The sequence below is a fragment of the Manacus vitellinus genome, unplaced genomic scaffold (genome assembly GCF_001715985.3).
Source record: "Manacus vitellinus isolate BGI_N305 unplaced genomic scaffold, ASM171598v3 scaffold_104_pilon, whole genome shotgun sequence".
NCBI lineage: Eukaryota > Metazoa > Chordata > Aves > Passeriformes > Pipridae > Manacus > Manacus vitellinus.
Genome location: NW_021938821.1, coordinates 116,838 through 185,830, shown reverse-complemented (window position 1 = coordinate 185,830; position 68,993 = coordinate 116,838). Strand labels below are relative to the sequence as shown.

At 43.3% G+C, this 68,993-nt stretch overlaps 3 protein-coding genes across 6 annotated transcripts; 1 reads left to right on the top strand and 2 right to left on the bottom strand.

Annotated features, from left to right (window-relative positions):
• Positions 1 to 29,214: 29,214 nt before the first annotated feature.
• On the bottom strand, positions 29,215 to 36,048 carry RIBC2 (RIB43A domain with coiled-coils 2). The gene is given in 8 exon segments (XM_018088556.2): positions 29,215 to 29,382; positions 30,295 to 30,461; positions 31,249 to 31,473; positions 31,913 to 32,031; positions 32,656 to 32,997; positions 34,315 to 34,396; positions 35,930 to 35,947; positions 35,950 to 36,048. Coding segments are annotated over 8 exon segments (1,134 nt in total). The 3' UTR covers positions 29,215 to 29,300.
• A 340-nt stretch (positions 36,049 to 36,388) lies between these two features.
• SMC1B (structural maintenance of chromosomes 1B) lies at positions 36,389 to 59,723 on the top strand. The gene is made up of 25 exons (XM_018088546.2): positions 36,389 to 36,631; positions 38,380 to 38,568; positions 39,111 to 39,223; positions 39,885 to 40,088; positions 40,483 to 40,721; positions 41,219 to 41,477; positions 41,782 to 41,922; positions 42,751 to 42,833; positions 43,338 to 43,545; positions 44,493 to 44,678; positions 45,079 to 45,258; positions 46,269 to 46,415; positions 47,015 to 47,152; positions 47,634 to 47,750; positions 49,019 to 49,125; positions 49,888 to 50,029; positions 50,783 to 50,928; positions 51,926 to 52,079; positions 53,455 to 53,553; positions 54,410 to 54,566; positions 55,294 to 55,448; positions 56,811 to 56,962; positions 57,362 to 57,431; positions 58,315 to 58,425; positions 58,650 to 59,723. The coding sequence occupies exons 1-25, from the start codon at positions 36,523 to 36,525 to the stop codon at positions 58,758 to 58,760; spliced, it is 3,717 nt and encodes a 1,238-aa protein (XP_017944035.1). The 5' UTR covers positions 36,389 to 36,522; the 3' UTR covers positions 58,761 to 59,723.
• Positions 59,632 to 68,467, bottom strand: FAM118A (family with sequence similarity 118 member A). 4 transcript variants are annotated; one of them, XM_018088544.2, is made up of 8 exons: positions 68,410 to 68,467; positions 67,276 to 67,331; positions 66,115 to 66,367; positions 64,954 to 65,175; positions 64,227 to 64,355; positions 63,165 to 63,450; positions 61,892 to 61,924; positions 59,632 to 60,844 (listed from the first exon to the last, which is right to left on the bottom strand). In XM_018088544.2, exons 2-8 carry the CDS (start codon positions 67,320 to 67,322, stop codon positions 60,747 to 60,749), a joined length of 1,068 nt encoding a protein of 355 aa, XP_017944033.1. In that variant the 5' UTR covers positions 67,323 to 67,331; positions 68,410 to 68,467; the 3' UTR covers positions 59,632 to 60,746. The 4 variants fall into 4 exon arrangements, with proteins under 4 accessions (XP_017944033.1, XP_017944034.1, XP_017944032.1 ...); XM_018088545.2 differs by lacking the exon at positions 68,410 to 68,467 and adding an exon at positions 68,281 to 68,292; XM_018088543.2 differs by lacking the exon at positions 68,410 to 68,467 and adding an exon at positions 67,438 to 67,641.
• Between the last annotated feature and the right edge of the window lie 526 nt (positions 68,468 to 68,993).

The window sequence follows — 68,993 nt, the reverse complement described above, 5'->3', positions numbered from 1 at the left end:
AAGTAACTTGATAAGCTGGTTTATGGGGGTTTCTCTTGGATTTCACTAGCGTGTCTGCTTTCAATTACACAGATGAAAAATAAGAGCTTAACATCTTGCTCTTCCCTGTTTGCAATAAAATGTCATGTCTGAAAATGGACCATTAAAACAAAACCCAACTAAAAACTAACTTAGAGGTAGCACTCGTATTTTACAACTGGTAGTATGTGATTTTTGGGGGAGGTTTTATCTATGACAGAAGGTAAGAAAGCACAGATTTAGCCTTTTATGTGTCCTACCTCCGCCCATATACTTCTACAAATTTACTGTTACAAAAGCACATGTAAAAATCATAATCTTAAAATAAAACTCATTCCACAAAGTCAGTGGAACATTTTTTTTTATTACAACTATAAGCTCTCCCTGAATAGACATGTTTCCAGATGTTTAGTGAGTTAAAACTGTCTGTGCCTGTAGTACCAAGACATGCCAAAGACAGAGTTAGAGGATGAACTATTAATACACTGACTGGCCATGATGATGTAACTCATCTTCTTCAGTACTACTATCCAAGTACTGTACTGGTGAGTTCTAAGGATATAGAAGTTCTCAGTGGAATTAGAATATTTGGGAATAAAAACCTGACATACCTTTTACTACCAAATTTGGCTACACTTTGTGTTAAAATAAATTTTGAAAACCTAAACTTATTTATTTAATTACTTCTCAGTTTTCTAAGAAGCTGTCCAGTAAGTAAGGTTAAATGTACAGAGATTATAAAGTAAAATTATTCGGTGTTTTACAATAATGTTGAATGCTAAAAATTACTGTGTCTGCACACTGGGACACAGCAAAGCCACAGTTTTGCTGAGGTACTCTGTTGTCTGAGGGAAAGTAGGAGCTATTTGGGGATTCTGGAGGTAAATGCGGCTCTTCTAACCATCTTTAGACTGTCCCTCCCTCTTTAAAAGGAGTGGCTACCATCTCTTCATGAAATACAAGGGTAACTGTGACAAGTGCTCTGCTATCCGAAAATCTACGACTGAAAACACTGCAATAGTAACAAATAATTTACTTCCCTGGCTTTTGTCTGCCATTGTAAGGCCCAGGCCGGAGACCACGTGTTTCTAAGCATTTGCCTGGAGTGTAATCAAACCTCGACACTGAATGGACCCCTCGGGGTTACTCGAATGGAAAAGCCACTTACCTGTTGGCTGTGACAAATTCATTATCACCACAGGAGAAGTACTTTCTTTGTCATGTCCTACAAATTAAGATTTGCGTGGGATTGCTACACTGAACTAAATCAGGTTCATATCCTCTTTAGAGGCAGCACTAAGCGATCAGGAGCAAAGCGCGCAGTGCGGGAGGGGAGTCACGGCCGGCATCCAGAGCCCCGCTTTCGAGAGCAACCACACCACTCATAACGTCCCACACTTGCTCTCCGAAAAGCCCGCATCCTTCGCTCCGCTGTTCCCCCCGTTCACCGCCGGGGCCGTGTCCCGTGTCCCGTGTCCCGTGTCCCGTGTCCCGTGTCCCGTGTCCCGTGCCTCTTTGGGTCTGCAGCCGCTGGCCTCGGAGCAGAGTGCAGGGATGACACCTCCGTGGCCCGCCGCGATGTCGCGCACCCAATTCCAGCCTTATGAGAGACATCAGCTCAAACCGGCTTGCCACCAAGGATCCGGCCTAGATCTCCGCGGTGTTCTAGCGCCCGCCCCGTGCCCGCGGCCACTGCCCGGCCCCGGCACACTGCCGTGCCCGGCGAGCCGTCCGCGGTGGAGCCTCGATCCCGGCACAGCCCGACCCGGCACAGCCCCGTCCCGGCACTGCCCGTCCCGTCACAGGCCCGACCGGCGGAAGCCCCGGCCCGAGCCCCCGCCCGGGATTCGGCACGGCTGGGGCACCGGCCTCGCCAACGCCTTTCTGCTCGCTTGGACGTTTGCCAGCGTAATCAACACCCAATTATGCAGAGCAGTTTTGGGAAGCTGTTCGCGGTAACCTGTGCAGTGAAAGAGTTCAGTAAAGACCTACTTTTGATTTACTTGTTTACACGCCGCTTTAAAGCCCGACCGGGGACCCTCCGGGGCACGGGGCTTGGGGGACAGCGCGGGCAGCCCGCCGCCCCATTTTTCCCCGCGCCCCAAACCCCGCCGCCCCATCCCCGGATCCGCAGCCGGGAGCGGGTCCCGCCGGCCGCGGCCAAGCCCGGGCACGGCCGGGCTCGGCCTCCCGCTCACCTCGTGCCGGAGCGGCGCAGCATAGCCGGCAGCAGCAGCAGCAAGCCGCAGCAGCGCAGCCGCAGCAGCGGACGGCCCCGCAACAGCTCGCCCATCGCCGCCCGCAGCTCCCCGCACTCGCTCCGAGCGGGGGCTTGGCTCTCCCCCGCGTCCAGCCGGCTCCCTTCTCGCTCGCCGCCGCCGCCGAGGTTAATCCCAGCCGCCCGAGACCGGCTGGAGAAGAGCTGCAAGAACCCCCGCTCGGTGGGCTTGACAAAGCTTTAATTCAGCGCCCGCCCGGTTAATTACGAGCGCTCGGCGGGACGGAGCGGCCACCGCGGCGCGGACCCTGCTGCTGCCCGTGCCCCGCCGCCCCCACACGCTCGGAGAGCGGCTCCCTGGAGCTCGGAAAACTTTACAGATCCTCAGCGGGAACCTCGGGCCGGCGTGACTGATTCTGTGGAGGAGAAGTGCAGCGACTTCTCTCGGTGCCAAGTAGGAGAGAGCCACAAACAAAGGCAAAGCAAAGCAAAACAAAACAAAAGAAACCACCTAGCAGAGGTTTAACCTCCGCAGGGGAGATTTTCGACCCCCCTTCTTGGTCTTTCCGTGGATTTTACTCCTACACAGCTTTTGTCAATAAAACAGGATTTTAAAAAGGAGAGAGATTCTAGAATCTTTCAATGAAATTCAGTGGGGAAACCAAAAATCCCTTCTTCCCTCCCCCTCCTCTTAAGAAGTCGGGATGAGAATTTCAACCCAAATGAGGCAGTCAGCTCTGCTCTATCACTCCCCTCCCTTCTTTTTTCTTCTTTTTTTTAACCTCTTTATCTTATTTAAACAGGAACACAAACACTGATAGTGGTTGAAGTACCCAGCTGGCAATGCTGTTGCTGAGATCTTTAAGATAATGGGGGGGGGGGAGATAATATTTGCAGGCATATATGCAGATGGAACCAAACAGAGAGTTCATCACCCCTCTATACTTTGCCCTCGGTTTTACTCAGACAAAGGGCTGGAAGTCAGAGTGTGTTTACTTGGAGGTTGTGCCACATGGGCTCTGATTGGGCTGTTCCTCAATAATGCAACTTTTGAGGATTATCTCTCCTCAAAATATCCACATGGGAAAAGTATTTAAGGCAGAAGTTGAATGTGTGTGTTTGGTTCTATACTGGGTTATTTATGCTTTTCTAACAAAAGAACGCAGATACAGCCAAGGGTCCAACTATCCCAATGTCCTGGCTTCAGCCACCATCCCAAGTGGTCACCAAAGGAAGAGCACAAACAAGGAAAACACATGATGATTTTCCCAACTACTCTCCCAGTCACTTTGAGTTTGGAGCATTTCCTCAGTGAAATGTGCTTTCTGTGCACTTGTGGCCCTCAGCAGATTTCTGCTCCAGGTATTTATCCTGTCTCCCCATGAGCTCTTGTAAAACTTTATCATCCACAATATCCTTTGCCAGCAGGTTTCATGGATCTACCATGCCCTAACTCAGTTTACAAGGATCTTACATCACTTACAGTGGGACCTTGCCAGTGTTTCATCCCGACTCCAAGCTCCTGGGTTTTTTTTCCACATCAGGCTGCTGCAAGAGGCACCCAACAAAGATTACACCTTGCCTAAAATTTGTACCAGCCTAACTGAGCTGGAGGAGTCCCCTCTATAGAAACTCTGGGTTCCGTTCAACATTGCCCTATTTCACTTTACTTTAAAACCTCTCCTAATTGACTAAAGGTGGGTGGAAAGAAGTTCACCAGTGTGCCTAAAACAGTGTAAAGTCACACATAACAGCCTGTCCACACACGGAGTTCCCCTGATTAACACCATGTGTGGGCATTCTTACTCCAGAGTCAGAATTCCTTGTTCCTGTTTAGTTTGCCACCACAAGCTGTTTACCAGAAATGAGGCAAATTCAAGTAACTGTTTAAGAAGTGTTTGTAGAAGCCATCATGCCTGTGGTCGTCTTCAGATGTGACAGCAGGTTTTTCCTCGGTTCGAGGTGGGTTTTTTGCGTAATATTAATACACATTTCCAGTATAAATTGGCACTCTCACCTACAGTCAGATGGAGAGGCCTCGAGTCCATGTGATTCCAATTACTGACCCCAGGCTTTGTAGTGAGCTGAGCCATGCACTTCAGGCTCAGCCCAGAGGTCCTGGGAGTCAATGGAAAGCAAGGGCTTACGGGAGGGAACATTTTGCATAACCACATTTTTTCTTACATCTATTTGCAAGGGCCCTGTAATCCTTTTGTGTAGCTTTTAAAACAAACAAATTCTTTAATGAGGATTTTATTTCTACTTCAGAAGAATAAAAATCATTTGCAGAAGCTCAGATTAATGAGCAATGACAGCGTAACAAATCATTGTGCAAGTCATTTCCAAGGGGCTTGTTGAGAGTAGATACACACAAGTAGACTGACAAGGAATTTAGGATTACTCTATCAAACCCAGCCATCTATGGCAGCAGGTTCACAGCTCTCATTTGGCTACTTAGGAATTCTTGAGATGGGCTGATTTAGCCTATATAAGGACATGAACCTCTGTCTAAGGAACAAAGCTGCCCTGTAGTCCCAGCTGTTGTGCCTCCCAGCTCCTCTGCTTCAGTGCAGCTCCCAAATCCTGACTTTTTTTTCCTCCACCCATCTGTCCTACAAGTTGAGCAAAAGAGAGGGAAATGAAATTGCTCTGGCTTCCCTGTTTTCAGGAAGAATGTTGCAAGGAGGAAAATGGATTCCCCTAGAAATGAAATCCAACTGTAGTTCCCAAAGGGAAACTCCTTGGGCCCTATGGCAAAAAATGAAGCCACATATTGGCCCCTGTAATGGAAATGTGCTGCACTAAAGATACATAAAAAGACCTCTTTGCATCTTAGCAGGAAGAATACATCACTGATGGCTACAGATACATAAGGATTAAGAAGATCCATGTGGATCCCACTGTAAATACAGGACCCCCAACCTTACAGTAGGGAAATCCACAGCTGCTGGAGTACAAATGAGCACTCAGCTCAGCTCCAAACTCCAGGACGTGCATGGGACCACTGACATTCGGCTTCCTTCCTGGAGAAAACACTACCTGAATCTTCTCTGAACTAGAATAAAACCCCTGGCCAAAAGACATGTGGCAACAACTTTACATATTGAAAGTTTTGGAAATCTTTCAGGTTTCAGCATCTTAATATTGGAAATGGATTTTTAAGGATCCTGACTATCTTGCCTGCCCTTCTGAACAGTTTCAGCAGGTTTTCTGATTAAACTAGGACACATCTCTTACAAAAAAAAAGAACTTACCAGAATTTTCAGAGATGGATTCACAGCAATCTTTGGTTACTTTTGAAACTGGATGCCAATAGTCCAAACCATTTATGCCAGATGGGAAGCAATACAGAGGCTTGTATCCAAACCAGGGAATCTACCTGAGCTCTGTGTCTCAGATGCCTAAAGACTGCCAGAAGAGGCTTGGCTTATTTTATAGAGCATTCCTTGCACTGCCAGATTAATTTCTGAACATTTTTTCCCCTTTGCATAGATCAGTTAAATATTCCAGACAGGGACTCATAACCCTGAGTCCTTTTCAACAACGTTGCTTCTAAGCATGTTGAGTTTTTGCCCCTTTTGAAGTTTGTATCCATTTTTAAATGTTGCCTACATTTTCTTTTCTTTCCTTTCCTTTCCTGCCTGATTAAGGAAAATATATATAGCTATCTTGGACACTCAGAACACACACTGGTTTCCTATTAATATGGATAGGGTCTGCTTCTAAGTCAAGGAGGAGTTTATTGGGGCATAAAGGAATGCTTTGATGATCCATGTCATTTCCCTTGTGGCATTACTTGTAGGATTCAGGAATAACTCAATCTGACATTCATGGGGCATTTCCTGCCTCCCCTTCTGGAGATGCATCCTCCCAGTCTCTCAGATCTCCCCCTCCCCATAAATTTCCTTTCCCCTTCTGGACTTCCTCACGTCCCTGCAGGGCAGAGCTCCTCTGAAGTGTGGACAGGCAAGGAGCTGAGCCCTAGGAAGGCTGGGATCCTTGGGATAAGCTGGAGAGCAGTGTGAGTTGTGCACACATGGGTTGGAGGGGACAGTGGCATCTGCCTTAGGCTCTGCCTGGGGCCTCCACAGAGCCCACAGCAGCAGGGATCAGTGGGTATTTTGGCTGCAGTCTCTCAAAGGGGGGCTCCCAAGTTTGGCAGTCAGCATCTGCACCAAGGGTTATTTTCAACGTTCAAACAAAAATCAAATCTCATTATAAAGGAAAAGCCATCAATAAAGCAACCGGCTATTGTGCTAAAAGGCCACTTCCCCTCCTCACAGCCCTGGTAAACCTGAGCTCCATCCCCATCAAGCAAAAATAATATCCAAGTATGTGACCCAATGATTAGTGGGCGCTGGAAAACATACAAGTGAATATGAGACAGTTGTACCTGCCAGCTTAAAATCAGTTTTCTGTGCTTCCTCCTGAGCACCCAAGGTCTGCTTCCTTCAGTGCTGTTTCTGTCCTGTTTTATGAACTTGCTGTAATATTTTACCTATCTTTTTCTGCAGTTCTAATAAAGCAAGAAGCCATCCCACCCATCTGCAGACAGCCCCAGCCTGCCAGAAAACTTTTATCTTACCAGTAGAAACTGTGATTGTAACGCAGGATAACGTAAGCAGACAGTGCAGAGAGTATGAACACTGATAAAGCCCTGGGACAAATTCATGTGCACTGGGTTTGCTCCTTCTCCCCCAGCTCCACAGACAGCCCTCTGTTTCTTTTCCTCAATCTCAGTTTCTTTAACAGAGGTTCCCAGACTTTATTTACTCATGTACCACATCTTTTAGACTTTACTGCCTTGGGCTGTAATATCTCTGTCCCAGGGACCCAGGATCATCCTTGGTGGCCTGATTCTACAAACAGATGTTAATAATACCATTTACAGGGAGTGGGGCTTGCATTTACACAATGCTGACACAATTCTGAGCACTGGCTATGAGAGGGTACCTTAATAATTCGTTTAGAAGTTATTGCAGTGTAGCAAACTGTTCAAAAGAAAAATATTTTCTGGCACAATTACACAGAAACTGGTTGATATCTGGCATATGAGAAGTTGATGGACACTGGCTCTTAACTGGATCAGAATATCTTTGGAGAGCTGCAAAAGGGAAAGTAAATAGATTAGCCCTATTAAATGAAGGCAGTGGGTTAAGCTGTTCCATGCTCCATGTGTCCTGTGGTTTCCAGGTCTCAGGGCAGCCAGGTTCATTTGTATATATTCCATCATTAGCCACAGCCTGTGGGGATGGGGAGGCTGGCTCAGAGTCTTTGGAGAAGAGCTGTAACATACTCCAAATTTTGGATAAAATTGAGTTTTCTGTCTGTCAGGGACTACTCTGGCACTCCTTTCTTTGCTCCTGGCTGAGCTCTCGAAGCAAAGGAAGCAACAGAGTTTAGGTTCCAGCTAAAAGAACTCAAACTAACCCACCCTGTACTCCCCTGATTTGTAAAATGCTTTGAGCTCCATGAAATTCAACAAGGTACATAAGAGTGAGCTGTTAGAGATTAGCAACCCAGAGCCATTACCTTCCCATGAATGTGGTATGAAGTCATTTAGGCCAGTTTTAGCTTAACTTCTATTTCCCCTGTCCCAAAGCAGCATCCTATACAGTCTGTATCACAATAACATTAGTGTTCAGAATAGCTCCCACATTTCCTCCAAACTCAGAAATGTACAGGCAGGCACCTTTCCAGCTGAATAGCAGATAGAGACATTTGCTTTGGTAGTTACTCCATAATTTTTACTCTACTTCTGAAATGTTCCACAAACACACAGGCCAGTCATTATGAAGATCTAACTTGTGCATGTCAGTAATAGCTGCACTGCAAGGCAGAAAACAGGATCCTTTCAAGTAGGTGTATTTTGGAGTAACAGAAACTGCGTCTTGACTCTCCTCCAGCAGATAGCTCATATGAAAAGCATTTGCAGAATCACTACCATGAATCCAGAAAAAGAAGTGTCTTTCTTTGTAGCTTTCACTTTTTCCCTCGGTTTATGCAATATTCTGTATTTAATAACTCTGCTGAAGACGAGTGAAGCCCTGGCTCTACAGAAATCACTGGCAAGAGTCCCACTGACTTCAGTGGGGCCAACACTGCTGTTAACTCTTCCCTCTGAGGGAAATCCAGAGGGCCTGAGGAACGGGCCTGCCTCTGCTGAGACCTCAGCCCAGGCTGCTCACCACTTGAACTGACCCCGTGCAATCACTGAGGCTGTTATTCTTGAGAATTCGCCAAATCCTTAAGACAAAACCAGCATCATAAATTATCCCCAAGCTTTTGCCCTGGAGTGAAAAAAACCTTCTTGTTTTATAAATGAAGGCACCTATGCAGACTCCCATCTTTCAGTGGTTTCACTGATAGCTCTGCTTTCACACAAGTTAAAAAAATCATTATCAGTTTCAGAAAGAAACTCATGTTTCTTAAATGAACACCGATGAAATGTTTTGCCTCCAGGTTCGATATTTCACTATAAATACACTAAAACATACAACATTTGGTGAAATATTGGTTGCTAAGTCTTTGTAGCTGCTTTTCTTTGGAACTCTGGAAAGTTTCACAGTAGATGTTCAAGTCCTGTTGTTCTGAACCTAAGTGGCAGAAATTGGACTGTTTGCTCTGAAGCAACAAAGCTAAGAACAGCTTTAACTTTGCAAGGAGCTGCCACTGAAGAAACTGGTAATATTTCTGTTGGAGTGCTGTAGGACTTGTTCCCATGGGATGCTGCGTAGCCTGATTTCAATATAGCCAAACACTTCATCAGTTTTTAAAAGTCTTATTAACTTCACTGGGATTACTCACACACCTTAATTTATATGTGCCCTTAAATTCTTTACTGGGCTGGGTTATATAAAGCATCCTAAACAGAAAAGCTCACTCGTGCTTTTCATTTTCCAAAATATATGTTGGGAACTGTAGTCTTTCACTATGATTTCTCAAGCCAGCATTTGCCAGGTTCCATCATGGCTCAAAAGAATCTTTTTCACACACATGCTGCTCATGCCTCCTCCTGTATTTTCTGACAGCTCCCAGAATTCCAAGTCCCTTTCACTCCACTGCCAGTCACAGTGAGCTGTTTCCTTTTTCAGAAGAGCCAGCCTTACTAGAAATGTCCCTAAATTCTCTTCTGGTTTGCTGTTCTGTTCCTAGAACCAAAATTCATGCTGGAGCTCCTGAAGTTTTCACCGCCAGATTTCTCTCCAACTCAGTACTGGGAAGGAGGACCTGAATAGTAATGTCAGCATGGCTTTCATAGGTCTAAACCCTAGATTTTCCAAAGAAAAAAGAAATTTTGCCCTGAATATTCTGAGTTTATTTCTCCTGTGAAGCAGGCATTGACTGTTGTTCTTGAAGAGCTGTCACGGCATTGAATTTTTCTTCAGAACTCACAGAGAACAGACCCAAGAGTGTGTTTGTATCTCAGGAAAGCTGATCCCACATTCATTTTCTTCATGGGTGAAGCCCCAGGAGCAGGGACTTCCAGCAGACTCCAGGCAAACACAGTGCCACACCACCAGGACTGCTCCTGGCTTTCAGCTGCATGTCTGCTCCAGCCATGGCTCCGTGTGCTGGGATCACTCCTGTCTCTGGTTCCAGGGACATCACCTGTTCTCTCCTGGAGGACCTGGCACTGTGGAGTGCCAGCTGGAAAACCAGACCCCCCGAGATGGCCTCCATGTAAACAGCAACTAATAATTGTGGTAATGGTCTACAGAACAGCCTGCAGAACTCCTTTCATCTGTTCTCCTCACGCTCCCTGGCCCCTTCTTGAACAACATACTTAATATTTGCCTTAGACAGCAGTTAAAACACTCGAGTTTTCAGCTGTCAAAGTTGCCAACAGCTTCCCACCAGACTGAGGGCTTTTGAGATGGAAGATTAACTAGGGATCTTTTTTGCTATTAAGGGCAAGTTCGCTCTTTAGAGCACAGCCAGGAGAGAAATGAGACTTAATTGTGTGTGTGATTTTATAAGGTCCTCACTGTTAACCCAGCAGGATGGCAAGGTCAAAAAAGCACTTCTCAGGAGGCTCTTGTCAGCCTTTCTACTGCTTTAAGCATGGGCTTTTCCCAGCTTATTGGGAATGTTCACAGCATTTCCTGAGGTTTTGCCTCACTGTTATGTCCTACATGGCCCTTCCATCCACACACAGGATGACGGGGGAATGTCAAACTGCCTCACCCTAAAATCCTTTTTTTTTTTAGGTAGAAGCTAGAGAAAACTGTCCTCTCTATGAAGTTTCCATTTAAGAGACAGCCAAAGAAAAACAAGCTATTTGTACTTCTCCTCCACCTCAGACTGTTGCTTTATTTATTTCATACTTGCTGTTCTTTGGGGGGTTTGCCCCTTTTTTCTCCTTTACAGTCATTTTGGTGATTGCTTCTGCTGTCACGGACCCACTGTACTCCAGGGCTGCTCTCTGCTTCTGTGGCACACTGACTAACAGAGTCACTTTAAGGTCGCTTTGTTCTGTTTAAAGTTTCGTTTACGATCTCTTTCTTATTAACAGACAACATTTACATCAGCCTGCAGCAATTTCAAGCTCTGCATTACGAGCACTGGAGAACCAGAACGCACACACAATGATTTCTGTCTCTGTCTGCCCCAGGGGACGCTCCTCAGAATTTATATATTTTTTTTTTAATTTGTTTAGAATACGAGAAAATGCTCGGGCAATGTGAGTTTGTCTGGCTCTCTTTTTACTGAGTTTGTACTAATTTTGGCTTTGGCATTCCCCTGTGCCACCCAGGTTGTGTTTTATTTGGAGGCATTTTCACGGGGCTCCTCTCTACTTCAGAGGACTCAAACAAAAGTCAAAGGCAGAGATGTTTTTTCCCCCATTTCCTTTGCAATGTGGGACTGGAGCTGTCACTAGAGCATGTATACTTATATTCAGACATTGAATTGTTTAGGCACTCCTATTTATCCCAAGAACAGGGTATGTATTTTCTGGGACAAACACAACCACCTTCTCTTTTGCCCCTAATACATATGAAAAGCACCCATAATTACTTGTGAAACACCACAAAAATGCCAAGTTTGAGCATGTGCTTCCTTGCTTGTTTGTGTATTTATGTATATATGCATACATTTTTATGCTGGCCTGGTTCTTGGATCAACAAATCCCCAGTTCCAGCTGAAATGCATGGCAGGTTAAGGTTCAGTGTCTCTCAAAACGAAGAATTCTTGTTTAAAAGACCATTTGTACACTTCAGCATGTGAGATGGTTTTGCCTCTACACTCCTGCACTCCAACCATAATTTCAGGGAAAGACTGAACAGATACAGAGTCTAAAAAGTCATCCATGACATGAAGAAAAACAGAAGTGATATCATAACCAGAAAGCCAAAGGAAACATAAATATCTATATGTCAAGATTCTCAACTGTGTAAATCCTCATGGCTCCACTCCTTTAATCAAAACTGTACCAATTTACAACAGAAGGGGTTTGCCAACTCTTGGAAAAGAGGGAGGTGCAGTATCCCACACATTTCTACATGTAGGATAGGAAGTTTATTTAAGTGTCTTCAAAGATATTCTAGTTCAGCTCGTTATCAAAAAAAGAGAAAAATAAAAAATCTTTTAAAGTGTTGAAACTTGGAGAAATACCAATCCCTGTAAAGTCAGACCTTTAACACATCATGGTATAAAGCACTACACTGAGCTGTAATACTTAAAAGTATTTGACACTGCTTGTAAAATCATATATAGGACTTGGATTTAAAGTTCTTTCTGTTATTACATTTCCCGTCTCCTTTTTTTATGCCTTTTTTTTTTTCTTCTTCCAGAGTAAAAACTTCTCAAAGCCTCTGCTTCAAATAAAAGAAAATCTGGTCCCAGATGTCACTAATTGGGAACAGGTTGGCAGAGGGATTTCCACAGAGATGCCTGAAGTTACGATTCAGCCTGTGGGATCTGACAACAGCCTGTTTCACGGGGCTTTTTCATTTCAGTTGTATGATAATAAGCTTTAACTGGCACCCAGCAAAGCACAGAGGATACATTTAAGCAGGAAAATTCCATCAATACAGGTCTTTCTAAATGCTCTCAATGTACCAAGTAAATATCTCCTTTCTGGCCAGGGATTTGACAGAGGCACAGATCGAAAAAGGAACACATTAATCTTTTGTTTCTTAACATCTGACGTATAAAAACGAAATTTAAATTGAGAGAGTTGAATGTCTTTCAGCAGATCATTAGTTACAGAACATTTTAACATTATTTTTCTGTAAGAAATACGGAATTTGGAGAGGGAGGGAGGAGTAAAGGGAGTTGTGGTTAGTTATGATGTAGATTTGGGGTTGCTGCTGGGATCAGCAGGAATTTTGCCACGGATTTCAAGGGTCGAAGGATCGAGCTAAGGACATTACAGCTGCACTGAAGGAACCAACAGCAACACTTCCTGCCCACGGGGCTAAAACAGGCCAGACCTGACTGGAAATCTAGTCTTCAAAAAAAGAAAAACCCCATCAAATTACAAAGAATCAAGGCAGTTCTGCACATTTACACACAAGCTCAGTCCAGAGACCACTGAGGGCAACCAACAGTTCCTGCCCCATTCCAGCTGGTTGGAATTGCCTGATAGGGCTCATTGTCTGCTCATTATTTCACTGAGCAAGAGATTCCCACTAGTGCTCCATTAGAAATGGTTACTTCCTATTTACAAGGCTTTTCCCTCCACTCCAATGTACCAGTGTAACTGCACATGTAAATTCTGGCATGACAGGGGTCTGTGAGCTCTCTTATCCATGGCCCTGTGTTCCATTAGTCGTTAACACTGGTGCTAATTGTGAGGAAGACACAAAAACACTGGGGGTTCTCCTCCATTGGCTTTGCATTGTGACTATGTCAGAACTGGGTCCATTGAAGTCCATGGCAAAATTCTCCTTATTTCATGGGGAAAAGGATCCAATCCCAGTTATGTGAAACATTTTTTGTAGTGGAGATGACTTTAGACACACTTTGTCCTTCAAATAAAAGGAAAACTGGCAGGCAGTTGATATGTACACACGTATAACCCTAATACACATCCTGTATAATTAGTACTTCAGGATGGCTTTTATTAATGGTTTAGTTCTTTTCACTCTTAATTTCATGGTATTGTGAATATTAAGATCCACATTTGAATTGTGCAGTTGGGATACACTGGTTCTGAAAATACAAGTTTTAGATAATGAGATCCCATTTTCTCTTTCAGGATCCCTTTTTGTCACTGGTTCCACAGCTCATTGTAATTATTCTGATGTGTGCCACTGGAGACTGACCCCCTTTCCTGCTAGTCTTCAACGTGCTAGGATGTATTGTGGGAGCCAGGCAACACCTGGGCACTGAGGAAGGTGTATCCCTTTGGAAGCCTCTCAAAGGAAGGGGAGATGGAACTTAAAATCTAATTTCAACAAAAATTGAGTTCTTCACTTAAAAGAAAAATCAATGTAAATTTTGCACTGGCAGCTGCACCTGAATTATAACATGGAGTCATCTTGGTGTTGTTTTAAAACAATCTGTAATTCTTCTCTTCATTTAATCCCTGGTTTCTGTACTGGGTCCATATAAAGTGTCCAAACAGAGGAGCTCAGGAGGCTTAACAATGCCTGGGAAATGGGGAAAAGCAAACTGCCATCTTCTCCTGGCAGTTGGGCAGAACAGGCAGGTGAGGACACCAAGTTTTCACCAGTCTCTTACAGGATATTTCCAGATCTCAGAGGAAGTGTCCAAAGCACCCTTTCAAGCTCAGAATTATTCAATATTTAGTGAGGAATGCTGGGTCTGGCTTTGTGGCATCCCCTGTGCTCCAAGCATTACTGTAGTTACTGTTAGTTACAAGCCATACATTAAATTCATTAGGGAAATTAAATGCAAACACTGAGATTACTGTGAGGGTGAAAATCAATGTTGTAGCACTTTTACTATTCTCTCAATCTTCCAGAAGCACAAAGCGAAGAAGAAAGAGACCTTAACATCTCAAAACTGTAAACACCTTAAAAGCAAACGTTTTTGTTTGTACCTGCTGTGCCTCCTGTCGAACAGCCAGTCTGGCTTCCCAGAGGGGATCAGGGCAGAGGAATCTGCTGTGCTGAGCAGATGCAGCTCTCAGGCTGCATTCAGGCCACACTCCAAGGTACCCACACAGGCACAGGTCTCCAACCTGCCCCCTGGGGCTGCAGAAAACAAGGCAATGCAACTTCTCCTCCAAAGCTGTCATTGCTCCTAAACCAGCCATTTGTAACTACTTGAGAAGCTAAATTTCAAACAGATTTGCCCAGATGTACTAAGGGCAATTTTTAAACAATACTAGAAAGATAACATAGTGGAGCTCTTCTGGCAATTTGCCTGAATCCCAACACGTGGCAGGACAGCAATGGTTTGCTTGTGTCAAGAGTGGCATCTGTTACTTCAGGAAACAAAGCTGGAATTTAAAGCCAAGTGTAACTCTGAGGTACCTGAGCAGTGCTCTGACTGGAACAGGGGCACAGCAATGAACGGAGGCCCCACACACAGGAACTGAGGCACTGCCTGAGGACTCAACTCATGTGCTAAAACAACAAATTCTAAATGCCATCCAGCACAGTGGCTCCCAGCATTATTTATTCGAGCTAGGGGAGGGGGAAAATTGAAATAACAAAATTAGGATCTACACTGCTTGTCTTTTTAGAACTGAGTCTTGGATGCACTGACGTTGGGAGCAAAATTCTCAGGGAGCTTCCCCTTCTTCACTCCAAACTTCAAAAATACCCTTATTCCAACTCAAAATTCTGAATTTTTCACCTTATTATTTACTAGGTGGGCAGACCAAGAACTAGGCTGTTGTCTACTACCTGATACTGTTTCATTGCAAATTAATCTGACAGTAAAGAATAAAGGGATTTGGTAACTTTACAGAAGATTATTATTATTGGGGGGGGTCAATGTATACTGCAAGCAACAAATAATATAAGCAAAAGCCTTAATGTAGGAAGAAAATTCCTCATTTTATCAGAAATCTTGAACTGGATTCCTAGATATAATATATATATATATATATATATATATAAACTTTATAATCAGTCAGCAGGAGTCTTCAGGTGAATTCAGAGTCCTGGTGTGCTTAACTCACTTAACTGTGAGCTGAGCAGACATGTAAATGATGGACATCTGGATAGACAGGGAAGAGTGATTTCACTATTTATCCCTTCATTAGTAGTTTCATGCCAATAAAACAATATTATTTTCAAAATCCTAAACTTGCATAAATCTCATGAAGTTGAACAAAAAAGAGGATTAGTTGCTGTTAATAGCACTAAGCTGCAGTTAATAATGTAAAATATACTTTTCTTAAATCCCTGGAATCCCTTAAAGAAAACGTTGTGCATTGTGGCTGTGGTGGACTGGCAGTTAATTTAATGCACATGCTTCGGGAATGTCCATTCATCCATCAACTCTCAGATGAAATATTTGAAAGCACTAATACAATCTTGGACAGCAATATTCTTCCAGATCTTGAACTGGGTAGTTTGGGGTTTTAAGAGATATATGCCTTAAGGAACCACCTCATTTTTTGCTGAGTCTTAGCTGAAAAAAAACCCAAACCCCAGTTTATTCTTCAGAAAAAACCATTCTAAAAGCTTTCCCATTCTGGAGTGTTACAGGAGCCTTTGTGACTCAGCAAATGCAGAGAGCACTGTTCTGCTTGAATGAACAACAGAATGCAGTCATGGAACAGTCCTGTTTCCTGGAAGATCATGATTTACAGCAGCTTGGTTTTGAACTCTGGTTTTTCCTCATGTTAGGCTTTTAAAACAGAACCATGAGTTTCTACTCATCCTGTACTGAAAGTACGTGTGGCAGCTTAATAACCTTAAAGAATAAGGGAAGAGATAACTCCCTAATTAAGGTGCAAAAGTCAGCACAACTTTTACTGGGATCATTACTAGCTGATATTGTCTGTATGGTTTTTTATGTCCCAGTTTTCAAGGACAACAAATACAACGAAATGTTTAAACCAGACTGCAATTCAGTCACATTTGGAAGCCAGGGTCTCTTAAAGTTTTATGAAAATATCAGCTCTGAGTACTTACTTGGATATTTAAACAGCCTCATATCACAGAGCACCACATGCCCAGCAGCCTCTGGCCGGGTGACTTCAGTCTTCATTGTTTTTAAAAAAGAAGCACTTTCTTTGCACTTCTTAGGAAGAGGGACTCAAACCTGAGGGCCATTTAGCCTGGTATTTTTTCTTAACAGTTCCATCAGTGGATGCTCAGCAAAGAGCAAGGGAGAAAAACCAGACTTTTCCTCCAGAAGTCCCTCAGCCTCCAGTCATATTCAGGTCATGCAGTTTCCTGAGCTTAATGGAGCTTTTCTGCTTAGTAATCTTGAGTGGATTTCTTTTCCAAGTGCTTGTCCACGTTCCCCTAAAATGCCCATAAAATATGAGTGTCTGCAGAGCCTCTTGGTGAGCAGTTCTACTGCTCTGCATGAAGAACCACCACTCTGCCTTTGATCTGGAGGCAGCTCAGCCAGCCCTGTCTGATGGCCCTGGCTTTTTGTGTGAGAACAGACACTGAACAGCTGATGTGCATCAGCTGTCCCCATGAAAGCCAGGATTCTGTGGATCTGTCATCAGCCCTCTAAATCACCCCTTTCTGAGTTAAAAATGTCTAGCCTCGTAATCCACCCCTTCTATAGAAACTCCACACCTTTGTTGCCTTCTCTGAGTATTTTCAAGTTTTAATACACTCCTTCTTGAGACCAAGGGATCAGAACTTGCATTCAAACACAGGGTTGAGCTATAAATGTACACAGTGCCATAGTGGTGTTCTCTGTTTTGTTTTCAATCCTGAAAGTGCCTAAGAGTTGATTTGGTTTTATGACTGTCATTGAGCAATGAATCAATGTTTTATGAAACTAAAGATCATAACCTCAGAATCCTGCTCTTGAGTGGGAACAGCTGGTTCAGTTTTATGTGACTCCAGAGTTGTTCTCACCATGTGGATGACTTCACATCTATTTACTCTGAATTTCAGCTGCCATTTTATTGCCTGGTCACTCAGGTCTACAAGCTCTTCTTCATCGTCTTCTCTTCTCCTTTCTACCCTCAGTAACTTACTATCTTCCACAAACTTTTAATCTGAATGTTCACCTCTGCTTCCAGGTTATTTATGAGTTGCAGAGAGTGGATCCCAGCACAGAGCACTGCTGAACTTTGCAAATGACTTCTCCTGCTCAGTCCCCAGCTTAGTCAGCTGTTTAGCTGTGCAAGGACCTTCCCTTTTGTTCTGTGGTGATTAACTTCCTTAGGAGCTCTCAGTGACAGACCTCATTAAATGGATTGCATGTCTGCACAGAGCATTCCCTGGAACAACATGGTCCAGCTGTGCTGAGCCTCTGAGAGACTACCCAGAGGTCTCTAAGGCAGAACTTTCCTTTATAGAAGCCATAGTGAGTCTCTTATGTAGATCACAGTGAGCTGGGTTTCCACTCCTTTTAATCTTTACTATGACTTTATAACTGAATTCTGCATGGAACACTAACTGTGAATATTTTCCTTCCCTACGATGGACTTTGATTTAAAAATAATTGCATTAACTACAGATCCTTTTTTAAGGTGATACCCACAGCCAGTGTCCCACAGCCAGCTGCACCACCCTGTATCCTCTCCATGCCACACTGGCTCACAATCACAAGAAAGCTCGAGATAAACTGATAAATATTCTTTTTCCACTGTCTGGAGGACAACTGGTGTCCTAGGCCAATCTGTGAAAGCTCCCTCAAAATCAAAGATGAGTAAAAAAATATTTTCTCCATCATTATATTTGATACATTTCTAATTAGTATTTATATTAAGACTGGCTATATTTGTAAAGGTATTTAATTCTTTCTGGATTCAACATGAATTAGCACCTAAATATATTTAAAACTCCACCATGTAGGACACAATGGGGAACAGAATTCCTTTTAGAGGCCAAAAGCACACACGGGCCAAAATATTCCCGATTAAACTTGAGGGCAGAGAGGTGAACACACAGATGGAGGACAGGCTGGCAGAAAGAGGGCAGTGTTCACAGAAATAGGTTGTCTTGTCTGTAACAGCAGCTGAGCTGCTTTCCCCCCTCTCAGTGAGTATTTTCAGGCTTTCTTCTTTGATCAATAATAAGCCATTCATCACAGGAGCTGCAGAGCAAATTCCAGGGGCACGCAAGGGCAAACAGTGCTGGCAGAGCAGGCAGAGATCAGTGTCCCAGGTGTGGGCAGCAGCTTGGCGTGGACAGGACACTGTATTCCCATTTCTGCTCTTTCAATGAGGAGTGTGGTGCAGATTTTTTGCCAAAGGGAACCGATGTGAGACACCGGGAGCGAGGAACGTGAGTTTCTGGAGATGTGCTGTTCGTGTCTGCTGGTAACAGCCAGGGCTTGGCCAGCACTGAAGTTGCAAACCATATGGTAAACGTCACAAACACTTGGAAAATACTGCTGGGAAAAGTCCTGGAGACAGCAAGGAGCATGTTCCAATTGCAGCATCCATAGGACGCAAGGCAGCTCCAGCAATGCCGTGAAAATCAGAATATTTTAGGGGCCATTGTTGGGGCTTTGGCAATGAGAGCCGTGCACGAGTGAAGGACTTCTTGGCCTTTAGTGGTTACAATAATAATAGCTATAATTGAACACTGTTGCAGAGAGGGGAAAGTGTGGGTTTATTTCTTGTTTGTTTGTTTGCTTTTTAACTGTAATCATTTGAGACTGCATTGAGCTGCAGTATTGATTTGTTTGCGGGGCATCTCAAACAAAAACCCACCCTTAGCACAAATACAGCTTTTGCCTAAGCTATTAGCAACACCCAACACCTACTCAACTTCTTTCAAATAATTCAAATAGCAAGAGTCTGTTCCCCACCCAGTTTACTGTACAGCAAGCAGATATTCAGTGCCCCATAGCATTTCATACCCAGATGTACCAGAGTGGTGGAAAAGCAGTCCTTGGCTTCTACCACCCCTGTGTTAGAGCACAAAGCCCAAGCTCCAGTGCTGCACTGATGGTTAGGCTGCCACTAAGCTGCTGTGTTAGGAAGCCTGGGTGTCTCTGCTAAGGGAGGCTTAGCTCCAGTGTGTGTCTGAAATTCCATCTCCCTGCCTCTGCAGAGCACCACACAGCTGGCATGAGAGAACTTCCCAGAAGGGAAGAATCTTCTTCAGAAGAAACTCCTCTAAGAGAAGAATCCCATCAGAAATCCCTCCTTTCTCTACCCAAACACTGGGAGTACAAACACTGCACCTCAGCATCAGACAAGGACTGTTGTGAGCACCACAGAAAACCCGACCCACCCGACCAAGGGATGGCAAATGCTTCCCACTGGGATGCTCTTAGGTCATATTCCACCCTAGGGAGCCACTGTCAGGGAACAATATATCAAATTTGCAAAGCAGTTTTTACCTTCATAATGAATCCACCCATATAACGTATGAAGGGTAGGTTTTCCAAAGAAATTCTGGGAAATTACACACTCTGAAGGTAGAACGATTAATTCTCTCCAGAAAAACACTACGGAGTAAATTTTGAAAACACTGCTAAGTTTTGGAACCCTACACTCTTCCCAGAAGGGATTAAAACTTCATGGTTTTGCATAGAAGAAATTTTAGTCCATCAGAGTTTTTTGTTCTCAGTGGACAGCATTACTTTTGTTACAGTATTCATTTAACATTCTTTCCCCTTTGCTTTTTTTCTTTAATTTTCTTTCGTTTTTTTCCTTCTCCTTTTTGTTATTTTATGTTTTTCCTTTCTCTTTTCTCTGTCCAAGACCTTTTGAGACTAATTTAATAACAAGGAAGAACAAATGAAAGCAACGAGAAACCAACCTATGGAAACTAACAATCTATTTTGCTCGTACATTATTTCAGAAATGGCTTAGAATGCCTCACTTGCCCTGCTAATTACACAGTTATCCAAATAGCCCAGATGAATTTTGAATTGCCTCCAAGAATTGAGACTCAGCTGCTCTGGGCAACCTGTTCCAGTGCTCTGTCATCCTCATGGGAATGACTTCCATCCCAAGTCCCAAAGGGCAGCCCCATCCAAAAATGGCCCCATACACTGTTCTATAATGAAATATAAATGTTTAGGTGAAACCAGAAAAGCTGAACCTGAAAATTCATGTTGGCAGTCAAGCAAATCATCACAAGAATGAACTGCTCATTCTACTTCATATCTACTTGTATATTCTTATCTGCTGTTAGGGAGATGATTCTCAGCTGGAGGTTTCAGACTGTTTATTTTCTGTAGCATGAATATGAGGATAACTCTGTATATTCACACTCAATACCATCACGGCCTTTGATAAAATTATAAGCACTGATAAGAGAGCAGAGAACACCAAAAGCACCAAGATCCCACTATTGATTTTAGTGCTTCTGGATGGGGACATGAACCACTTTGAACCAAAACCCACAACGTCTCTTCCATGTACATCTCCTTCAAGGTTCCATAAAAAAAGAAAAACCTTTGTCAGTTTAATCAGACCAGTGAAGTTGTGTATTGATGCAGCGTGGTGGCTATTGCATGTATTATACTAATAATTTCTCTAGACATCCAAAAAATACAGCTAATACTGAGAAACCATGGAAAGGAAGAATAAAAAAGACTTGTATGGTATCTAACTTGTGCTCAGTTTGCTCAGGGCCTGAGGCTTCAGCATCCAAATCTCCTCTCTCCCCTGCACACAGTCCCAGTTGGGATCACAGGATGACAGGACTGTTTAGGCAGATGGACAGAATTTGATTATTCTGTGCCTCTAGGACCTCACGTTTTAGCATATTAAAACTATTAACATGGCTCCATTCTAAAGATAAACAACAGTTTCTAGACAAAACAACAGCTTTTGTTTGCGTGAATGCTTTTTGCTGAATCTGAGCAGCATTTGAAAACCATACATTCTTTGTTTAATGTTCCCTGCCAGCAATGAGAACACCATTTGGGCTACGAGCTCAGTGACATCACTGCTGGAGAATGAAATGACTTTCCTGTCGACTTAAAAAAACCTGGACACCATCTAACTCGTGAAAAAGGTGATCTCCACTGCCTGTTCCCGGGATATATGTGCCTAGGGATTGACATTTCCTGATGGATACACCTCTTCTGTTTGCAGAGAGGTCAAACAGACCATGCACAAGGTGGGCCCCGTAATTCCTTTTTCCTCTATGCACTGCAGAAAAAGTAAAAACAGAGCTAGCACTGAAAAATTGCTCCTTACAGGAAAATTTAAGAACATGCACAACCTGTTAGATCAGCCCGGGGATCTCATCTGGATTTGTCAATCTATCAGAATATCCCACCCAGTAGAACTGGGAGTCCATTGCACCTTGTTATCTTCTGTATTTTTATATCTCTGTCTATATCTCTGTCTGTATATCTCTATACAAAATCTTTAGTACATTTATTGTATACTGTTCTAGTCAGTTCTTCTGCTTTACCAGTCTCTATAATTCGATGTAATTATTTAACGTTATCACTTGACTGCAGTGCTGTGAAACAGTCTCTTCAAATTTCAAGTAAGCACTGAAAGCAGATCTAAACCTAAGTGTTTGTTTATATCATTATCTGCTACTGAATTCTTTTATTTTGCAAACTAGAAATTGAAGTGGAGAAAGCTTAAGGAATGCTCCTGTGGTCAGACATGACGTGTGGCAGACCAGGGATACGCAATCACGGTCTCCAGCACTCTGAGCTATTGCACAAACTCATTTCTTCTGAGATTCAAACTTTTCTTTTTTTTTTTCCTTTCCCTTTCTCATCTCCAAAACGCCCCTCTCTTTAGAATTTTTTTCCTCCTCTACTGTAGAATTTTTGGACAATCAAAGCCAATCATAAGGTATTGGATCGTGTTACGTTACGTAATTTCTTAATTGGTTTGGGGTTTGGGGCTGTGACAAACTGGCTCTGAGCTTCCCCCCAGCTGTCTCTACTTGTCTGAGCTCTTTTTCTCAGTGGCTACAATTCCTGTGTGATAGGTGCCATCATTATTTACAGCAGCCATTGTCTTTCACTGGGTTTCAGGTATTATCAGGCTGCTTATGGACTTTACCAGCCAAGTGTTCTGTGTGCTCCTATTATAAAAAAGCACTTCCTAATGTGTCTTGTGTTCTCAGAGAGCTGGGCTGGAGAAGGTTTGATACTTATGCTGTGTCCACAGATCCCTGGGACTTGTTTCCTAAGAAAACAGGACTTGCACAGCCACAGTGCCCACACTGCCCCTCTGGCATTCCTGCTTTCCCTCCACAGAAACACAGGGAATCCCTTACCAGCTTCAGCCCAAATAAAAGAGTGTTATACAGGTGTCTCTAACAGTTCATCTTACTGACAAATAAAGCTAGAATAAATAGAGATAAGTTATTCACTCTGCTGGCCAGACCTGATACACCTTTATTGTTCATTAACTTTTTCTAATAAACTGGTCTTTTGTACTAAAATATGACAATAAAACAGTTTTCTAGCATTTAGGAAGGCCCTGAAGGAGGAGGAGGCTGAGGCCTTTCTTTTGCCCCAAGCCTTTGGTACCTTAAGCTATAATAATTAACTTTGGGGCACATGGGTTTTAGCTGACAGAAATGCAAAATGTATTTTCTTTAGTACAAGTTGCATTTCCAGAAGAGAAAAATGTTTACTATTTCTTTAAAATCTATTCAGCCTTACTTATGTCTAATAGAGGGCTTTTTTTCTGCTCCACTCTGATGCATTTCCTCATAAACTGAATTATTCCACAGTTCTGTGGCTTATTTATATACAGGCTAAATTTAAAACTGATGCTATATTCCAGACAGCAAGGGCTTTTGTCTTCAGTGAGGATGCAAAATCCTTTTCTTTCTCAAGGTATACAGTTAAAAATTTGAGTTTTATCAGGAAGAGAGGTAAGCAAATTGCTAGTCAGGAGAACATTGCTGTGAGATCCTCTCTTTTTCTATACAACCCACTTTTTGTGCTTCACTTAGTTCAACCTGGAATGTACCTTGAAGTACATGCCCATTTGGTGGCCTGTGACTCCTCCATCTCTACACAACCTATGTCTTAAATATAATCAAGCAGGAAGAAACTCGAATTTTTCTGTTCAATGTCTCACCCAGGCTGTAAGAGGACAAAGTCCCTCCAGTGTCCTGTGCTAACACACCACCAGAGCTCCCCTGTTTGTGCCACACGACTCCTGCCCTCAGTTTTGTAGGAATTGCTACACATCCCACTAAGGTCTCCAAAAGAGAAAAGCCAAGAGCCTTTAGGCCGTGCCTTAGTGCAGTTCATCAGAGCAATAAGCTATTTCCCAGCTCCACACCAGCTGGATAACACTTGGCTGGCCTTGGCAGAATCTCTCATTCTTCAGTCATTTCAGCTTTCAGGGAAAAACACTTTCTTTGTAGAAATAAGCTTATGATCTCTGTCAGAATGAACTCTGGTGCTGGCCATCCTTCCACAAAACCTGGATTTTATCCTTCTCCTTTTTTTGAAGCCAGCAGGAACTGAACAGATGGCTTTGAAAACTGCCCTTTCAGTTCTGTGTCTGCACCTATCCTCACACATTACAGGCTCACATGTACCCTGGGAGGCTAAAAATCCACCCACTGTAATTCCAGCTATCCTAGTCTAGACTTGGTGCTCGGATTTTTGAGCTGGACTCGGGTAACTACACACACAGGGAGACCTGAACCTCCCAAGAATTCTGAACTCAAAATTGTCATTGCTCCAGGCTGACTGTTATCCCAGCAGGAGCCTGAGCCCAGGGAATGGCAGGGGATCCTTGTGCGTGGGATAAGACAACTGGCATTTTCCAGCTAAAAGGTTTGCTGGAGACTGATTATTTTACTCATTTGCTGCTCAGCAAACTCCAGTTATTATGTGTTTGCACAGTTCCTTCGGAATGAGTTTTCCTGTGTAGTACAGTATTAAACTGCTCACCAGTTGTATTGTTTTCCCATCTATGTTTTCACTAATTTCTTCACTCATCCTCATTCCAGAGCAGTGTCATTGATTTCAAATCTTTTAACCAATTTTCATGACATCTGTGTTTAAATCTCATCACTCAACTGCCGGTGACAGCATTAAAACAGCAACTAATCTTTTAATGTTAGCAATGAAACATCTTGCCTTTAAAAATGGTCACACCATTATGCAGCTGGCTGTTTCTTTTTGCCAGTTTTTCCTGTATATGCACTGTTTTTCAATCCTCACTTCCTCCCTAGCATTTTCAAACAAGGAAGCAGCACGAATAAAGTCTTAAACTGTATTGATGGAGAAAGGCCATAGAAAATTTAATAAAGCTCAGAGCTAAATAATTTTCATTTTTATATGCCGTGTCACAAACATTTGCAGTACTCTTCCTTTTTCAATGTACTTGAGCCACCAGTGCAATATATTCTGTTCAGAAAGCCAGAGCACACAGTGGAGCACTGTTTTGTTCAAGGTGGTATGACAGTGATGGATCTGGATCCACAATATTTCCACTCTCTTGTATCACTGCAAAATGGCATCATTAGATTACACCATGTATTATTATTAAAAAAGAAAGAGCAACTCGCCCTTATCTCTGTTCTGTGAGGGTAGAAAGAAGGAACTCTTGGTTTTTGGAGCTTGGCGTGAGTGGGTTTCGCTGCCGGAGCTGCAGTTGTGCAATTTCTACTCTGACATCTAGAGGCTGCTGTTTATTTTCTGTGGGCAGGATTTTTGTGGTTCCTCCTGTACAGATTGCTGCTAAGAAGCCACAGGAATCAGATTTCTCAGGGTGAGAGTTCACTGCCATTGTGCTCAGCAGCACTGCCCTTCTGGGCTAGAGCACCACCAGCAAGGCCCAGTGTGACTGCAGGGCCCTCATTTCACAGCTCTAAGGAATCTAGAAAAGGACAGCATACTGGGGAAAGGATTTAAACCAGCACCAGGTATCCTCAAGTCCTAAAAAAGTATTCAAAGATTCATGCAAAAATGAGCACAGATATGTATATCTGTTTAATAATCTATTCAATGAAGTTAGCTAAAAAGAGCCGACCTTTAAAAAAGTTCCTATTTAGATAAAACTCTGCTTCCAAAAAGCAGTATCTACCCTGATTAAATGATCACCTGAAGTACTCTCATACTCTAACTGCATCCTCAGCCTTTAACTGAGTAGGATGTCTGCTAGAGATCCAATTTTCCCTGGTCCCAGGTGCTGGCATCTGAAATGCACTTCACTCCATTAATAATTGCAACAAGGAATGACAGAAATCACACACAAGTTCACTGGAACAGACTTCACAGGACATTTCCCCATAATTCTCACGGACTATTTCTGTGCTTTGAGAAGGTGAAGTACAGTTGGTTTGCATTACAGGGCTGGGAACAAACACAGGATCCTCAGGAAACAAATGTGGAGGTGTATGTGAAGCAAATAAAGAGCAATACAATTCCAGCAGGAAAACCAGGACTGCCCTGGCTTCCTTCATTAAGTGCTTGCATTTCTTTCTTAGCGTTGCTACAGTAACATCACACAAAAAGAAAACACTAAGAACATTTCACTAGTAGCTGCAAATAAAACTTAACTTTACCCTTGCAGCAGAAAACGCAGGAAATATTAGTAAAATGTAGTTTATTCATTCAGAAGCTGTTTTTTCCCCATTCACTACTTTTTTTTCCAGTTTTGGAATCTATATGGTTTGTATAGAATTTAATGACCTGTGATGACATAAATAAAATGTCCCCTACCCAACCAAATATAAAATTCAGTAATACAATAGGCTTAATTCTGATTATTTCAACACACAGGCTTACTTTAATCAGGTAACAGATAAAAAAATATAGTGAAGGGTCAAACTTGAGCCAGAATAATGCCAAGAAATTATTTTATCAGGTCTGTTTACTCCTTTTGGATTTACCATGTTCTGTTGTTTTTGTAACTGAAAAATTGCTTTGTTCTCAGCATGTTTGGTTGAGATACTTTAAACACCTTTCTTGCCCTGTGCAAACAAATTTAGTAGAAGTATTAAATTTCACTTAAAAGCTGTCTTTCATTAGCTCCTGCAAGGTTTAATTGCAGTAATTTCTGGTTTTTGACAGAAGAGCTGAGCCTTGCCTATTCCTGATTCAAAGCTCACTAACATCTGCAAGGCCTGAGTTTTAGAAGTCAGAGATGACATTATATTATCACAGCTTAGAAACTCAGCCTTCTCTAATTGTAAAATAGCAAATAAAACTGCAGAGTTATTGTTCGTTAAATTTTCATTCTTTAAACTTTTAATTTACTGGTAAAACCACAAACAAAAAAAAACACAAACCAAAACAAACAAAAAACCAACCAACCAACCAAAAAACCCCAAACCCTAATTTGATATATATTTTGGGGGGCCCTGAACTAGTTGACAAAGCTGAACAAAAGATTGTCTGAGTTGCAACATAGAGTTCTAAGAAAATGCCCCTCAGTGCCAAACAATGACCACGAAAACCACTGTTAGGGTTATATAGAAATATACATGTACCTTCTGGAAAATATGGAATAAACCAGAAAATATCATTATGACACAATCTTCTGACCCCTCATCTCAAAAAGGTTACACGGTGAAATTTTTAGAAGCACAGAAATTGGTAACAAGGACTGAGAAAGCTGTGACAGCTTTTAATGACAAATGACTGGACAAATTAAGCCTAGAAAAAGGGAGAATTAAATGGTGATGTGACAGAAGTCTAAAAAAACTTTTAAAAATAAGAGGAGCATCTATTTACCTTTTTAAAACATTTTCACAAAAATATTAGCAAGAAGCAAATGACTACAAACATACCAAAAACACTGATTGCCATGAAAATCTTGTACACTAAGAATTTCCTTGGGTCACACCTTTTCTCCAGAGGTAGAACGGAAAAAATATTAAAAATATAAGAGTAAAAAGTCCCAAGAAAAAGTACAATGCTGGACTCAGGTCAAGCACTGTAATTTCTTTTTTAAACTTTAAATACATACCTTTTCCCAAACTACTGATCCAAAATAAGCTTCAGGTTTTGTATTTTAAAACAACAGGTAGGATGGAGCAGGATTGTTCTTGCAAATGTGATTGATGAAGCTGAAAGTTTTCTAGAAAATTCAATGATGCCAGTTTTGTTTCAATTTCTATCTAAAGGCTTATTCATAGTACAACTCAGAAACTTATGCTTCTACAACTTCATATAAAGTGTTTTTAATTAGGTAATACAGAAAGGCTTTAATCACATAGTCCTTCCTGAAGGAAGCTCAAACAACACCTGACTAGGTCCAGCATCACTTAGTTAAACTGTAGAGCTGATGTAAAGTCTGCAAGCATCTCCTCACACGAGCTGGACAAACAAAGACAACTCCACAAACTTTTCAGCACTTGCTTTATTAATTTTTTTCTGTCAGGAAACTAAAAGTTCAGTTAAAAAAGGTCAGAGTCTGAGATATTCCACACAGATCAAACCCAACTTCAGTGACATGAGAACTGCTGTAGAAAGCACACTGGTTTATCCTCCCACCCCATTTGATGGCCTGTCTGTTCTGACACATACCTGCCCTCTGAGGTTGGCCATTCTGCTTCCCTACTTAAGCTCCTATCTATCTGCAATTGGTTCAACTGTATCAAAGTGCAAAAACTGGGACATATCTTTTTGCTCAGGATCATCCTGTCCCAAGACACTTCTTCAACCACTTTTATGTTCTCCTTGTTTGGTTTTCTTTTCCAACCTCCTGTTTAATCACCATTTTGAGCCAGGTAATAACATCCCATCAGCCTGATCCCCAGGGCCACTATTTCAGCTGAGCAAACAGACCTGCTTGAACAGTCCCCTTTCAAGAAATGCTTCCTTCAAACGTCTTTAAATCCTCCTGATAATATCTCAAACTATGCATTCCTCCTTATTTTCAGAGATGAGAATAACTCACTTGAGTTTACCTCAGCCTTGGTTTTTGTTAAACCTCTCCTCCTTAGCTTGGGGTAGGCGTCTTCACCAGGGAGTTCATCCCAAGTCCCCACTCTTGCTGAGCCAAAGAACAATCAGTGGGCTCCAAGCCAACATCACCAGGATGGTTTTACCCCAGGTTTATGTCCCAAATGCATGCAGGCTACACACAATTAGTTTGAGATCTATTCTCTAGAATAGAATGGGCTCTCTATTTCATTAAGGGTTCACGATCTCAGAGCTCTTGGATTATTGGCTGAATCTCTTGTGTCGCTCTCATTCTGTCTTCTGTTTCAGATCTAACCCTCAGGGTTAGTCTCCCAACCATTTTTCCAGTCCTCTCCACGTCCTCTCTTTCCCTCTGGGTTTCACCTCCTTGTTATCCCCACCATCCATTTCCCCATGGCAGTTAGTTTCTTACATTGCTTCTCCACAGTTTCTTCCTGTGTCTCACGTGCCCATTTTTCCAGTGTCACTGACTGAGTGAGGGTGTCTGCAGGAACACTGTGAGGGTGTCTGTAGGAACCCTTTCCCCCATACCTTCCCAATAATTCTAACACACATTCCCTTTCAGTGCCCTGCCTCAGGGCTATAATCACCTTGATGCCTATCAAAATCTTATCTTCTTATTCCCCCTATTCACGAAATAAAAGCAACTCCTCTGATCAACTTGGCCACTTCTTCCTCTTTGCCCACCTGTGTGTCTGGCTGTTTTTTTTTGCTTTAAGAAAATCCAAACCAAAAAAACCTAAACCAAACCAACCCAGAGTCTCCTGCCCAGGCCATCTTTCTTCCCTCCCTAGAACCTGCTAAGTGTGCACCCCTTGTGATCTGTGGCAGCCAGCATTCCCCTCTGGCCAAGCTGAATAAGGCAGCATTGTATTTTAAATTGTCATTTCTTTCCAGAAAGGCATGAATAATTTAAATATTACAGCTAAGCCTGAGACACAAGAGTCAAACAATCTACTACTGAATCTCTCAGTACTTACAGAGCAACAGTAATGTTTAAACACTACTTATGTTTTCCTGTGTGGCCTAGCAGATTGTCCTTTAGTTTGAGTGCAGTGTTTGAACAGGGTAGGGAACAGATAAAATAGTAAAACATGGGATGGTTCACTTAGAAATTTTAATGTCTACATACTTCTGTGTAATTCAGGTTGATTTATCCAGAATGTCACCGGGTGGTTGTGTTAAACTGTGCATAATACTGGGCTGTTGGGACATTGGAATACGCTTCTTCTTTAAGGTAGATGTTCCTAAAATAAACAATATTTTTAAAGAAGCAGTTAGTAAATGTGTTCTCATTACTCTGCAGAAGTAGCCTGAGAAACCTAAAGAAGATGTAATGCATTAGCACCCATAAATGCTCATTAGAAATGGAGTAAAACATAACTAGAACTTCTTCTCCAAAATGTATGCCACATCTCAAAACAGCAAACTTGGGTTTTTTCATCCTGAGATAACCCTCCAAAAATCTCACAGTAAAAAAAAAAAATAAATGAACACAATTCCAAATTTTTGCTTTCATAGTAAGAAAGCATCATGTATTAGAAATTAATTTGCCAAATGTATGTATGTATAAGCAAAAAAAAAAAAGAAAAAGGGAAAAAAAAGGACTAGAAGAAGACCAAATCACCTGGGTTTGATTTTCTTCTCCTGCACTTATTACCTTCCTCCTTTGCCATTAGAGCAGACACAAGAGCTGCCCAGGGAGACACATCCACTAGTTAGTTAAAGAATCATCGAGTTCTGTCACACAAAATGGAAATGCTCCCTTTGTGTTGTGACAGCTTAATCCTGAGCTATCAGAAACTTGCAGTTCTACTGATACCTATCCTTTTTTGTTTCAGAAAATTATGATAAATTAAAGAAGCATGCACTGGTTTACACCTGATAAAATAGTTTTCTCCATAGCTAACTGTACTCACTCTACCTTGCTATCTGTATAAACAGTCTGTTTATACAGCTCCTAATTCATTCAGGTAAGTAACACTCCAAACCTGCTCTCTGAAGATTGATCAAATAGTACTGAAAAACACACTTGAGATGAACTGATTTTTTTAGAAGCATGAGCCTGTGACGAGTGCATTAAAAAAGCCACAAGCGATACAAGCAGGAAAGCCCAGCTGTTGTGTTAACATTCTAAAGGGTTCTGTGCGGGCCCTTACTTCGCCCTCTGCTCCTGGGAGAGCTCTGCATTCATGCAGTCCAGGTCCCGGCGCCGCTCCCGGAGCTGCCGCCGCTGCTCCCTCTCCAGCAGCATCTGCGCTCGGGCCGCCTGCACGCGCTGCCTGTCCCACTCCGCGTCCCGCTGCCGCTCCTGCTCCCTCAGCCTCTGCAGAGGGGAAAGGCTTCGTTCTCTCCCTGTTCAAAGATGAACCTGCACGTGTAACGTCTCTCCTTTTAATTCTCGTTAGCAGGAGTTGTAACTTCTTGAGACATCGTAATAGGGGTGACTGGGTGTAGGAGCTGAGCCACCACCACCACGAGGGGACCCAGCTGTTGTTAATGCTGCCTCACCTCTTGGCTGACATCACATGGGACCGAAGCAAGAAACTAGGCCTGCAAAAACCTCCCTTTTCTTGGTTGTACTCCTTTTCTGACAGCTTAACAACCTGAGTGGGTTCACTTTAGGGTCACAGGAGAGCCAGGAAAAGGACAATCCTATCTTCAGCTTTAATAACAGACAGACATAGTAAAGCCTACGGTGTTGTAGGGATTAAAAGATAAAATCAAACACTATTCCTCAGCTGTCACAAATGCAGCCTCTGTACTGAGGGAGCCAAGTAGCTTCCTACTTCCCAGTGCCTAGGCCTGGACACTCCTGACTTCATAGGAAGGGCAGACCTCTTCATTTTGACTTCCTGCTTCCATGAAACCTTTACAGCAGAAACTGCTACCAATATTTAGTGTTTCTATTGTAATTCTATTCCAGAGACATCTCCCAGCCATTCAGAGACACTGTGTTCACTCAGACTGATTGCAGTTTGGGTAAAATGCAGATCAATGGAAAACAGAGCCTGGCAATGGGACGTGCAGGGCAAACAATGGCATTTTTCTCCTACCTTGTCTATAACAGTATTACAACCAGGGAAACAGAACATGCATGTGAGCTTAAATACCAGGTTCTCCTGAACTTGTTCCTTCTGGTAGTGCCGAATTGCCATCAGCTGCTCCGGGCTCATGCCCTTCCAGCGGTCCACGAGCACACGGTCACCCAGGGGACTGAGGGCTTGGGCAGGGTTCTCAGAAAGGAAGTCTCCTCGAAGCAGGAAGGTAATTTCATCCATGTTGTCTCTCAGTGTTTGAGACTTGTCCAGCTCCTTTTTAAAAGCTAGTTCGTCAGCCTAAATTAAGTGGAAGGAGAGGAGCGATGTTTTGTCCAAGAGAAAACATGAACTAAGGGATGAAACAAAGTTAACACATCATAACAGATTTCTTTCCAATCTGCAAACAGTTCTCAAAAGCATCACATACAAATACTATGATCAGAGACAGGGAGCTGTTGCTACCCACTAGTCAGCAAGGTGAGAACCAGGAGGGACAATGTCAGCAGAGGGTAACTAGATCCTTGGTTTCTTTGTTCACTTGGCAAAGGGAATAAAATCTATCTCACAATTGCTGAAACAACCTTGGAAGCCAGCTGCTAAGAAACCTCTGTAAAAACATCACTCACTGTACTTTTGCACATCTTATTTTCCTTCTCTGTCTCCACTTTTTCTAAGCAGCAGGGAACTGGATTTTGGGGCTATCTCAAACCATGACACCCAGGCAATGTGAATGCACCTGGATTCTGTTGAAATCCTTGGTGGCTGTACAGACAGCACGCCTGCTTTCTTCTTCCTGTCGTTGGAGCTCCAGAATCTTTCGGTCGATTTCAACCCTGTACTTGTCATAAAGATCATCTAAAGGAGATTAAAATGAAGTGGAGTCAGTATTTATGGATGTGATGTGTCATGTGAGTTAATCAGGGGAAGGGACAGAGGGCAGCTACAGATACAGCAGGCTGAATTACAGAACTATCTCCAAATCATTCCATCCAAGCTTTCCATCTTGGGATCTCAGGTGACTCACAAATCAGTTTATTACATAACCTATCTTGTCTTAACAGTAAGTGTTAAAATGAAAAAGTACCTTAAGTACTGCAGAAAACAGTTTCATGACAAGCTAGGAAACAAACATCAGCATTATTTTCTCTGCTCCAGAGCAGTACAGACTGGGCATTTTGGCCTGATGAAGTAAGCATACAAAACACAGCTGGGTTTTCAGCATGCTCCCATACTGTATTTGAGGGGTAAACCAGAAATGGAACCTAGGTAACATTACAATCATCACATGTTATTAAATATTGATTTCCTAAGGGGAAGACTGAATACCTTAGTTTCTACTAATTAGTTAGTTTCTACTGCAAAGTAGAAACTGCTGCAGTACTTCCAAAAGTTAATACACAATAGGCTAAACTGGATTTTCATCGGAGAACTCATGATTTCAGAAAAAGGAGATTAAAACTTCCTGCTCTTTTTTGTTACCTGCCAGTTTTTGGTCAGCTAATGCATTCTTCCAGTCTTTCTGCTGCTGAAGAGACCACTCTCTTAGCTGCTCCTTTTGGAACTTCATCCTCTGCTCATAGTTTAGGTCTTCCCCTGCAAACTTCTGCATGCCAGAGATGGTACAGCGAGGGTCGGTGTCCGAAACTCGGGCGGGTCTGTCCTTCTTGAGGGCCTGGGGATCATTCAGGTCAAACTCACGTCTTGTTTCTGGTGTCTGATTCTTCTGAAATTCCTTGAGAGCCTTATTCATGTCTTTGATTTCCCTTTTCTGTTGTTCTTCCAGCAGACACATGAGCCTGTCATTCCTCTTCATGTCATTAGCTAGACAGAAACAAACACAATGAAGACACAAATCTTACAGGTCTTAGGAAAGAGTGTTTGAACTGTGAGTGACAACCCAGCAAACACTGTAATGTTAGTAATATTTACTTATTAAATATTTTCATCTTTTTAGGTATAAATTATTTTACTCATGTGACAATGAAATATATGCATATGAAACAAATACAATAATAAATACTCCTAGAACTATGAGGTTTCCTTTGGTGAACACCCATGAGAACACATGAAGTGTACTGTAAACTGATTCTTCCCACTTACTCTTAGTTTACAGATACAACTAAAATACATTGAGTTGCTTATTAAGAAGCAAACAAAAATCAGTGTCCCAATTGAAGGAATATAGATAGCTCTTCCATAGTTCCAATAATTTTTTTAAGCATAGCACTAAAATAATTGGCTGGCATTAACAGCTTAATAGCTCCTGCCCATTTAATTAACACTAAATCAATTGCAGCATTTTTAAGAAAAACAAACAACAAACCCCCCACCCTAAACTAGCCATTTTAGCTATTTAAATATAAGTCACAAGGAAAGATCATTTCCTCTGTTGCCAGACTCCACATTGCTGCTGGCAGTTTCCTAAGAGTCAGAGCCTGACAGGTGTATTTTCCAGCCAGGGAGATCCCAAGCAGCTGTAGAGCTGTTGGCAGCTCCATCCTATCTCCTCTTGCAGCCCAGGGAGAGCTCAGGCTGTGGGACCTGTTCCCCTGATGGCACAGGGATGCATGGCAAGCACAGAGCCACAGAGGGTCTAAGGGCAGGGCACAGCATGAAACATCTGTGTGGCTGCATGTTCTGACTCAGCAGGGGCTCCTCTCACAGCCCTACTGTACCAGAGTCATGCCTCCAGCAACAGTGATCTAGAGAGGATTCCATAGAATCCATATATTGTATGGGAGAATGGCCAAGCAGGACATGGGCTCACTCTACAAGAAAGCAATCAAAACAGATGAGCCACTACTATTCTGAAAAGAACAGTGGTAAGTAATTAAGTCGGGGGTTTTTTTAAATGCTCCTGTATATTCGGGGCTCTAAATGATGCTATTTGTCAACAGGTATTAAGAGAAAACACTGAAAATTCCAGCCTATTAGGCAATGTGTCCCAGTTTAATGACATCAACATAAATCTTAACACACTAAGGAAAATATATATTGTACCAATGCAGATGTATGAACATAAATAGGACATAAATTGGATGACTGAATTTAGAGAACACATGAAGGGAAAAAAGAAAGCAGGAAGCAGATAGTGACATTTAACTGTTCACAGAAATATCATGGCATTTATGAATATACCAAATTTTTCATGTCGTGCTTTTTCAATCGCTTCTTGAATTTTCCTTTCCTTGACCTGCACATCCAGTGCATCTTTATCAATCTATTAAAATGGGAAAAAAAAGAAAGAGCAGCTCTTTAAGAGATACTATGTTTGAATAATTAAAACCAGGGATTGTCAAGCTACATCGACTCACAATTGCACAAGACAGATATAAACCCACTACCAGCAGTGTCTATTACACTTGACTAAGGTAGGTAACTTAAAACAAAACCCAGGAACAGCAATATTCTTGTTTGCCTTGTTTTAATAATGGCAGATATGCTCTAGCACCAGATCAGATGAAAAGACCACATTTGCATGACCCATCCAGCTAGAAACATTTTCAGCTGCATTACACAGAATATGTTTTCCCCATTAGAGCTGGTAATTTTACTTATATTGTTCTGCTTTCATTTATGAAGCAGGTAAGTATTTTGACAGTCGAGATAATAGGAAGTTGTAATAGTTCATATCTGAAAAAAATACAGATGGTTCACTAGAATTACACTGAAAAGATAACAGGGAATGTTATCTCACAGAGATAACACTCAGAGAGTGGGATTCACAGAGTTGCCAAAATGCCCTATAGGTGTATGATCTGTGATGAGCCAAAGTTACAGCACAGAACATCCACATCCATGGGGAGTGGGACCTGAGCAAAGCATAACATAGGGGACAGCATCCAATGGGAGCAGCTGCCTCCACTGGAGGCAAGAGAACCAGTCCCCACATTTGCTGGCAGAAATGTGCATTTGATTTCTTATTTTTTTTCTTTTACTGTCAAGTCACTTAATGTATTTTAAAAAAAATAGTCCAAAACCAATGACAATTCTTCAAGAATCTGGTCAACTACTTTGATAGTCTTTGACTAAAATCTATTCAGATGAAGACAGAGACAAATCATGGCTGAAAATACACGTGGTTAGTGCTGTAAAGGACAACTGACTACAGCAATCAGGCCAAGGGGTGAGGTTGTAAGCCAGGGGGAAACCGTAAGGAATCTATTGTCCAAGAACAACGGTGTCACTAAATTAAATATCAACTCCTTCCGAGGTCCCCCTGGGGAAGCCAAGCTTTCAGTATAACTACAGGGAATTCTGTTAAGAGAAATTCAATACAGGTTCATTAGTAGTTCCTGGCAACAAGACAGGTGGGTCAGCGCACCGACCTGTCCCACTGCTGGCTGCCCGCGATGCCAACAGCGCTCGCTCGACACGAACCCCTCCAGCCCCAACCCCAACCCTCCGTGACTCCGGGACAGCCGCCAAGAACAACTCCTGGCGGTGCCTTACAGCATCAACTCGCTTTCACCAGCAACTCTAAAAGCGCCTCTAAAAGATGCACGTGGGCTCTTTCTCCGTGGTTCCCTCTCACACACACGCGAGGGGGAGAAGGGCAGGCACTGTGGGGGACGGACGGACGGACGGACGGACGGACAGGACTCCCCGCCCGCCCAGACCGGCACCGCCGGCCCCTTCCCTCCCTGCCCTGCCCGGGAGTCGCCTTCCATCACAGCCTTCTGCGCACACCCCCTGTGAGGGGCGGGGGCCGCGGCGACACATCCTTGCCTCCTCCCTCCCTGCCGGCCCTCACCCCAATGGTGCGGAGCCGCTGCCGTTGAAAAGATGCGGCTCCCGCCGCAGAACTCTGCTCCGCCGGCGCTGCACGGCGGCTGCCTCCCGCTGCTGCCCGCAGCTGCCCCAGCCGCTCATCGGCTGGCGAGGGCCGGCTCCGGCGCTGGCTCGGGCGGCTGATGTGGAGCTGGTCGGGCGGCTTGATTGGAGCTGCTCGGGACTGTGATGTGACGCTGGCTGCGGAGCTGGACGGGCAGCAGCGGCGGGACGGGCCCCGTGCGGCGGACACCAACGCGGCCGTCGCCATGGCAAACGGCAAGCGCCCGCCCGCGCGGGCCGCAACGAGGCGGCTGTTGGCCTGGATGCGGGCGGGCGGGCTGAGAGGGCGGGGCCGGGCGGGGCTGAAAGTGGCGCGGGGCCGAAAGGCGGGCGGCTCGGGCCGGTGACAGGGCTGGGTGGGCGAGGCGGTGCTGCTCGGCCGCGCTGGGGATAAAGTTGGGCAGCAGGGGCCGATCGGGGCTCCCCCGTGCCCGCAGGCGAACCGCGGAGAGTCACCTCTGTCGTGTGTGTGTGGGGTGTTGGGGCGGGGAGCTGCCCCCGGGCGCCCCGGGGATGGGTTACCTGAAGGTGCTGGTGGTGCAGGATTTCAAGTCGTGGCGCGGGCAGCAGGTGATCGGCCCCTTCATGAGGTTCAACTGCATCATCGGGCCCAATGGATCAGGTAGATGTGCAGGGGCCGGGGGCAGCGGCCCCAAGCTCGCCGTGTGTGGGCCCTCGGCCCTGTGGGGCTGCTCAGTGTCCCCTGCGGGCCCAGGCACACGGAGGAGCCTGGGCGGCCCCTGCGCCCCCTCCTCGGCCCGGGGTGCAGGTCCCTCAGCCTGGTGCAAGTGCAGTGTCGGCTGTCTCTGTGCTTCCCAGGCCGAGCACAAGGCCCGGTTTGCAAACGCAGCTTGTCTGGGCCGCCCCACTCACAGCTCAGCTTACAGACAGGGTTTTACTTCACTACTCCGAGCTGTAAACTGTGGCAGTGGAAACCTGCTCCTCGATTGCAGTGTGTGGGTTTTGCCATGCTTGTCCTGGAAAAGCTCTGGAATATGGGCCCTGCCTTGTAGTCCGGCCCGCGGGAGCCGGGATTTGTAAGCGCGGCTCCACATTGTTATCCCAAACTGCAACTTCTTAAAAAATGATTCCCTTCTTCCAAAATCTCCATTCAACAGGTTGGATTTTATCCTGCGTTTCCCCTGGGATAGGAGATGAGGGTTGTCCTAACAGAGCTGCATGGATGGGCTTTGCTTTTCATCTTAGTTTTTCCAGATTGTTCATGGTTTAGTCTGTGATTTAGGTTTTTAGATCCCTTAGTTTCTTCACTTACCTGATTGAAGTAAGACCATGAATGTAAGTTCAATATATTTAGTGTTGTTATAATGTTCTTTATCATCCTATCCCCACTGTTCTGTATTGGGGAGTCTCAAAATTATGGATGCTTTTTCTAGGTACTCTTCCAGTCAAATGTGAGTACATTTTATAGATGAATCCAGGGAGAAAAATTGTGACTATATAAGCTCTGAATTGCATCTTTTTTTATCTATTATCTATTTAACTCTTTTCCTCCTAGTATTCCTCCCTTCCTGATATTTTTGAAAGTAAGTCAAAATAATGCCCAACTAGCAAACTTTAAGGCTGAAAATAATTAAGCTGTCAACAGAAGTGCTCAAGACTAAAGGGGGAAAACCAAAAGAGGATTCCATTAGGAGAATTTTTGTGGAAGGTCTGTGACCAGAGAGCTTTGATGCTGTGGTGGATGGGTCTGGGAAAGGGCTTGTGTTCTTCAGGAGCCTGGTGTTGTAGGGGAAAGTTGTGGCTGGAGTGCTCGTGCAGCAACGCTCCCTCATTGCATTCCAGAAGGGACACAGCCAAGGAAGGAGTGTGATGTGGCTCACTCAGATGGAGAAATGATCTCTGGATAACCCTGGGGAGGGGGAAATGAAAAAAAAAAAAGACGTTCAGTAAAGCTGAACAAATGAAAAATCAGTATTGTGATGATTTTTATTACAGACGGGCTTATTTTCTGCCTCTGGTGTGTTGCATCTTAGAGATGTGTTTCTTTATTTGCAGTATTTTTTCCTCAATAAAGTCACCAAATCCCAGAGTGGTTTGGGTTGGGGAGGGATCTTAAAGCCCATCCAGTCCCACCCCTGCCATGACAGGGACACCTCCCACTAGCCCAGGCTGCTCCAAGCCCCGTCCAACCTGGCCTTGGACACTTCACAGCTCCTCTGGGCAACCCGTGCCAGGGCCTCCCCACCCTCACAGGGAGGAATTTCTTCCTAAAAAAATTTAAAAATACAGAATAAGAAATAGAATTAATGAAGAACTTTGTAATTCTGCATATTTTTTTAGCTGGTTGTTAATCAAATGCCTCCTTTCATTTCTGCCACGTCAAAGCAATTTTTAAACATTTCTTTTAAGGGAAATCTAACATAATGGATGCTGTCAGCTTTCTGCTGTGTGAAAGGACAGCCAATCTGAGAGTGAAAAGTGTTCGGGAGCTCATTCACGGAGCACATGTTGGGCGACCAGTCTCCTCCACAGCCAGTGTGAAGATGGTGTACTGTGAGGAGGATGGGGAAGAGAAGACATTTTCAAGAGTTATCCGTGGTAGGTGGTAGAGACTGCTGCAATCCTGTCTGTTTGATGTATAAAGAGAGATGTATAAATGATGTATAAATGGAGACAGGAAATACTCAGCTCGGAATTTCAGATGCCCAGTGTCATTTCAGAGCTGGGTGGGTTAATACTTCAGTATTAATACACGATTTGGTAGTGGTATAAATGAAAAAACATGCTGGGGCCAATTAATTAAAAGATTCAACAAGTGATTATTGTATGTTCTTTGCTCTCTGTGTATCTGTAGATACTCCCTTGGGATCTGTAGATGGAAATAGGGGCTGAAACCTTGCTGCAGGCACGAGCACTGGAGCACACCAGTGCCATTTGAAAGTGTGAAACGAGAGTTTTCATACAGAAAACTGGAATTGTTGAGAGGAATAAAGGAATAACTGAAATCTATTTTCTTCTTTGAGGAAATTGCTCCGTTAAATTGTTCTGCTGGTTTAGTTCTTTTCCAGTGGGTTTTGTGTTGCAGCAGTAATTTTCAGTTACAGTTTTCAGTAGTAATTTTTTTTTCTTTCCTCCTTTAGGCAGCTGTACTGAATTTTTTTTCAATGACAAGGCTGTCAGCCGATCTGCTTACATATCTGAGCTTGAAAAAATAGGCATTCTTGTCAAGGCCAGGAATTGCCTCATTTTTCAGGTGAGCATTCAAGGTACTTTGTAAAGAAAATAAAAACCTCTGAGGTTATTATTTCATAGATACACAGTTATCTGTTTGATGGAACAGAGGGCACCCTTAGCTAACTACAAGCCAATATATTTTTTTCCTGACCTCGACCAAGAACTACAAGACTACAAAGTAGAAATAATGGGGTTTGTGTGTACATGAGTGCACTAGGAAGAAAGAAGCTGATCTGGAAGAAATTGTGTGCTTGTATTATTCACAGGATGTAAGAAAATACGTGTCTCTATAAATGCTTGGTGTGTTCAATTCTAGAAGTGTTAGGAAAAAAAGGAATTTCATCTTAAAACACTTCTATCAGTAAAGATGCATCAAAGAGTAAAGGATATTTTGGTTCAGTCTGAGGGATTGATAATTCTGCTGGGCTGTTAGTTCCCAAGAATTTAATGACATGGGTCAGAAGTGCCTTAGCCTTGTGATGAATATGTTGCACAAAATTGTCTTCCTTGCAGTTGCTGAGAAGACTCCCAAGGAAGAACTGATTTTTTCCCCTCTTACAGAAACCTTTATAATATAAATGGAGATCCATCTGTACTATACGCTCCTAAAGAAATGCATTAGGCAACAGAAGGATCTACAGTGCTGCATTATTTACATTTTTGGGGCCATTTTGTTTTAGGGAACAGTAGAATCGATTGCAATGAAGAAGCCCAAGGAGAGAACTCAACTTTTTGAACAAATCAGTAATTCATGGGAATTGGCCGAAGAATATGAGCGAAAAAAGAAGAAAATGCAGCAAGCAGAAGAGGATGCACAGTTTAATTATAACAAGAAAAAAAGTGTTGCAGCAGAACGGAAACAAGCAAAGATAGAGAAAGAGGAGGTAACTCAGTTGTTCCCTTTTTTTGGTTGTAAAGATACCCGTTTTTATCAGATCTTATATGGGCTTAAATACAGATGGTTTTGGGTTTTTTTTAAAAAAAACAACCACACATTTCTGTTGTGCTTGATCTAGGGTTTTTTTCAGTATGGCATACTATATAATAATTTGGTATAATTTATAAAGGTGAAGGAATACATATAATAAAATCTAAATAAATGAAAGCATAGGTTTGCTAGTATGATTAAGTATTGATTTAAATGTTTGAGTTTTATTATTGGTGCTCATTGCTGGAATTACAGCTACTGGTACAGCATCCTATTTCAGTTTGGGCTTGAAATTAGACTGATAATGATGGAAAATCATTTTTATAAACCATAAATTTTAATGTTGGTAGGCAGAGCATTACCAGCTGCTAATCAAGGACCTGTATGAAGAAAGGATACAGATGAAGCTTTTTCTGCTTTATCACAATGAAAAAGACATTGGCTTCCTGAAAACCAGTTTGGATGAAAAGAATATGGAGGCTTATACCAAGAAAGAGTCTCTTTCTGCAGCAGAAGATTCGTTTAAAGCCAAGAAAAAAGTGCTTGGTGTACTAAACAGGGACCTACAGCATATGGAAAAAGAAATGAAGTAGGTTTTCCCATCAGATTCTGTGATAGTTGAATTAAAGCATGGTCTGCACTGGGAATTGCTTGGCAGGTGTGCATTTCCTGTTGCACACATGGGTGAGAACCCAGTGCTAGGGGAGTCAGTTTGTAGTTCACTGAAGTAATACCTAGACGTGGTTTTCACCTCCCTTGCCATGCCCAGGTTGTCAGTAATTTCATTATATAAATACCTATTTGCTATTACCCTTTAGAAGGTTATGCTTCACTTCCTAAATGACTGTTTTCAGTGGATATTAAAGAAAAATCCCCGCAGTGGAAACGCCTGGGCACAGCCACAGCCTTGCTGTTGAAACCTGTTTGCAGGTGTGGTTGGGAGGGAGGCTTCTTCTTTTCTCTCCTCCCTCTCTCCCCTTTCCTTTGCTCCTTTTTGCTGCGTGGTTTTGTTGTTTTGTCTGTGTTTTGTGGTGGTTGGCTGGTTGGGTTGTTTGTTTTGGGTTTGCTTTTGGTTTTGTTTTTTAGGACTCTGGAAGCATCACTGATTCAGCAGAGACCCCTCTATATAAAAGCAAAGGAAAACACGTCCTACCAAATCAAGAAAGTAGAAATGTCTAAAAAATCTCTGAGGGACAAGGAGAAACAGTGTGATAAGGAAAAGCAGAACATAAAAGAGCTAGAGATAGAACTGAGTGATATTGAGAAGGCGTGGAGAGCGTTTGAGGAGAAAGCTGAAGAGGAGCTAAAGCAGAGAGCAGCACGTGTTGAGCTGGGAGAAAGTCAGGTGAACTGGGAGGCCCAAAAGCACTGGTTACTAGAGAAGTCCAAAAATCCCCCCCCAAATCACAGGGAAACCATTATTTCAGCAATGACCTGTAATTTCCGGTGGTCTTTTTTGTTCTTGAGCTCAAACAAACCCAAAATTGCAAGTTTTATATAGAGACATGGTACCCTGTGGGAGGGCAGGACAGAAAACATTCAGCAGGGTGAGAGTGTGACAAAGCAGGCAATTGCTACTTGAGGCTGGAACAACATGAATCTTCCCACTTTCCAGGGAGTTAATTTATGACTTCTTTGGTTTTGTCCAGCTGGAGCGTTACAGGGAGCTAAAGGAGACAGCAAGAAAGAAAGTTGCTACACTAACCCAGCAGATGGAGAAACTTCGCTGGGAGGATAAAGGAGATCAAGAAAGGCTGAAACTTAATCGGAGGAAGAAAAATGAAGTGGAGGTATTTGTGTCAAACTAGAATTATGTTTGAAGGAGGAAAACGTGTCCCTGTTCCTGCCTCGGGTATTACTGCCTGTGAAGGTGTGCTCTGAGCTTTGACATAATCAAATCCATAGCAGAGGGGAGACTTTGCAAGTGTTAGTTCAGTTGTATGAGAATTCTCATACCCTTAGCTCATGGATATTGAAGCAGGTGCACAAAGAGGTTAACTCTCTATCCCTAGAGCTATTTAAAAGGTCACAAGAATTTCAGGAGTTAAATTAAGGCTTAATAAAATGCATAGGTAACAGTATTTTTTTCTTTTCATTTGCTTTAATTAGTGTATGTTTTTTTCAAAGAGAGTGACTGAAAATACTTGTTTCACTGTTGGTTTTTGTTGTGGTTTTTTTGGTTTGGTTTTTTTTTTTTACTACAGTGTTTTGTGTCAGTTTGGAAGCTCTGAGCTTACTTCTTTGTGTGTCCTTAGGAAAAAAATATTGATGTAGGGCCAAGAAAAGCACCTCTTTTTTTTTAACACCTGTAATTTACTAATTCTACGTTTAAAGTTCTTTTAAGTGTTGGTGTCATGATTGTCATAAAGAGGCTTTCTCTAAGCTGTAACTGAACATGAAAAATCCAGTAATGGCCTTGATAAAACAATTTCCCTTTATTATTCATGGTGCAATTTGGCATCTGTTATTGCAAAAGAGATGCTGTTACTTCAGTGTGAAATACCAGTAAGGAGGAAAAGATCTGCCTCAGTGCTTGTTCTGATTAATTCAGCTCTCTATCTTGCTGTAAGCTGTGGTTTTCTGGTTTGTTTTGGACACTTGTGTTTGTGATTGCATAGGAAATCATAAAGCAGACTGTGGAACAGATAGAGGAGCATAAGAAACGCATAGAGAAGTTGGAAGAATATGCCAAGATATGCAGGTATGTGTAAAAAATTAAAAACTCATTTGATTTCTTGTGTATTAGATATTGTCAAAAATAACACAGCACGTTTCTAATTGTTTCTAATTATTTTCTTTAAAATTCTAATAGGAGTTAGAATCCTTACTAATTCTACTTAATAACTTATTAAAGTGATATGGCTATTAAAGTAGCTGCCAAAATGAAGTAGGAAGTATGATGACTAATCCATATTTTATTTGAACCAGTTCTATAATTACTTCTAATTTCTTGCAAATTATGTCACTATGGGTATGGGGCTGTTAGGGGACAAATTTAGCAAGGGAACAGGACAGTTCTGTAGTCGTGCTGCTCTAGAGAGCATTAATACTTACCTTGTGTGTTAGCTCAGTTCTTCCCTCCTGGGTCTTGTCTTCTGCCTGGTTTTTACTCCTCGTGAGGTAAGGTGACTGCAGAATGCCCTGAATTGATGCTGCAAGTGTGTATAAATGAAATAATGCTTTTTATTTGTGCTTCTGTCCGAAGCGAATCGTTAGCAGAGAAAAAACAGCAGGAGGAGCTGCTGGCTGAGGAGATTGAGACCTCAACAGTGAGAATGGCTGAAGTGAATGAGGAGCTGAACAGAATAGTCGGGGAGCTGCAGAATGCCAGGATGGATTACCACGAGGGCAGGCGGGAGCAGATGAGAGCAGAGATCCTGGAGAGTCTCAGAAGGCTGTACCCGGATTCCGTGGTAATGGGATGGCCTTATCCCAGTGCTTTATTTTAGAGCTAAGAGTTCTGCCTTAGGCTGAGGAAGCAGCTGGGCTAAACTGGGCAGGCTGGGTCCCAGTGGATCGTAGTTGGCCATGAATTTCCAGTAGGTGAAACGTGAAGTACCTGAATGTGTTGTTCCTGAGACAGCACCGTGAAAGACCTGTCACAGCTCATGCCAGCTGTCTCTTCATTTGGTTAAGTTTGATAAGGATGAAACTGTACATCTGCAAGAAGAGACCAGTAGCTACGTGTCAACAAGCAGAAAAACTGTTCTTGCATGAATTCAAGGGTTATGGGGCATCAGTAGGTTCAGTCCTTCAGAAAAAGCTCAGCTGTGCTTGTAATGACAGAAAGGGAACAAAAGATCTTTGGGGAGCATGTACAATAAAGAGCTAATTAGTTTTACTTAATGGTGTTACTTAATGATTATTTAGACTATGCAGTACAAGAAAAACTGATTTTATTCTGTTTATGCTACTAAAATAAGCAGATACTTCTTTCTTGGGTTGAAACTGGAATAGTACTTCTCTTGCTGCCATTTTCCAGTTCTATTTATTTAAGACCTTATGGACATTTTAAGATTTTACTGAGAGTTAGATACTTTCTTTCTCTCCAAAAAAGATACTTAGCTACCTTTGTCACTCTTATGCTTCTGGAATTGTATGCTAGAGATTCTCAGTAAAACACTGAGATACATAACTGCAACCTTAGAGAAAAAATTAGATCCCCTCAGAAGGCATACTTTGCATGTTGGGTTGATGACTACTTCAATTTCTGTTTTTTCTGATGCACAGCCATTGTGAGAGAATGCAGCTGGTAGATGTGTAACACGTTTTCCTCTTACTGCTTCAGCCTCTTGTGTGCAGAAATATTATTCCATGTCTAAAGTAGCATATTAATATTTCTCAACATTTTAATCTTCAGTTTGGAAGATTGCTTGACCTGTGTCATCCTATCCATAAAAAATACCAGCTTGCTGTTACCAAGGTGTTCAGCAGATACATGACTGCTATTGTTGTTGCCTCTCAAAAAACAGCAAGGGATTGTATTCAGTTCCTGAAACAGGAACGGGCTGAGCCCGAAACGTTTCTTGCTCTGGATTACCTTGATGTGAGTACATTTTTCTTTCTCCTCTCATCAGCAAGTTTATACACTTGTAAATCTTGATACTGGATCATTTAAGCTTCACAAAAATAGGTTTAAGTGTTAAGGCACAGGACTTGAGAAGTGAATTCTGTGGGGCTCTTGTTGGCCCACTGCTCCAGCCTGCTGAGGTCCCTCTGGACGAGTGTCTGGCATATGAGTCATTCCTTTGTCATCAGCAGGTTGCTGATTGTCCTCCTCCTTGTCCCTTTCTGAGCACAGGAGTGACACTGGTGTGTCCCTAATCCTCAGGCACCTCTTGCAGTTGCCATTCTGTCACCTGCACGTGCCGTGCCCAGAGCTCTCAGATTTGGGCCTGCTTTATGGTGACAGCAGGAATTCCAGGCACTGCTTCTTTGCTTTCCAGGTCAAGCCAATCAACGAGAAGCTGAGGGAGGTAAAGGGAGCTAAACTGCTGGTGGATGTTGTGCAAACACCATTTGCTCCACTGAAAAGAGTGATTCAGTTTGTGAGTGGGAACAGCCTGGTCTGTGAGACAGTGAAGGAGGCCAAACACATCGCCTTTGATGGACCAGTGAGGCTCAAGGTGAGGAGCTGCAGTTTGCTGCACGTGTTTCCCACTGCAGTCATGGATTTGATGCCATTTAAATCATTCTTTTCTACATGTGCTGTGAAGGATTGCAGGTAAACACGGAGTGGTGCTGTGCTGTCTAATCCCACACGAACAAACCACCAGGTACTTCACGTGGTTATGTTTGCCTCTGTCTGGTAGTAAGTGTAAGTGGTTTCCTGGGAAAAGGGGGAGGCAAATTGGAGGATAGTTAGAGTCCAAATATGCTTCTTCATATGGTCCTTGTGAAAAGGAGGATGAAGGAGGGATAATCCTGCACTTAAAACTGCCTGATTTAGAAACTCAGACTTTATCTTGTGAGGGTTTTTTTGAAGAAATGCTTTCAAAAATCTTTAAAATATCTGCCAGAATCTGTTGGTTGTAGATGTGGACTGTGTTAAGGACTGGAAGCTTCTCTGTTACTTCCTGCAGTTCTCTCTTCTTATTCATACCTGTGTTGCTGCAGACAGTCTTTTATGCACTTAGTATAAACTGTTTAAAATCTTGATTAAAACAGCTTGAAGTTGAAGGTGAGCGTGAAATCACGTTTACTTGGAATCAGGTCACTAAAGCACCCATGTTCTTCACTAAAATTTGCACTTCTTGGGTACAAACAGGCTGTTTCCCTCTACTCCATTATCATGGGGCTTGGTTTGTTCTGCTGAGCCAGACAGAACCTTCTAAGTGTCAGTGTACACACAAGTGTCTTATATTAGTTTTCTAAATACAAGGGAATGATACGATTTCGTTTCATTTGCTGATCAGTTGTAATAATACTAAAATGTGATTAGTGCTAAGAAACAACAGGCATTTTCTGTAGCTTCATGTATCTCCTGTTAGCAGGTTTGGAACATGAAAAAACATTGAAGTCCACCTCAAATGTGGTTGTTGCTTGTTTGACTGCCATATCTTGGGCACTACTTTGTTGGGTATTTTGGCTGATTTTGTTAAGATCTATTTGGGTTTAATTTTTTTTTTCCTTCTAGACAGTGTCTCTTGATGGAACTTTATTTTTAAAATCTGGAGTGATTTCTGGAGGATCCAGTGATTTAAGATTTAAAGCTAGATGTTGGGATGAGAAAGAAATGAATAAAATGAAAGAAAGAAGGGATAGCTTGATTCATGAGTTAAAGGTAGGTCTCTTAATAGCACTTACTGCAAAAGTCATGGAAGTGTAGAAGTTGTCTGACTCAATTCAGCTCTGGGAAGGGGATTTTCTGAAGAGGTGATTTTCAAAACTCGTAGAAGATGCAGACAGGACACAGTAGCTGTTTATCCTCTTCCAGTTAATAATAATCCATTGTGCATCTTGTCCTTAGCTGATGGAGTGGTTCACAGATGGAGAACCAGGATAACACTCTTGGTCCAAGCTGCCTCCAGGAAAAGGAGCTGCTGTTCAAAGTACCTGGAGACTTGTAGTGAGAAAAGGATGATGTGATCTGTTAACATGAGAGTGTTTGCAGGGACCAAAACCTTCCAGTGTAAAACTATGTCATACCTCTAGTGTTTGTTTCTATGAGAGGGATGGAGCAGGGATTTAGGAATCTGCAAGCGGATGCTTCCTGTGGAGGAGTAAATCTGCTACAAAATTCCTGTTGGGTATGACCAGTGCTGCCAGCCTTTACCTCGAGTGAGGCCTGTGTCAGTGAGGCTGAAATCTGCACATGACTCATTTTCCAAGAGGTCACCTCACATTTACAGTGCATTTTCTCCCATCCCAACCCTTCCCCAGACCCTGATGAAGACCAAGCGTAAGGAGGCCGACCTGAAGCAGCTGCGTGCCCAGAGCCAAGGAACCCAGACACGGCTCAAATACTCACAGAGTGAGCTGGACCTCATTAAAAAGAAACACCTTGCCAACCTCTACATGGTATCCTGCCGACTCTTAATCATTCTCAGCTTTAATAATTGCATTTTTTAAGCTGTCATTACCTGTGAAATAAATGCTGCTTCCTTACATAGTTTTTTAAATTCAGATCAAGTTTTGCATGCGGCAGTTACGACTGAGGGATTGATAAAATATAAAAAGCAAGATTAGAAAGTACTTTACTTGAGCCTTTTTCTATTTTAGTTTTTAAATTTGGATCTCTGGTAGCTTGGTATGTCATTTAGTAACCTTCAGAAGCCTGTAAGTCAAAGTGCACTTTATGTGGTGCTTAGTTTGCTTTTCCCCTCATTCAAACTAATCATTGCATGCAAATTGGCAATGATAGTGGGTAAGTGGCATTTGAGAAGAAAATAAAGGTTTTAATCAGAAAAATACAGTTAATCTGGAACAGAGCTGTCTCTTAATTTCTGGAAAGTTGACCCTCCTGTTAAGAAAAATTACCATATTTTTCCTTTCTATCCAGGAAAAATCAAAGCTGGAAAGTGAACTGCTAAATATTGAGTCTCAGCATGACATGTTGAATGAAGGAATAGCACAAAGAAAAACAAAAATAGAAGAATTTCAGACAAAAATTAATGAGGTAATGCTTTCTGTCAAAACTGTGACAGCCTATGCTGTTATGCTGCAGAAACTTATGTTCCTGCTGACTTCTAGAACTTGGACAACTTTTAACTTTATAAACAACTTTGTCAACAAGACTTCTAAGTTATTCCAGCAGTCATCCTCTACCTTTCTTACCAGGCTGGCTGTGAACAGAGGTGTACTTGGATGTTAATGTGTCACAGCTCTGCAGTTACTCAAGGTGTATCATACACATGTAACTTACTTCCTGGCCTCTGCCCCATTCTCATCAGTCAGCCTTGTATTAATCTGGCTGGAATTCTGCCTGGAAAAAGGAGCCAAAACTGCTGTGTGTTCTCTGTCCTGCCTGTGATGCAGGCACGAGGGAGTGCAGATGTCTGTCATCTGCAAGCACTGGCACTGTCATTGATGGTTAGGCTCTGAGAATTCCAGACCTGGGGAATCCTGCTTTTGCTTGTTCTGAAAATAATAATAAAAAAAAGAAAAAAACAAACTAAAAAATGGAGGCTGGTCATTGCTTTCCAAAGGGTAGTGTAACTTGTAACTTGAAGTGGTATTGTATCCCTGGCTGAAACAGCCTGAGTACTAAAGCAGTGTAAACATTACCAGGTTCTGACCTGTAAAGTTCTCTTAAAAGTTTGTTCAACCCATTAGGTTTCCTTTCTAGTAGTCTGTTGCTATTCTTCATTCAGTCCTGTCTTACACACTGTACCTAATATTTGCCTGCTTAAATTTTTCATAAAAATCTTAGGACTGGTTTTGCCTGAGGCTTTTGTTAGTATGCACTGTATAATTAGGAGGTGAAATATTCCATGGCACTGTTTTTGCTGTGACTTTGCTATAATTGGAACACAGTAATTAATATTTATGGATACCTTGAAAGGATTAAAATGAAGAACTGAAGTGCACCAAGAGACCTGTTGTATCTGATTAGTGTCCTGTCCAGCTTTCTCTTCTTCAGCTGGCTGGGAACAACAGGCAAAACCAGGGCAGTTGGTCACAGTGATTACTTTAATTGTCTTTGGAGTGACCAGGTGCTGTCAAGAAGAACTTAGAGTTACATCTTGCAGATCATATGCCTTGTGTCTGGCATTTAGACTGAAAGAGTTATTGGAGAATTTGAAGTACAAATTACTTCTCAGTACTTGTTTGCTGTTTCTTAAAGTACCTTAGAAACCCAGCCTGCAGCATGCAGCGATTGTCCAAATGTTTTACACCTGTGAGTGACTAAACACTTTTTTTTGCTCCGTTTCTCTGTATTCCAAGGTGGAAGACACTGTTTTCCGGGAATTCTGTGAAGAGATTGGTATAGAAAATATCCGTGTGTATGAACAGGAACACGTGAGGCAGCAAGAGGAGATTGCCAAGAGAAGGTGGTGTTTGGCACTGATTAGTAAACCAGTGGCTGGGATTAGATTGGGCACATTGGGCCTTGGGAAACCCCAGCCCAGGAAATAGCACAAAAGCCCAGGAGACAGTAAAAGGTTCCCCTCTCACTGCAGGGGTTAGTTAGGGATTAGTGACACTGCTATGCTTTGGGCTTATGAGACAGTTCAGAGTCAGTGACAGCTGGCAACAAACTTGGAAGGTAACATTTGCTATTTTGGTAGCAGTGCTGTAGAAAAATAAAGCAAAGAATAGTTTTCTAAAACCTACATGGAAAAATGGCACTATCCCAGATTGAGAACAGCATGAAGGGTCACTCATGTATCCAAAATCTGAAGGAGAACTGGATGTAGGACGCAGGCATTTGGTATAGGAACATGATCTTAAGGACAGCAGGCTCTGAGGTTTCTCACTGGCAACCTCACCTACTATTTGTCTCCCAGGCACATGTCACAGGACCACAGATTTGTGCCTTATGAAGGAGAATGTTGAACTAGACCCTTGAACTCCAGTGTCACTCTCCATATTGAGGTGGCCATATTAACCATTATCACTGTATCCTTGTGACTTCAGCACGTCCACAGGATGTGGTGTGGTGGACCCAAATGTCTGCAGATTTCTGTGCTCAGGTGGAAGATACAAAAGTGCAGTCTGACTCCTCAGAGGGGAAACGTGCCTTGTCCCAGCTTACAGTCACAGTTAGGAGCCTGCTCTGTATGTGTTGATTTGAAGTCCTGTGCTTTGCCTAGGCTGGAGTTTGAGAGCCAGAAGACCCGACTGAACACTCAGCTGGAGTATAATCGGGATCATCTCCAAAAATTAACAAACTCGGTCAGCAAGTTGAGGGAGACCATAAAGAAGGATGAAGCTGAGATCGTCAGGCTTCGGGAGGTAACTCTGAAATCAGTCTCTGCCTCTGGCACTCTTCTGGGAGAACAGAATGCACAATATTTAAAAAATGTGATGCTGAGTAATTCTGGAAGGGGTGCTGAATTACAGTGCTGACTTTGTAATTGTTTAAAAAAATGCAGATGCATTTTAACCTCAGAATAACCTGCCATGTTTGGGTACTTACTAATTATTCAAAATAAGCTTGCTCAAAATTGTGTATTGTTGTGTGTACAGTGTTATATTGTGTTCAGTTTTATGTGTTTAATTGATATGAAAAGGCAACATACAGCTACAGATAAAACCAGCAGCACGTGGCTCAGATTCAGTAGAAGATTTCACGAGTAAGACTAAACAGCTCTGATGCTTTACATCTCTAAGGTACTTCACAGCCACTAAGATAATTCTGTGAAACCAATTCAGAGTTTTAATTCAGGTAATATATGTGGATTCCTCCTTCCCAGTGTTCTTGATTCCTTGTTGTGCTCATGGTGCTTGTTTAAATAAACTATGTTTGTGGTACACAGAAAAGGGAAGGAGAAAAGATCCGTAATAGTGCTCTGAATAAAAAACAAAAGTGAAGTGTATAAAACTGCCACAAAGTGGAGGAAAAAAAATCCCACAGTGCCTTTCAGATTTTGTGTTGTAACACATTTGAATGTAACAGGTTTAAACTTATAACTCTTTCTTTGTGTATAACAAGGCTCCACATCAAGAGTTTTGATGGGACGTTAAAATGTAAATATTTTTATGCAGGATGAAGAAAAGCTTTTAATAAAAGTGAATGAAATGGTGGAGGAGCAGCAAGAACTTAAGGATAGATTAACTACTCATAAATCTCAGGTTGCAAAAAGCCAAACTGAAGTTGAAGAGTTCAGAAGGAGGATGTTAACTCTTAATAGGTAATTCCTACATGTACTGCTGGGAAAATGGTTAATGTGATAATATTTAGAAGAGATTTGGTGCTCAGATGTTTGGATTTCTCTTGATGTATTTTTTTGTGAAAGACTTATTAGGGACATGGTGATTGGCATTTACAGTAGGTGTCAGTTTAGCAGTGTTTCTGGGCTATAGGGAGTGACTTGGGGTAAGAGTGTAGTAGTTTACATTTGACTGGGGGCATGTGTAGTTCCCTGGTAGTTTCACAGTTTATTTTAAGTTGTACAGCACCTTCAATTAATTGGAATTTTTTTTCTGATTTTATTGTTATTTTCTCCAGACTTTTCATGGGTTGGATACCTTAAACTGATATTAACTTTAGGCTCACTATTTTGTCCTACTGTTGTTTTAAATCAGCTGCTTTGGGGACAGATTAGACTTCAGTTTTGTTATGCTTGCTGATTATTGATGTGCTTAATTTAAAACCCCTGTTGGCCCAGTGTGGTTAGATAAACTTGGGGAATTTTCTATGAACCCATGGACTGTATGCCTAGGAATTCATGTCAGAGTGTGTCATTTAACCATGGAAGATATTACATTTCTGGTGCTGGTAACTTGATGCTATCACAGGAATTTATTGCAAAGAATCAAGCTGTGCTTCAAGGAGAGTAGTGACAGAAGAGATCTGATGGAATGTTAGAAGGATCGAATCTCCCTCCGTGTTCTGCAGAGCTGGACAGAACAGAGTTGTAGTTAGGGCAGGTGGGGTTTGAAGATGCTGCAGAGTGAGCTTGTCAGTACTCTGAAACTCAGGCTCCCTCTGGAGTCCTGCGGGAGAATGGAGAGGATGGCACAAGTACAGCCCCGTTTTCCCGAGTTCAATGGGGACTGCAGGGGAAGGAGCCCTCACGGTGCTTGGAGACTGCTTTTCATGCTGTGTTTGTCATGCTGGTTTTCTCTGGATGTCTTTAGCAGTGATGCTTCTGCTCTTGAGTTGTTTTGTTCCTTTTATGCGTGTAGGGAAGCCACAAAACTGCAGAAGGAAGCTGCAGCTCTAGAAACTGCTCTGGAAGAGAAGAGACTAAAGAGACATAATCTGCTGCTTGAGTGCAAGGTGCAGGACTTGAAAATCAAGCTCCTCTTTGGAACACTGGATGACATCAGTGAAGTAGAGGTACTTAAAAATGTTTACAGAAGATAAATATCCTGGGGGAGCAGTTCCTCAGTCATGAATTTAAAGATCCTCATTCTTTCCTTATGGGAATATTTGTCTCCCATAGTAATGTTCAAACAAACGTGGTGTTTTCGTGTGGTCAGGCCTCATTCGTTCAAGGGAAGGATTTTTGTTGCTTTTTGTAGGCAGAGATATTGTTTGCAAGTATTTTTGCTTGTGCTTGAAACATATTCCTGTGAAATATCTAGAATCACCGTGGTACAAGAAAATTGGTGTGAAGATGTGTAAGAGGACACGCAGGGGCAGTTCAGAAATATAAATAAATATGGCATATACATGGATTAAGATAGATTAGGTCAATCATCCATAATATAAATGCTGTATAGGAAATGATCCTTTTGGCTTGAGTAGATATTCACAGAAATCAGGGATAGGCTAAGATAGAAACATTCCTGCTATCAGAGGTTTGACTATTTGTCTCCATCTTCCCTCTTTTTCCAGCTTATCTTTGGTGAGGAGAAATAAACTTTCTCCACTGTTACAAAAGAAAAGAGCTGTGAGTTTGGAAGGACTTTTAAGGAGTGTGTGAATCTGGAAGGAGTCTTCTTGAATCCCTTCCTTAGAAAAGTATTTTTGCTGGAGGATGGGTATGAACAGGGCAGCAGAAAATGCAGTGAGGTGGGGTGGGTGGTTTGTGAAGGGGCAGAACAAGAACTGCTCCTGATCAGAGGATGCAGGAGCTCAGCTCTCGTTATTTGGATAAGGAAGAGCTGAAACCAAGGAGGTGTGAGCAGTAGGAAAGCCAGCTTGGATTAACCATTACTTTCACTGAGAAGACCAGCAGGATTTGGTGGTGGGAGAGGGACTGACAATGAGAGGTAGCACATGTCTCCTTTGAGGGAAGGTGGCTGTTAGAAATTCAGGCTGCAGGGTCCAGAAGACACTCTGGTTGTGCTGTACAGAGCTGAAGCTCTTTCTGAGGCCAACTGAGCAGAAGAAATGCCTCAGCTGACACCTTCAGAGCCTTCCCTTGGAAGGGGGTTGAATTTTCTGGGGAATATAAATCCTTCCAACCAGGAGATTTACAGTATGCCCATGGTTGTAACTACACTACAAAAAAATTGCTGCTGCTCTCACCTTGATTCAGACTGAGATTAGCAGATGTTTTCACCTTTGTTTAACAGGTGCATGGTTTAACTGGACTCATGAGATCTTAACTGCTCACTCCCTCTGGGCCAGGGCAGGAGCCATGCAATACATTTACCTTGTACCATGTTACCACTGTCTCTTCATTTCAAATCCTTTCAGTTAGTTGGTGTAACAGTTTAAAAATTAACTGCTGTACTTCTGAACTGGAATTTCCCTCATCTTCCAGCTGGGAACTGAAACAGAAGACACCCAGACAACGTCAGGGATCTATGAGAGGGAGGAGAGAATTCAGGTAGACTACAGGAGCCTAGCAGAAGACCTGAAGGTGATCTTTTTGGTTTGAAATTATTGCAGATGGGAGTGTTTGATTTTCATTTTGGTAAAAAATATTTTATTTGTTGAAATTATTTGTTCTTCACCCCTGTCTTGAAATGAAACACTGAAGTGCATGTGTCTGTGTACTCTAGTTTTGCAGTCACATGTAGCACTGCTGTGTGGGATTTCTGGATGGGTCAGACTTTACCTTTAAAGCTTCCCTGAAACACAAACATGGAATTCAGAAAGAGTTAATATAACCTTGGTTTTTCCTTCCTGCTTTACCTTCTGCCTTGAAGTTCCAACACTATATGTTATGGCTCAGAACTCCAGGACCCAAGGATGGCTGCTGGGGGTTGTTACCACTTCTGTCTGTGGTATTTGCAGAGACTGAGACTTCCCATCCTTCCCTCTCTAACAACCCATTAGGTCACATTCTTCTCAGCAGGTTTTGTAATTTTTTTTCCTTTGAATCCTAAGAAAAGTAAGTAAATGTCAGAGGCCAGGTACAGAGTGAAGGATGGATCTGTCATCACTGGAACTTGTCTCCAAGAATTCCCTGAGAACCTGCCTTTGAAGGTTTTCTTTACAGATCAAGTAGTGAAGCACTAATCCTGCTCTTGTGTTGTATTGTGAAGTGAGGGAAGGGAGTTGCCTCTCTGTTTTAAAGGTCTTGTGGAAGAATACTGAGGACCTCCTAGATGATTGTGAGAACTAAGGCCCTTGAGTGGCATTTTTGGTTGTTTCCAGTTAAAGCTATCAATGAGTGGGGTAGTTGTCTCAGGAACCACAAGTGCTTGCCATGTGTGTTGAAGTGTCTTGGCCCATGAGCCGATTGGATCCCTCCGAGATTCCTTTTTCTTCAGGACCTGCAATCTGAGAAGGACATCGAGGCTCGGCTGAAGCAGATGCAGCAGGAGATCAAATGTAAAGAGACCACTCTGCTAAAGACAGCTGCTCCCAACCTGAGGGCAGTGGAGAAGCTCCAGATCGCTCGGGGCAAGTTCCAGGAGTCCATAGACGGTAACGGCCCTTCATGTCCATCTCTTTTGGGACTGACAGTTTTCACCCTCTTCCCTGGCTTGGGCCTGCTGGCTTTGCCTCTTTCAGATACTAAGGTATTTTTTTGTGCTCAAGTGTTATCTCAGTTATTTTTTAATGATATGTAAACAATTGTTTAGCATACAGGTGAGTATGCAGTTGAAATACACATTGAATGATTGGAAAGAGACTTTGTTGCCCCAATGACATCATAAAGTCTTTTCACTTGCTTTGTGAAAATGACTGCCTTTTAATCTTAAAATTTTTTACATTTTTTCCTACATAATTGAAGGAACTGTGTATATTGTGCAGAACTCAGACACGAGCATTCCTTCAAACTGATGAGTATCTCCAGAGAGCATTGCAGCCATGAGCACAGGAAGGGTTCTGGAGCTGTACCAGCTCAATGCTGGAGCTGCTTGGGGCTGCCCAGCTTCCAGAAGGAATTAGGAGAAGAATTTTGTTCCTTGCTCCAATCGAATGTGGTGTAGAGGAGATGGAGTACACCACAACTTCTCAGGTTTTGGGGCCTCCATTTGAAAGGTTTCAGAGGAAGGAAACTCCTTGTATTGGCTTTGCTCCCTGTATGTGTATTTTTTCTGCAGTAAGTGTTTTCCTTGGTGCTGCTTATAGTACCCAACATAGATTTGTTCTGTGTATTTGCTCAGAGGCTTCTTACAGAGGAATTCCTGTGATCTGTTTTCCTCAGCTTTTGAGAGCAGCAGGAAGGAGGCCAGAACGTGCAGGCAGGAATTTGAGGAGGTGAAAAAGAGGAGGTATGAGCTGTTCAGCAGGTGCTTTGAACACGCCTCCATAGCCATTGACAGGATCTACAAGAAGCTGTGCAGGAACAGCAGTGCTCAGGTGGGTCATGGGCTCGGGGGCTTGGCCCAGGAGGCCTCACTGGATGCTTTGGTACCAAAGTGACACTCAGGCTTTGCAAAGACAGTCTCAGTCCTGGAGAAGGAAATGGCACAAATAATAAAGATGCAGGAGTTCAGGGTCAGAGCAGGGAGATGACAAGCCAAAGCATGCTGGACATTAGACAGAGAAAGGTAATCTCTTAATAAAATTGGGAACTGCTCAGAGTGAGGTAATTTTACTCTTTGTGTTTATCAGACTTACAAATTATCAGGACACAAATGTGAAATGTAACTGAGTAATTCATTTAAAAATAACACTGGTTTGCACATCTAGTGATACTGATAATAAGCAGTTAAAAACAGTCATTAATACAGACAAAACTCAAAATCATAAATCAGTGTTTTGTACAAGGTCTTGAAGCTCTGTGTATCCCATTTAAATATTTAGGAAACACAGACATAATAAGTTTGCAGCTTTTAAGAAACACATAGAAAAATTGTCCCACAATTATCTGTGTTAGTGTACCCATATTAGTGCCAAAAGTGAAGAGGGAACTCCCTAATGCTTTGGTTACATCAAGTTCCATAGACTGTGGAGTGTTTAAAGGGTTCAGGATTGGATTCTTTTCTGTTTTAAAACATCAAATTCATCAGCTTCTGTGACCAAACGTTGTGTATTGGTTTGGTTTTCTTCTGCTGTGTCTGTGATCCAAGAGGAGACATTTGAAGTCAGGGTTAAGTGTGGAAATTTCTCTTTTATCTGTCTCCCCCTGCGCAGAGGGGAAGAGACTTTATTCTTTTATTGTTTCTTTTATAATTGGGAAAAACAAACCACGTAGCAAAAGTACCCATTGTACTTTTTAGTGGTTTGGAAAAATGATAATTCCTTTAAAATAATACTTTCAATTTTTGGCCCTGGGAACCAGGATACAAAGTATGGAGAAAGACTGCTTTTATTGAAGTCTTTCTCCAGCTCAAAGCTGGGCTCTGTAAAGCTAACCTTCCACAAAAAAGGCTAATTTTGCAAGTGTATTGTCTTCCAAGCTGCTTTTTAAGTCTAAAATTCTAATAACTAAAAAAAAGCAGTTACATAAAAGGTGATAAAGTCGAGTTTGTTCAGTAGTTGAAAGTGTGCAAATAACAAATAGGCGGTGCCATTTCCAAACTGGTTTTGTTAATGAGCCTCCTGGTTCCTTAACAAAACCACATTCCCTGGGAATTTGGTAATGCTGCTCTCAGGATGGATGGATGAAGCCAACTCCCTGATTTCCACATTAGCTCAGGCAGTGTTTAAACCCAAACCATTCCCATCTCAATAATTTGATAAATGTCCCTGTTAACAATGCCATGTGTGTGTTCCCAGGCATTCCTGAGCCTTGAGAATCCTGAGGAGCCCTATCTGGAAGGCATTGGCTTCAACTGTGTGGCCCCTGGCAAGCGTTTCATGCCCATGGACTGTTTGTCAGGAGGGGAGAAAACCGTGGCAGCCCTGGCCCTTGTGTTTGCCATACACAGGTAAAAACACTGCCCTGGGATTGTCCAAGGGGGGAAAAGTACTGTGGGATTCTCCAAGGATCTGCCTGACAGGAAGAGAGACAGTGTTCCATTTACAAGCATGTTAAAAAACCTGCTAATGGAGTATTCAGGCGTTACTAAAGTTCTTATTCTTTACCTTATTCTTTGCCTGTCATGACTTTAATATTATATATTAAATGTAGAATTTTATGTTAATTCTGAACTGTTAATTCAGTTATTGTGTATTATTTAATAGTGCATAAGTAATATCTAATTATTTCATTAAAATAAATATAAATCTAATATTGCAAAATATTACTAGAATTTTATTAGAGAGTAATTAGAATGTTTATTAACATTTTGGCTTCTAAGTGCAAAATACTGTCTTACCTCCTGCAGCTTTAGGCCAGCACCTTTCTTTATTTTGGATGAGATAGATGCTGCCCTGGACAACTCAAACATTGATAAAGTAAGTTATCCTTTATCAGCATCTGACACCTTTTGTAGAAGGGTGGCTGCTTGGACTGCAGGGTGTTGGGATGCAGAGATTGATTGCCCTGATTGAACCTGGTTTAAATTAGATTAGGCTTAGGGCTGAAGTAATGGTTGTGTGAGATACCAGACATGGGAGAGGTTTAAATTCCTCAATCTAAGCGTGTTTGATTGGTGCCCAAGCTGTGAATGTGAGAGAAGAGGTGAAGAGGGTGAAGGTGTGAGCTAAGTCTCTTTCCATTCTTTCAGTTTGAGGGTTTATTAAAGCAGATCTGCAGTAAATGGAACTATACTGTGAAATCAGTGTGAATTCTGAAACTTACTAAAGGCAGTTCTTCCATTAAAAAATTATTTCCATGTCAAGTAGATAGAACTGTGCAGGCAGAACTGTGCCAGTACATTATTAAAAATGTATTGGTTTTCCTTTAGGCAGCATTTAATTTATATTGGGGGACACTGCTGTCTGCAGTGAACTAATACATATTTCAGATCTTATTATGTAGCCAGTAACAAACTTTACACACCTTTTTTTTTTGTTAAGTATTCAGGAATTTCCACTTTCCTTTGTAGTTATATTAGGTAAAACTGTTTTTCATTGGCACAGGCCTCTTTCTTTAACTTTACTCATTGGAGTGAATGATTTTGTTATGTGTTTTCAAAGAGCAGCAGATCTGAGGGCTTGTCTTGAGACCAGGGCAAGTATCTGGCTTAGGAGTTGTTTATTTCTCATTTTACCCAGCTTATTTCACGATGGAATTCAGCAGCTCTCACAGTTCAGTTCTCTCCTTGCCATTCCCTGATCACAGTGTGGTTTCAGGCTGCCAGAACTAACTGAGGAAATGTTTGCTTTCCTTCCAAAGGTCTCGAGTTTCATCAGGGAACAGGCCCACGAGCAGTTCCAAATGATAGTGATTTCCCTGAAGGAGGAGTTCTTCTGCAAGGCAGACGCCTTGCTTGGAGTGTGTCCAGAGGTAACAATCCATTAGGACCAGGTTTTGTTCAGTGATGCTGGGGGGGGGGTGGAAGTGCTGGTTCCCACCTGCAGTGTTTGGTGGCTGGGTGTGCCCTGCTCTGCAGGGACAGGCTCCAGGGGATGTCCTGTGGGAGCTCAGGCCTGGTGTTGTCTCTCACACTTATGAAATGCTCATTTCAAGTAAGAGAAACGTGTTCCCTGGTGTGATCTCCCCCTTCCCAGCATGATGACATCATGTTCAGCAAAGTGCTGACCCTGGATCTCACCGAGTTCCCGGAGCAGGAGCAGCAGGACAGGGCAGAGAAGCCCAGAGGCAGCTCTGTCCTGGGGTAGCACGTGGACAGAACAGGGACAGCAACAGCAACTGGGTTCACAGCTGACTGTGACAAATGTGAGTTGGAACGTGGCTGGTGGAGGTTGATATGGGAATGTTTGTTCACTTTCCAAGGGAAGCAGTTTTGCAAAGCAGTCATGGAAGGAGCTGTTCCTCCTTCGTGCAGTTGGGTTGAGGGGTGAGAGCCCCGAGGTTGTTGCTGAGGTTGTGCACACTGCTACACAAAGTTCTCCCCCAGTGTTCGGGGGGGTTTGGGCTGTAAAGATGAAGGGTGCAAGTTCACTAGCACAGGATCCCCAAGCTGGGGTACAGAACACTGTTTGAGGGAGATGGAATCACTTCATCTGGCCTGTGTTCCCCCTCTGTGTGTGCTAAGAGCTTCCCATGGTTTATGGTTGTTCATAATAATTGTAATGTTCACAGAGCAGGTTCCTTTTGTCCCCCAGACTGCCTACACACACCTGCCTTGTTGTGTGCTGGGAGCCCTGGGCTTGTGCTCCCTGCTGGGCACACAGGAACATTCCAACCACATCCAGGTGCCCACTGCTCCTGCAGGCAGATGTTCATCAAATACTTGTGTTATGGCCACACTTCGTTAATAAATTAATTTGAGGCATGAATTTATGTGAGTGCCTTCATTGAGAATCCAGTGACAGATGTGGAAAGACCTCTGGCAGTGTGAAGGGTGGATGGAGGAGCAGCCTCAGTGGTGTCCAAAGGTCTCTGACCTACAGCAGTCTGGGTGCTGCTAATACACAAGTCCTGGTTTGTTTGGGGGACTTTAACCATTTGCTGGGAACAGGTGGTTGAGACAGAAAAATGCAGTGAAGAAAGGAACAGCCTGAAGAACGGGGACAGCTGCTACACAGGAACAGTTTACTTCAAATATTTTATTGAAAGAGTGTATGTCACCTTCAGAGATGTCCTTCCAAATTCATTACACAGCTTGAGCAAAACAGGGTAATGTCATGGACAACAGGTTGGTTTTCAGTAAGTACCTTACTCCCATTTAAAAAAAAAAAGGTTATGAATGAAGTAGAAAAAGAGCCCTAGGCAATGGAATCACAAACAGCCTTGAACATGCCCCTCTGTGGGATCAGCTTTTCCAAGCCACTCAAGTAACAATTCTGTCTGTGTGGTGCCCCAGTGGGAGAAGTACCAGTCCCTGGGGCAAAGAGGTGCTGCAGTGCCCCACCTTCACCCTTAGAGTAGTTCAACCCACAGCAAAGGTCCACACCAGGAATTGTCTGCAGATCCATCCCAGGATACTGACTGGGCTTCATTCCACTGCAGCAGGACTCTGTCACCTGCTGTCCAAGGCAAGGGGCAGCACAGCCTGTGGTGTAACAGCATGAAAACATGTCCACAGAAACCCCCAGCAGAGAGGTCAGGGAGCCCTGTGGATACAGCCCTGGCACAGCCCTTCCTGCCTCACCAGACTCAGGAAAACAAACCCTCGTGCTGAAAGTGAAAAGCAGGTGGGTCACTGTGCTGTGGGCTCCATAACTGTGGAACACCACTTCCTGTTCCTCAGGGTTTAGGGATCTGAAGCCTGGAAGCAGCCCTGTGCTGACAGACCCTGGAGTCCAGCCTCCACAGCACACCCACAGTCCAGCTGATGGGAAAGGAACTGAAACCCCTTGGTTTCACAGGCTTCTGTGCCAAAAGGCATTTTTGAGAGATTCCAAAGTTACCTCTCTTGTGGCTTCACCTGAGCAGAGTCTGGTCCAAAGGGCTTGAGAGAAGTTGCACCCACTTGTCTGACCCTGCAGGTACAGCCTGAGGGTCTGGCTGTGCCAGAGGAGTGACTGGTGGCTCCAGCTTCACACACATCACATTTACAGCTTTAGAAAGGAAAGGCTAATATGTACAGTTTTATTCCACTTAAAACCATGGAAATACCAGCTCAAAACTTTCCATGCAGCAGACGTAAAACACCTACTGTTAAAAAGCTTCTGGGGTGGGCTTTGGTGTTTGGGGTTTTTTCATTCACTGGTGGGTGTATCTGACTGCTTGATCCTCTTAGGAGAGTCAGTGCCACTTTCTCCCAGCTTTCTTTTAGCACAGTCCACACATGAAGTTCCTGGGGAGGGAGAAGGAAAAAACCCCAAATTGTTGCTACATACATGTGCTTGGTGTAATTTTTACTACAAGCACCAGATACAAAGGTAAACACAGTCCTGGTCCCGTGAGGTTCTTGGGTTTGGATTCTGAGTTACATATAACACTAACCCTGCTGAAAGTCTGTTTTACTTGGTCTGTATTCCAAATTACAAGTAAACAGGAGCTAAAATCACCTGTAAGGAGCTTTATGTTAAGAATAAATTGTGCTCAAGTTTTTGGTTTCTCCTTTACTGATACCTAATTTTACTTTATTGAAAATGGGATTCGTGAACTCAGTTGCAAGACAAGTAAGCCTAAGATCCAGTTGGAATTACAAACCTAATCTCTGACTTTACACCTGCCCACAAGTGTCTGGGACCTTGTGTGCTCTGTGGTTGGGAAAGAGTGGGGGGTTCTCCTCCTGCACTGCCTAAGACCCTCCTGCACAGTAATGGAATACTACTTTTATACACTTCTGATGTTCCCTGCAGCAGCACAGAGCTCTCAGGAGTGGGATCTTTCTACATTGTTTCAAAGGGAAGTTTTGCTATTTTACACCATAAACTGGAATGTATTATTGCTCAGCTTATTCTGTAAAGTATCACAAAGTCCCTGAACAGCTTAGCTGAAAATTCACCGTCAGTACCACACGCTTGAGATTCATTCTTCCAGACCTCCTTAAGGCAGGCTTTGGAACAGAAACCTGTGCTTGGAAATCTAAGTCAAAACCTCATGGATATTAGTATTACCTTAGACTACTCTAGGCAGCATTAATAACTTTTTATATACATTTCCTGGAGCTCTTCCTTTCTATCATTTATCATTTGATTGACAGCTGAAACCCAGCAGTTACCTGCTGATAAGCAAAAAGAAAATCAGAGGGGAAAAAAGAGAGTGTGCAGCAGACTTTGGGAGGTAAAGTAGAGCAGTGGACAGTAATCATTTAGTTACTTTGGAAACAAGAGATGTATTTTTCTCTCTTTGGTAGGATTATGGAACTTTCTGAGACAGTAAAAATGTTACTTACCCAGCAGGGTTGTGCTGTCCACCCGATCAGCATCTAGAGAAGTGTGAGAGAGCAGCAGCACAGGTTACCATGCAGAAAGCTTTTATAATTTAGGCACCATCCCAAAACAGCAAGGTTGTGTTTAGAATCCCCAAATGGTTTTTGGTTGGGAGAGACCTTGTAACTGAGATCACAAGGCTTTCAAGTCTGAGTAAGGTCCCTCTTCTCACGTCTGATGCCAATCAGGAATTCCCAAGGAAAAGGGGAGCATTTTGCAGTCATTTCCATTTAGACCTTAAGCAAACCTGTCTTCCTCCCTGGCTGCTCTGCAATAAATTGGATTCTCCAGACTGAACAGGCTCTAGGTACTGCTCAGACTATGAAAAGTACATCCATCAACACCAGCAGGCTGAGTTCAGTGTCTGGAACTGCACACCAACTTACTTTTAGTTGTCTGCACTGCAGATAAACGTCCTGAAACCTCCATGCTGTGCTAAATATTTTTTTCTAGCCTCCATGGAAAGAAAAACATAATGCAGTCTAACTGGAATATTCATCAGGTCACAAAAAGCAGGCTCTAATCTGGGCATGCACCTGCAGTTTTCTTTCGGGGGGAGCAAGGGGAAGGTTCCTGCTCTGCACCACTTGGAGTAATTTTAGACAAAACAGTTTCACTGAGTTGATAAATAAAAGAGCTGTCAAATAGTAATTCTTCCCAAGGTCATTTAGTTATTTTCCTCAGTTCTGTGGATAAACCATAGCAGACCAGACCTTGTTTGGAAAACATGAAAGGAATCTCTTTCCTGTGACAGAGTTGTTTCTCCCCATTAGCCCTGACTGTGATAAGCCCAACGTTTATTGGAGGCACTGATTTAATTTCCCATTCTATGCTTGATCAGATACTGTGGCTCAACCAGGTTATCCTACCAGGTAATTCCTTCAACTCCTTCAGTCTCCTGACACATCAGATTTCAGATAATATAACACTCAGTAGGCTGGAATAGTTCACGCCAAAAAAATCCGCAAAGTGAACATCTTTACCAACTGCTAACAAAAAGGCAAATTCAGAACTCAAGATTAGAGTTGCAAGAATCCACAGACCTCCAAAATCCACAGATTCCCAAAAACCAGATCTGGTCACAGTTTGGCCATGTATTCCCTGCATGTCCCTCAGGAGCCAAGGAGCTGCACATGAGGTCAGCACCTCGTGCAGGGCTCACACAGGGCACTGCTGGGCACCTGTTCAATCCAGCCTGTGCTGGTGAGGAGGCCACGTGCCCTGGATTTTCCTTACCTGGGCTCCTCTGCTTGCAGATCTGAGCAGTGAGATCCTGGACATACTCTGGGAATTGCTGGAAGCAGTCCCCGTAGGACACCACCTTTATCCCGTGCAGCAGCATGTCTGCCTGCAGCTTAAAAAAGTGGTCTTCGTTTTCTTTAAGCACCAACATGTAATGCTCTAAATCCACTTTGTTCTTTACTGTGTAAAGAAAAAGGGCTTGGAATATCTGGTCACGCAGAGTCTCCCCACAGCCCAAAAACAGGAAGGACTTGGTCCGGTACAAGTTCTGAAGAACTTCCTGTGAAGGGACAGAAACAAACAAAAGCCACATTTACTTCAGCAGGCAAAGCCAAGGTCAGGACTTCTAAAATAAGGCAGGCTGAAAAGGAGCAGCAGAGCAGAACCTTCACTAGGGAGCTGAAAGAAGCAAATGTTTTAGGACCAGGCCAAACTGACATTTTGTAACTATTGTTTCTACCAAAAAAGAAAAAAAATCCAAGTTATACAAATACATGGGGGTTAGGACTAGGTGACCTCTAAGGTCCCTCCCAACCCAAGCCATTCTGTGAAGTTTAAACAGACACATAAGTGTTGCCAGCAAGGGAAATTAAATTGAAAGAATTGTGATGACAGAATATTGGGCTCCCGTTAGGTCAGTCTGTAAACAAGGAGAATTAATATTCTTGACCGAATGTTTGAGTTCCTAAACCAGCTAAGATATGACATTCAGTCCAAGATCCAGAGCTGGTAACAGCTTAAGCCCCTAAATCATGAATCCAAGCAATCATATGGTGATGAATCCTTGTCCTGCTGTCCAGTATTTTGGGGCTCCTGTTCTTCCCTAAGACAAATACAAAGAACTGCAACTGAGACATCCAGCTGTGGGGTTTGACTGTGATTTACCAGGAGTATATGAGGGCACTGCCTTTCTGAATAATTCTGAATCATTTCTCTGGGCCCCAAGTATTTCGTTTATATGACCCCACACAGCCCCAGCCTTAGGTAACATGTCTGCAGTGATTACAATAAAACAGTTCTGCAAAACATGGTAAAAAATGTAAAGATCACACAAACCATGACTTCGGGATCCTGAGTAACATCCTTATATCCCGAGGGATCGAGCACCATTCCACAGGGATCTGTGTATAAGCCGTGAATGTGAAGAACTCCATATTTTACGTGGCCTCTCGCCCACTGAAGAACCTGAAGCAAATCACAGTTATAATGGACCACAATCACCAGGATCCTGGAAAACTAAACAGCTGCACTGACTTATAAACCACTTAAAGCAGCAGTAACTCCTTTTGCACTTCCCTGCAGCAAGAGATTGTAATTGCTGATCACACAGCTCACTTGAAATCATAACAAAGAGGTGACAGCTGATCCTGCAGCTGCCTCTGCCTTTTGGGGCTAAACAAGCATTCAGCCAAGCAGCAAATTCCAGCAGCACTGACAGGAAAGGTATGAACAGCACAATTTCACCAGCCAGGTGAAATCCTGCTTGGGATTTTAACAGTGACTTCACAGAAGTTAAATAAATCTGTGGGTTTTTCACAGCGAATGTGGGGAACTGGTCAATAAATGGGTCACTGAAATTCTCCGTGGTGACTGTTACCAGATTACTCAGAATAAAGAGACACATAAAAGAAATGTCTGGGCATCTGCTGCAGCTTATAGACATGCTCTACCAATTAACAAGCTTTAGTCTTGACACTGTTTAAACAGGAAAATATCTTTCAATGAAGCTTTCGAGCTGCCTTGTCTTATATTAAATCTACTAATTTTACTGCTCTCATCATACCTTATCCCTATCTTTAAGGTCTAAAGATTCCATAGGTTTTCCCTGTTGCTGACCAAATATCTCGAGCAAATTATCATAGTTTGTGGTCAGAACCATTGTGCCTCTCTCCATGAGCCTCAGGATGGATTGCAGGACCACAGGGTTCTGGATGTGCTGCTCCAAGTTATCAAACACCTCCATCAAGCAATCCTGGAAGAAGTTGGGCTTCGTGTCCCCGGTACGCTGAGGAGAGAGCAGAGGAACACTTCATCAGCTCCATGATCCCTGCCTCCCACAGGAACCCACTTCACCTGGAGACTTAATGCCAGAGCACAGAGGGCTTGCACGGCACACCGAGCAAAACCACCCAAAATAAATCCCAACTTATTTTCCAGTGTTGCCTCCACTCAGTGTAGCTCCAAACATTAGGCTGGGTTTCTCAAGAGAGCTTGTAATACAGGTACAAGAAAACAGCACTAAAATTACCATTCCCTGGATTCAGAGTCTGGGATATACTATTGAAGGTGGCAATTTCTTTTTTTCTGTTTTTCCCTTCCTGGCTGAGAAAACTGTTATTAATGATTAAATCTACCATAAACACAGACAGAGTCCCCTCAGCAGTGGGGTAATTATTACACTGGGCCTGTAGAGAGGCTGCCCACATGTTGCAAAACATTCCCCACAGCCTACACTTGGGGCTATGTCTGTCACCCTGAATATTTCAGCTAAAAGGAAGACTTGGCAAAGGGCTTAACAGAGTCTGAGAACCTCTGGAAACTCAGTGGATGGTTGAGAACCTGAGCGTGTAGGGACTGTCCTTAGGGAAGTGATTCACTCCATGTGGCCAAGGCCATCAGTAGGGTCAGGGCCTACCTGTATTTTCAGGGTCCTCCTAGTTTTTTCCACAGAGCTGCAAATTCCCCTTTCATTCCCCAGAAGTGAATCACAGCGAATATTTAACAGTCAGGACTCCTGCTTGCATTAATTCTGATGAAAGCTGACTCACACTAAAACCCAGGGATGTTTTAGGCTCTCCAAAACATACGGTGTGTTATGTGATTGCCCACAAAATGGCCACTTTCACCAGAAAAAAGGTCAAGTTTTGGACACAGGTTTTTGTTGGTAACCGAATAAAAGCACAAGGTAGTTTTAGAAACGAGCAGAGGTCACAGACACGCTCACCGGTGACATCTTCCTGATGAGATCGTGGGCAACCACGAGCAGGTCCCTCTCTTTGGTGACCTTCTTGCGGAATTCCGCCACGTCCCCGGGGTGCAGCACCTCCAGCTGCTCGGCTGCTCCCAGCACGGCCTCGATGCAGCTCCTCCAGGAGCACAGGGCCGGGATTCCCGGGGCCACCGCGGCGCTCACGCCCGTCCCGAGCACCACCAGCAGCTCCCGCGGCTGCTTCCGCACCAGGCTCTTCAGGAACTTTCTGGAAAACAGGAAACAAAGATTCCTTGTGCACAGCGCATTTCCTGCCCATCCTGAAGGCATGATGCTTCAAAGAAACGATTTTTATTCGTTATTTTCTTCCTGGGAAGCAGCAGTATCTTCATCCTCATTTGTGCTCAGTGCAGGATATGTGAGCACAGCAGTCATGCTGGTTCAGATCAAGGGTCCATCCAACCCACTGCTCAGACGTTACTACCCACAGATCCCTCTCAGAGGTGAATCTGTGCTGTGTCCACACTCCCTGCACAAACCAGCACAGGGAACTGTCAGGACAATCCTTCTTGATTACTCAGCAGAGAAGTGAAAATGCTTTTAAACCATACAGCGAAATCACTTCTGTACAAACAGGGATTTCAGTAACACAGAATCTCAAAACACCCCTGACTTTAAACTACCTAAACTACCTAGTTTACTAAACACTGTAAACTACCTTTACAGATCTTTCAATTCCTGCTGACATGGATGTTTAACACCTCTTGTTTCACAAGCACCTGAAACTGTCTAACTCAAACTACAGTGTTTAACTTGAAATGGCCTCAGGCAAAGCAATAAATAATTGCAGACAGGGTTGCCAGCTCCTGCCTACAAAGAAAATGCGTCTGATGACCCCCCATCCCTGCCTGCTACGTTCAGCCCAAATTGTTTCCTCTCAGGAAGTTCATTATTCATTCCTCACAAACGGCTTATCTGAGCATGAAGCACTTGGTCCGTGGAGAAACTAGTTACTGGAATCACTTCAAGTTTTCATGCCTGATGTTCTTGTATCCAGTATTCAGTAGTTTATGCCCCCTGTGGTTTCAGATTGTCATTGAGACACTTAAATAAATACATATATGTGTGTACATAGACACACAGACACATAAACATAACCTTTCCAACACAAGTTACCTGGATTTCTGCTCACTTCTAATTGTGGCTCGTTCTGGTGAATCCATCTCTGAGCCCTGAATAAAACAAAAAGCTTTATTAATTACAGTAGCAACTTCTCAAATTCAATAAAAGCATCATCTCACCACAGGCGAGATATTGTCAAATGTTGTCAATACCAACATTTCAGACCTCGCTGTTTCCTTTTAGCTCCCGGAGCTGGTTCCTGGAAGCAGGAGCTGTGCAAGGAAGCGGGAGCAACAATCCCCCACCCCTCAGGGCTGAATAGCTGCAAGAGAGAAGGGCTCAAACCTCCCCGCGGTCGGAGCACCGGGAACTGCTCTGGAACATCCCCTGGCACTGCCCAAAGGCGGGGGCAGCTGCTCGCCCACCAGGTTCCCTGGTGGCCCGGTGGGAGCCGCGGTGATGCGGGCACGCCGGACAGCCGGGATGGGAGCCGGGTCCTCGCTCCGAACACACGGCGGGACATCCAAACTCCTCCTAATTTCACCTTTTGTTGCTGCTCAGGGCACCAAGTTTCATTTAAGGATCTGCCTATGAAACAAGAAGACTGAAGCTCCGAGCCAAAGGTTTAACGGGACGAGTGTTTCCAGGGAGTTCCGCGTCTGAAAACCGCCCCGAGCGCTCCAGCCCCAAGGCAGCCGCGGGCAAAGGGATGCTCGGACCCCGCTCGCCGCTTCCCCCCGGGAAAAGCCAGGCCGGGAGCAGGAGGCTGGGGCAGGACAGCCGCTCCTTGCCGATCCCGGAATGACCCGGGGGATTCCCACTGTCTTAAGCCCGGGCCCGGGAAACAGCCGCACTTGCCGGCGCGTTCCGGCGGCTCCCAAAGCAGGGCTTGCTGACGGGGTTTGCTTAAAACCGGCCCCAAACCCGCGGCCCGGGGGACACGGACACATCTGAGCCCCGGGGACGGAGATGGGAACGGCCTCGGCTCCCGGGAAACGCTTAAAAAACCCCTAAATCCCCTGCCAGGCAAACCCCCAGCCCCGCGGGTGTGACACACACCGGGCTCAGCCGCAGCAGGAGGGACCCGCGGGGAGGAGACGGGAGCCTTAGGGAGGAGAAGGACGGGGGGAGAGGAACGCCGAGCGAAATCCAGAAGGAAGAAGGAGCAGGAGGAGGCGGCAGCGTTACCTTCCGCAGCTCTACCGGCGAGGCGGGGCTGGCGGCGGCCGCAGCATCCTGGGGCGGGGTGCGGGGACAGCGGGTGGCACAGCGCGGCTCACCTGGGCACGGCTCACCTGGGCACGGCTCACCTGGGCACGGCTCACCTGGGCACGGCCACCGGGACAGGGACAGGGGGCAGCTCGGCTCGGCGCATCCCACGGCCGACAGCCACAGCCTCCTCCCCTCCCCTCTCTTTTTTTTTTTTTTTTTTTTTTTTTTGGCTCCTGATTTCTTAAAGCCAAAGCCTAAAGCTCTCGAGTCCCCCCAGCGTGGTTTGTTCTGGCGCTCGGTGAACAGCCCGACTCGCTCTTTGCAGCTCTGCGCACGAAATCCTGGTGTTGGAGGAGAAAAATAGGCTGGAATTGTGCCAAGGCAGGCTGTTCCAGACCTGAACCCCCAAAATTCCAGTCGTAAAACTTGTGTTGGAAATGAATCATTCTCGGATTTAATGTGGTAATTGGAGTTTTCAGAGCTATATATGGAAGCAATTCTTCCCTGTGAGGGTGGTTTGGCCCTGGCACAGGTTGCCCAGAGAAGCTGTGGCTGCCCCA

Bases quoted from the DNA above. Each gene is read 5' to 3' on its own strand.
- SMC1B (XM_018088546.2), top strand. From the start codon at position 36,523: ATGGGTTACCTGAAGGTGCTGGTGGTGCAGGATTTCAAGTCGTGGCGC. The intron at 47,153-47,633 runs GTATCCTGCCGA...CTTTCTATCCAG, and splicing joins ACCTTGCCAACCTCTACATG to GAAAAATCAAAGCTGGAAAG. The intron at 50,929-51,925 runs GTAATTCCTACA...TTATGCGTGTAG, and splicing joins AGGATGTTAACTCTTAATAG to GGAAGCCACAAAACTGCAGA.
- FAM118A (XM_018088542.2), bottom strand. From the start codon at position 67,605: ATGTTCCAGAGCAGTTCCCGGTGCTCCGACCGCGGGGAG. The intron at 67,332-67,566 runs GTTTGAGCCCTT...TGTTTTATTCAG, and splicing joins GGTGCTCCGACCGCGGGGAG to GGCTCAGAGATGGATTCACC. The intron at 66,368-67,275 runs GTAACTTGTGTT...CCTGTTTTCCAG, and splicing joins AGAAGTGAGCAGAAATCCAG to AAAGTTCCTGAAGAGCCTGG.